The 69,649-nt window shown below is 43.9% G+C and overlaps 1 protein-coding gene across 1 annotated transcript; it reads left to right on the forward strand.

Annotated features, from left to right (window-relative positions):
• Positions 1–36,660: 36,660 nt before the first annotated feature.
• Positions 36,661–60,405, forward strand: LOC309566773 (sorting nexin-21-like; the record flags this gene model as incomplete). The annotated part of the gene is made up of 3 exons (XM_082272068.1): positions 36,661–36,844; positions 45,902–46,056; positions 59,721–60,405. 3 exons carry the CDS (start codon positions 36,661–36,663, stop codon positions 60,399–60,401), a joined length of 1,020 nt encoding a protein of 339 aa, XP_082128194.1. The 3' UTR covers positions 60,402–60,405.
• Between the last annotated feature and the right edge of the window lie 9,244 nt (positions 60,406–69,649).

The following is a 69,649-nucleotide window of genomic DNA, read 5'->3' on the forward strand; positions in this document are numbered from 1 at the left end:
TACATAGAGAGCCCTTACATCTCACCTGTACACAGGTACATAGAGAGCCCTTACATCTCACTTGCACACAGGTACATAGAGAGCCCCTCACCTCACCTGTACACAGGTACATACGTATAGCCCTCTCACCTCACCTGTACACAGGTACATACGCATAGCCCTCTCACTTCACCTGTACACAGGTACATAGAGAGCCCTTACATCTCACTTGCACACAGGTACATAGAGAGCCCTTCACCTCACCTGTACACAGGTACATAGAGAGCCCTTCACCTCACCTGTACACAGGTACATAGAGAGCCCTTCACCTCACCTGTACATAGGTATATGTACAAAGCCCTCTCCCCTCACCTGTACACAGGTGTACATAGGTATATGTACAAAGCCCTCTCCCCTCACCTGTACACAGGTATATGTACAAAGCCCTCTCACCTCACCTGTACACAGGTATATGTACAAAGCCCTCTCACCTCACCTGTACACATCTATATGTACAAAGCCCTCTCACCTCACCTGTACACAGGTACATATGCATAGCCCTCTCACCTCACCTATACACAGGTACATAGAGAGCCCTTACACCTCACCTGTACAGTTACATACACAGGCCCCACTAGGGTTGCCACATTATCCCTTTAACCACTTCTGGACCGGAAGATTTTCCCCCTTAATGACCAGGCCATTTTTTGCAATTCGGCACTGCGTTACTTTAGCGGACAATTGCGCGGTCTTGCGACGCTTTACCCAAATAAAATTGATGTCCTTTTTATTCCCACATGTGTGGTGGTATTTGATCACCTCTGCAATTTAAATTTTTTGTGCTATAAACAAAAAAGAGTGAAAATTCTGAAAAAAAAACAAAATACAATATTTTTTATTTTCTGTTATATAACATTCCCCCCCCAAAAAAATATTAAAAGTCAATCGATTTTTAGCAGGACTTCAACATTGTGGCGGACAGATCGGACTCCTACCTGACATTTTTGAGGGGACCAGTGACATTGCTACAGTAATTTGTGCTAAAATATGTGCACTGTTACTGTAATAATGACACTGGCAGGGAAGGGGTTAACCCATGGGTGATCAAAGTAGGGATGCACCGATCCGATATTAGAATCTGATATCGGCGCCGATACTGCCACAATAGCTGGATCTGTAAAATTAACCGATCCATGGGCCGATCCGATTTTGCTGAGTCCCGGCTTAGCCGTCCCTTACTTGGTGCAGTAGTAGTATGGGATGGGAGCCGCTACTTCCTGTATAGGCCCGGCTCACAGGCGGAGTGATATCAGATGCACTCCGCCTGTGAATGGAGGAGCCGTACACATGAAGCAGTGGCTTTGCTCTGTCGCATGCATATTGTGTATGTGTGTAGTTCCGGATCGGTATCGGCAGATACACAATGCCAGATATCGGTATCGGGACAAGAAAAGTCGGATCGGTGCACCCCTAGATCAAAGGTATAATGTGAGCCTAGGGGGTGTTTTCTAACTGTGGGGGGGGGAGGGACTTGTGAAATCAATACAGAGACCTGTGATCCTAAATAGGAGGAACACAGGAGCTTTGCATTGATTCCTGAAAGAACAACAGTCTGCTGTGTTTACAACAGCAGACCGCCGTTCTCTCTTCATGGGGAGCGTTTGCGGGTGCCTGGTGGATCGGCTTCCCCATTGGCGAGTGGGCACACGCACCCCCCAGGATCGCTCCTGCTGAGTTTAATTATAACCTTAATCAGCAACAGAACCTGTGTAATTAATGTGTGGCCTGGTTTAAAGGGATGAGGTAGCAACCCTAGTAAACGAGGAGTTAAAAATACCCCCCAAACACCCTATGGGCGGTTTTGAAGGGTTTGATGAGCGTTAAGGTGTGTTAAAACCGATCCACAAATGCCTATTACATTACAGATAACAGAGCGTTTATGAATCATTATCACAGACTTGAATGGGAGGTGTTGAAAGGCTTTAAATGCCTCCTGGCTCGACATGAGGCTGAAGTGACGCTAGGCTAGCGCTTCATGTTTTGATAGTGTGAACAGCAGTGTGCGCTGTCTATTGTATCACCACATCGTAACGCCTCTCAAACGCCTGCTTTTAATGCCAGTGTGAACTTAGCCTAAGGGATTCAAAGTAGGGATCAACCGATTAACGGCAAAGGCGATATATCGGGGGCCGATCTGCACTTTCCCCGATATATCAGAATCGGCCCTGGAGGTTACCGATATTTCAGGAAAGTGCTTGTACCGGAGTGATGCCTGCAGCTAGAGGCATCACCCCGGTACCGGCATCCATAGCCGATGGTCAGCTGTCTTGTAATGACAACCGATGTGGCTAAGCCGCTCGGCTGTCATTACAAGGATCGGGAGGAAGGATTCCGCAGCTTGCCCTGGTCTTCCGTCCCACCTGGAGACCCAGGCAACCATCCTGCATGGCCGCTGAAGAGAAGACCCGATCAAAGCTGCATTCGGCTCTGATCGGGTCTCCATGTAAAAACCCGGAAGTGATGACAGGACATCACTTCTGGGTACTCAGTGCCAAATTCAAAAATATGACAGCCTTCAAAACAGCCAAACTTGGCGTTTTGAATGCTTTTAAATGCAGAGGAGGGTTTTGGGGTCTTTTACACTCCCAGATCCCTCTACAACAGTACCTGTCAAAAACAATAAAAAAAATTGAATGTACGAAAATATCGGCCAATACCGATATGTGATGACCAAAATATCGGTATCGGCAATAAAAGAACGATATTGGTCGATCACTAATTCAAAGCGTCATTTATAGACAGTTTTGGGTAGCGTGCAATTTTCCAGCTTGACTTATTTCTTATCTATTTATTGAACACAACCTGTCTTTTTTTTTTTACCAAAAATGATGGCAATATTATTGTGCTTGTGGGCACTGACATCATTTAGAGCGTTTTTTTTTTCTACTGAAATTATACTTTTGAAAAAGTACCAAAAATACCACGACAAAAAAAAAAAAAAACACTGTGACTGCTGCCATTTTATTCTCCAGGGCCCCTGCCCTCAGAAAATATACCCGGGTTTGGGGGGTTGAGAGTGGATTTTTATACATAGTTACATGGTAAAGGTTGAATAAAGACAATAGTCCATCCAGTTCAACCTGTGTATGTGTGCGTATACTATATTGTATATATATATATATATATATATATATATATATATATATAAAAGCATTGTAGTATGTGTGAGCAAATAAAATAAAAGGCTCCAGCAGCAAAGGGGTTAAATGAACCCTTCCCCTGACTAGTAGCAGCGGTAAGTAGCTATAAAATACCTTCCATGACCTCCCACATTCCTATTACTCAATCCCCCGAGTCTCACTGTGTCACCGCCGCACCAATTAGGTGTAATTATAGGATTTCCTCATCGCTCATAGGGTGAGATCCGCCCTGTCAGTCCGGGCGGGGAGAGAAGAGCAGAGAGAGTGCTGCTGGTCAGCAGAATTCTATAGAGACCAGAGCAGCAGGACAACTCCATCCCCTCCTCCTCCTCCTCCCCCCCTTCCCAGCTGGATGAGAGGACCGGAAGTAGAAGTTCAGGAGAAGCCAGAGGAGCGGAGGAGCGGAAGTAAGTGCTGGGCATCGGGCTGTACCATCCAGGGTTAATGGGGGGGAATGGGGTAGCCGGGGGGCAGAAGATGTTTAGCTGTCTGATCTCTGCACAGGGCGATGCACACACAGAATTGGTTCTATAAATAAACACACTCACACAGAATTGGTTCTATAGCTAAACACACACAGCATTGTATCCATCACTGTACAACGATAGACTGCGTATAGAAGAGCAGAAGTTCATCAGGCTGTACCGATCGTTATTTGATACAAATATAAGGATCGCTATGGGCTGATGGATTTTCCTGCGTTGGTGCTCATCTCCTGCTGCTTGCAATAAACTTTTTATAAAAGAAAAACAACAAAGTAGAGTATCGGTTTGGTGACATCCAATCTGATTTTCCTCTTTATGATTGTGGATTGGTCTGATTGTCCAATGATTGCAATCACTGACTGTGACATCACAGGACTGGCATATCCCTCTGGCATGGATGGTGACATGGGTGGTATATACACTCACTGGCCACTTTATTAGGTACACCTTGCTAGTACCGGGTTGGACCTCCTTTTGTTTTCAGATCTGCCTTAACCACTTAAGCCCCGGAAGATTTTACCCCCTTCCTGACCAGGGCCTATTTTGCGATTCGGCACTGCGTGACTTTAACGGACAATTGCGCGGTCGTGCGACGCTGTACCTAAACGAATTTGACGTCCTTTTTTTCCCCACAAACAGAGCTTTCTTTTGGTGGTATTTGATCACCTGTGCGATTTTTTTTTTTTTTTTTTTTTTTTTTTTTTTTTTTTTTATTTTTTTTTTTTGATCATGCACTATAAGCAAAAAAAGAGCGTCAATTTTGCAAAAATAACAATATTTTTCACATTTTTTTTATATGAAATTCCCCAAAAAAAATGTAAAAATCAAAATTTTTTAACATTTTAGGCCAATTTGTTTTCTGCTACCTATGTTTGGTAAAAAAAATTGCAAAAAGCGTATTTTGATTTGTTTGCGCAAAAGTTATCACGTTTACTAACTAAGGGAAAGATTTTTGTCATTTTTGTTTTTTTTTTTTTTTAACGAGTAATGGCGGCGATCTGCGATTTTTTTTTTTTTTTTTTTTTTTTTTTTTTTTTTTTTTTTTTTTGCGGTACAGCGACATTGCGGCAGACAGATCAGACCCTTGACTGACATTTTTGACACTTTTGGGGTTACCAGTGACATTTCTACAGTAATCAGTGCTATACAAATGCACTGTTACTGTAAAAATACACTGGCAGTGAAGGGGTTAACTTTTTTTGAAAGGGAGGGGCTATGTGTGTCCCTAGGGGCGTGCTTTCTACTGTGATTGGCTGTGGCTTCAGATGTATGAATGGTGATCAACGGTTCTACATAGTAGAACCGTATGATCATCATTCATACACAGGGGAGAATGACAGGCGGCTTGTTTACATTAGCCGTCTGACTTTCTCCCTCTCCCCCGCCGATCGTAGAGTGACCGGCGGACATCGGGTCCGCCGGTCACACGCGCGGGGGGGGCCCGTCTCCACGCGGGAGCGCGCCTCCGGGGGCGCGCGCTCGCTCCCTAGACCCTCACAAGCAAGCGACGTAGACCTACGTCAGTTTGCCTGTGAGGGACTGACCGCCGACGTAGATAGTCGTGCGGCGGTCGGCAAGTGGCTAATATTGATTGGACCCTGGGCAAAGATTTTCTTGGGCCCTCCTGAATCCATTTATCAACTATTTGCAAGCAGTGCGGTCTCAAGGGGAAGCTGCCTTGGGCCCCACAACAATGAATGGGCCTGGGGCAGCTTCCCCTTTTGCCCTGTGTTAAAGACGGCCTTGGTTCCACCACATCCCAAAGGTGCTCTATTGGATGAGATGTGGTGAGTGTGGAGGCCATTGGAGTACAGTGACCTCATTGTCATGTTGAAGAAAGCAGTGGTGAGATGATTTGAGCTTTGTGACATAGAGCATTATCTTGCTGGAAGGAGCCATCAGAAGATGGGGACACTGTAATCATAAAGGGATGGACATGGTCAGCAGCAACAATCAGGTAGGCCGTGGTGTTTAAATGATGCTCAATTGGTACTAAGGGGCCCAAAGTGTGCCAGGAAATATCAGTTACACCACCAGCCTGAACCGGTAATACAAGGCAGGGTGGATCCATGTTTTCATGTTGTTTACACCAAATTCTGATGCTACCATCTGAATGTCGCAGCTGAAATCGAGACTCATCAGACAAAGCAATGTTTTCCAATCTTCTATTGTCCAATATTGGTGAGACTGTGCAAATTCTAGATTCAGTTTCCTGCTCTTAGCTGACAGGAGTGGCAACCACTGTGGTCTTCTGCTGCTGTAGCCCATCTGATTCAAGATTCGATTTGTTGTGTGATCAGAGATGGTATTCACACCTTGGTTGTAATAAGTGGTTATTTGTGTTCGGCTTCTTTCACCCAGTCCGTCTCCTTAGGCTCCCGCCCCCGCTCGCCAGCAGGGAAGCCGATGCACGGGTCAGGCGGCTCCGATTGCGCCTGACACCCACGATCGCTACCCGCTGAGAGAGGGCGGGCAGGTGTTGTAAACACAGCTGACCGTTCTTTTCCCTGAAATGATGAGAGCGCCTGTGATCCTTCTATATAGGAACACATGTCTCTATGGTCATTTCAGAAGCCACTCCCCTAGGCTCACATTTAACCCCTTGATCACCCACAGGGTTAACCCCTTACCTTCCAATGGCATTATTACAGTAACAGTGCATATTTTTAGCAGTGATTACTGTAGTAATGTCACTGGTACCCCCAAAAGTGTCAAAAATGTCAGTTAGGGGTCTGATCTGTCTGCCACAATGTCGCAGTCATGCAAAAAAACGCAGATCGCCGTCATTACTAGTAAAAAAAAAAAAACAATAAAAATGACAATCTTTCCCCGTAGTTAGTAGACACAATAACTTTTGCGCAAACCAATCAAAATACGCTTATTGCGATATTTTTGTTTAAAAAAAAAAAATGTAGCAGAAAACAAATTGGCCTTAAATATTAAATTTTGATTTTTAACATTTTTTTTGAGAATGTCATATAGCCGAATGTGAAAAATAATGTATTTTTTTTTTTTTTTTCAAAATTGTTGCTTTTTTTTTTTTTTTTTTATAGGGCAAAAAATAAAAATCGCACAGGTGATCAAATACCACAAAAAGAAAGCTCTTTTTGTGGGAGAAAAAATACGTCAATTTTATTTGGGTACAGCGTCGCAGGACCACGCAATTGTCCGTTAAAATAACGCAGTGCCGATTCGCAAAATGGGGCCTGGTCAGGAAGGGGGCAAATCCTTCTGGTCTTAAAGTTGTTAAAATGTGACAGCATGTGCGAGGAAAAGATCCCCGAGGGGCGCAGGCAGATGCTCTTTGGTTACATATTACACCTTTAAAGCGGTAGTATCCCGCTTTTTGACACTTTATTATAGGCTTACCTGTAGGTACAAATAATATCTCCTAAACCGGCATGGTTTAGGAGATATTCACAGTGCATGCAGCCGCTCGCGGGAGCGGCGCATGCGCTCTGAAGGTCGGGAGCTTGCCAGAAAATCACTCCCGCGCGCATGCGCGGAAGTGACGTCATCGTGGCTCCGGACAATCATCGCGCCGGAGCCCTCTCTTCTGGCCAATCACCGCGCCGGAGCTCGCCGAACCCGGAAGAGACGGCGAGGGATCATGGCAGCGCCCGCAGCAATGTCCGGGAGTCCGTGTCGGGGCTTCGTTCTAAGGTAAGTTACAGATAATGGGCTAGTATGCGATGCATACTAGCTCATTATGCCTTTGCCTTGCAGGTTTTTTTTAATTTTTTTTTATTTTTTAGGGTTTACAACCGCTTTAATACGGAGTAACATGTTACCAAAGGTGAACTTTTCCTTTATGGGCTCTTTCACACGGGCGATCCGATCAGATCCGCCTGTCAGTTTTTTAGGCGGATCTGATCGGATCCTCCATGCAGCTCTATGGGGCAGCGGATGTCAGCGGAGACACGTCCGCTGACACCCGCTGCCATCCGCATCCGATCCGGTCCGTGAAATCCGGACAGATGGAAACCCTATTTTTCCATCCGTCCAGGGATCGGATCGGATGAGAGCGGACAGGCGGTCGGCTCTCATCCGATCCCCCATAGAGAGCAGCAGGGGCTGTGACACCTCCCTCTCCGCACTGCAAGTGGAGACAGAGCTGTCATCCACCGGCTCAGCGGGGATCGGCGGATCGACCTACGGATCCGTGTGAAAGAGCCCTTACTCTTGAAAAAGATACAAATTAAATCCAACATGGTTTTACTTAAAATTAGTTCTGCACAGAGATCGTCATCCCGATTATTTGGAAGTGTAAGGAGACCCAGTGTCTGCGGTGGAAAGTAAAAATAACAGTACAGCTTAAAGCGGAGTTCCAGCCTATTAAAAAAAAAAATTGTCAGCAGCTACAATTACTTTTAATATAAGGACACTTACCTGTCCAGGAATCCCTCGATGTCGGCATCTCCACTAAGGGAAACAGGAAGTGAAGCCTTTCAGCTTCACAGCCTGTTTCCTACTGTGCATGCGTGAGTTATGCTGCACTTTCTGTATGGTCCCACTTTCTGGGACCTGTGTGTCTCCCAGAAGGCAGCGGGGGGAGGGGCCAGAATTTTCGTACATCGTCGCAATCGCCATGCGGCAATCTTACCTGGAAATGGGAGTGGTTACCTGGTTTTGACAGGTATCCGCTCCCCCCCCACCCCAAAAAGTGAAAAAGTGCCAAATGTGGCAGTGGAGGGGAGGAGGATGTGAACAAGCTGAGCTTCCCCTTTTGGGTGGAGCTCCGCTTTAGGAAAGCGGGGAGTGTCTCAGTAGGGACTGAACTAACTAGAAACCAAAAACCAGGGGGCGGGGGGGGAGAACATTGCAAATACAATAAACAAGTCCAAAAAATCGGCTGCTGTGGTGGTAAACTCCCTGATGAAGACTTCTCTCCTCTATGGGCGATCAGATGTAAACCGACCGCCTGCCCATTTACACCCAACTGCCATCCTATCTAAACTGCTAGACGGGAAGGAAACGGATCCCCATCCGTCTATTTTTATTGGGTCTGATTGGATGATGGCGAGTGTAAACGGACTCATGCCCGTTTACATCGGCCGCTCTATTGAGGACAATGGAGGGTCTGGTCGTGTGAATGGGGCCTAAGCGGTCAAAGTGGGACAGCTGGTTCAAAGTTCTTTTTAAGAAGTCCGTTTTCAGGAGACTTTGCTTTTAACTTTTTAAAGCGGAGAATGTTCTTGGGTGGTGATTGGTGTAGAAGCCGTTCACTAAGGGCAAGGTTCCTGGAGTGATAGTTGAGCTGTTAGTCATGTAGGCTTGGATCTTGGCTTTGAATTCGTGATCTTCTGAAGCAGACACAGGCTTACCACTGTTGGTGGCAGTCTGGATTGTTGTTTCACCAGAGCTATTACAAAGTGTTTACTTCCCTGTACCATTGTTTTATTGGGGCACACATCTGAGGCTTAATTGTGTGCATGGTTCTGTTAACCACTTTAAGACCGGATGGATTTGCCCCCTTGGCCCTATTTTGAGATTCGGCACTGTTACTTAAACGGACAATTGCACGGTCGTGCAACGCTGTACCCAAATAAAATTGACATCCTTTTTTCCCCACAAATAGAGCTTTCATTTGGTGGTATTTGATCACCTGTGCTATTTATTTATTTATTTTTCTTGCTATAAACAAAAAAAAAAAAGCGTCAATTTAGAAAAAAAAAAATATTTTCACATTCTGCTATGACATTCTCAAAAAAAAATAAAAAATCAATTTTTTAACATTTTAGGCCAATTTGTTTTCTGCTACATATTTTTGGTAAAAGAAATCGCAATAAGCGTATTTTGATTGGTTTGCACAAAGGTTAATCGCGTCTACTAACTACGGGAAAATTTTATGTCATTTTTTTTTGCAGGGGACTGCGACATTGTGGCAGACAGATCGGGCCCCTAACTGACGTTTTGACACTTTTGGGGGGAGCAGTGACATTACTACAGTAATCAGTGCTAAAAATATGCACGGTTACTGAAATAATGACACTGGCAGGGAAGGGGTTAACATTGTGGGTAATGAATGGGTTAAATGTGAGCCTAGGGGAGGGATTCTAGCTGTGGGGGGGGGGGGGGGGCGTGGCTTGTGAAATGACCATAGAGACATGTGATCCTATATAGAAGGATCACATGGGCTCTGTGATCATTTCATGGAGAAGAGCATTCGGCTGTGTCCTCCTCTCTCAGCGGGGAGCAATCATGGGTGTCAGGCGGCAAACGAGTGGGTGCGGGAGTGCGTGCTCGTTGAACCTACGTCGGTTCGCGCAGGAGAGCCACCCTGCCGTAGTAAATCTGCGGTGCATGGTCGGGAAGTGGTTAATTACCAAACTTAGGTTAGTCTTTTTGGTATAGGGTGTGTTAATCCAACCATTTGCTGGTGACCTACCTTGTGTACTTTTAGGATATCTTGTACCCAACAGCATCCTGATTTTGGCATAATCGTCAAGTGGTGGGATGCAGTCAGCTAAATGACTTGAAGTGGAACTTAACTCAAAAAATTGTTTTGCTCCCAACACCCCCCATCCTGTAACTGAGTTAGTTTTTGTTTTTTGGGGAGTCTACCTTTTTTTAATTGGTACCTGCTCCCACTTCTGCAATCCTCACCTAGGCCAGGATGGCATCTCTTGCCTGAACCCCCACTCCCCTCCCCCTCTCCTCCCCTCCTGTAGGAGGTTGCAGAACCATTCACAAAGCGCTGGGTCAGCTTGTGCATGCGCAGTGGGAAGCTGGCTGTGGTTCCTCAGGAAGCCACAGTTGCCTCCTGTATCAAAGATGGCGCCTGCGAATTGTAACAGTAAGAACTGGCTGCTGGAAGACAGTGCTGAACCCTAGGCACTAGTAAGTACCTGATTTTTAATGCCCGTACACACGCATCGATAGTTGGCCGTGAATTTTCGGCCAACGTCCGATCGGCTGATTTTCGGCTTGTTAGTATGATGTTTTCGACAACCGACTCCGACTTTTCGGCCGAATAAAATCTGGTGTGCATGGTGTAAAATTTTTGTTGGCCGTCACCACAATGGCCGATTTTCCGTCAGTCAGTACAGATTTCGGCAGACAAAAATCTGATGAGCAAGACTGGGCATGCTCAGAGAAGAAAAAACACACGGAAAGTTAACCAGCACATGACATCACTTCTGAAGTAGATTTTTGTTGGCCGAGAAAATTCGTGTGCAGTCTAGGCACATTCCAGCCAACACAACAACACTGGACAAAAGTCGGACGATCGGTCGGCCGATAATCGTTGCGTGTGTACGAGGCTTAAGTCGGCAGCCACAGTATTTGTAGCTGCTGCCTTAACCAAAAAGAATTAAAAAATCAAGCTGAAGTTCCTTTTTTAAGGTGTAGAAGGTGGTGTAGGGAATTCCTTGTCAGGCAATTGATTGCGTTCAGTGAGTACAGGAGGAGGAGTTCCTTCAATAGGAGCAATAATGAAATCAAAAGTATAAATTGTCCTTCCTGAAATTTTCACTGAGCCAGCAGATGTGTGCAGTGTATAGGACAAAATGTTTCGATTTATGCCAAACAAGTCAAGGAATTCTGCAATTGCAAATGGCTGACTGCTTTAGTTGTGTAGGAATGCATACAACTTAACTGCTTTCTTAGGTTCTCCTTGGTGAAAAATGTTAAAGCGGAACTCCAGGCACTATTTTTCACTTTTTTTTCAATTTAAAGTGATTCTAAACACAGTGGGGTTGATTTACTAAAATTGGAGAGTGCAAAATTTGTGTGCAGCTGTGCATACTAATCAATCAGCTTCCAGGTTTTATTGTCAAAGCTTATTTGAATAAGCTGAAGTTAGAATCTGATCGGCTTCCACGCACAGCTGTACCAGATATCGGACACTCTAGTAATTTCAATTCTCCCTTCTATTTTTGTATATGGATGATGGCCCTGTAATTATTTTAATGAAAAAGTATATTTTTCCCAATCGCTATACAGCTGTCAGATGACCCGGCTCTTTCTCAGCCTGTCTGCAGGGAAACATAAGCAGGAGGAGCTTCTAGTCCTCTGCTGTTGGTCACATGTTCAAAAAAAAAAAAAGCCTTTGAGCTCTTTCACACGGGCGGTCCGATCAGATCCACCTGTCAGTTTTTTAGGCGGATCTGATCGGATCCTCCATGCAGCTCTATGGGTCAGCGGAGACACCTCCGCTGACACCCGTATCCGATCCTCTCCGTGAAATCTGGACGTATGGAAACCCTATTTTTCCATGTGTTCAGGTATCGGATCGGATGAGAGCGGACAGGCGGTCCGCTCTCATCCGATCCCCCATAGAGCAGCGGGAGCTGTGACACCTCCCTCTCCGCACTGCAAGCGGAGACGGAGCTGTCATCCGCCGGCTCAGCGGGGATCGTGGATCGATCCCCGCTGAGCAGCACGGATCCGCCTACGGAGGCGGACCGTGTGAAAGAGCCCTTTGGAATACAGAGTAAAAATAAATAACATCCATAAACTGTTTTAAATTGTCATACAAATATATTTGAAATTACATTTTTTAGCAATAACATGGTGTCGGTGGATTTCTGCCAGTCACAGGCTGTGTCCCGCCCCTCCAGCCTGTGTCTTAGAATAAGTGGGAGATGAAGCCTCCATCAATCAAGATGGAATATCTCACCCCCATTGGGTTTAGCTGGTTGGTGGGCATGGAGGGGGAGGGAGGGAGTGGGCTATAATTTACCTCTGTGTATATGCCCACATGGGCTGCTCAGATGTGATAGGGAGGAAATGCTCCGCATAGAAACTCACTGAAAACTGAGAATGTGCAAAGCTGCCAACACTGTTCTGCAAAATCCCTGGCTGTATTGGGAAATTGGACAGAAGGGGGGGGGGGGGGGGGATACAGAAAACAAATCTCAAAGTGACTGAGTCAGCATGGACAGCATATAATACAACATTTATTAATAGCTTTTTATGATGTGGGTTTAGCACACGTTTTCTCCCGTCTTTTGTGGAGAACATAGCTTAGACTGTTTATAGCTTTCTCAGCCATGATTTATTGTGGGTATATGTATGGTGGATATATGCATGGTGCTATCGCACTCCGAGCACTTAACTGTAGCTTTGCAGTGTTTGGTGAAGAGCTGTAATAATGCACTACATCTGAAGTAGTATCATGACTCCTTAGGAACTTCCTGCATTCCTCCAAGGTTCTTTCCCTAAAAGCGCAACATTTTTCTGAGAGGATGTGACTTGTTGTGGATGGAGCAGTGTTAATTGGGATCTTTGTCTTTCATTTCCACCCTCACTGGTATTGGCGGTAGCGGGTGCAATTCCTGTCTTTCTGACAGAGATAGCATCTCTTAAGTCCTTCTACTTATGCATAGGATTCTCACGTCTTACAGCTGTGACGTTAGGAGCATTTATGTATCAACAGAGAAGCTTGGGCCATTCTTGCCTTGGTTATAGCTCTAATGAACTCCAAGAAGGAAAACTATAGGAAGGATAATTGTTGTTGCCTTTTGTACCTGAAACCTGTTCTCTTTTCTTTAGGGTAGTAAGGCAGTTGAGGCAGTTCAAGATCACTTAAGCCTCGTACACACGTACCGATCGTCGGCCGTCTTTTGTCCAGGGCTGTCGTGTCTGTTGAAAACTGCAAAACACTGCACACGAATTTTGTCGGCCAACAACAGCCGACTGCAGAAGTGATGTCATGTGATGGTTAACTTTCCCTGTGTTTTTTCTTTTCTGAGCATGCCCAGTCTTGCTAATCTGCTGTCTGTCGGCCGAAATCTGTACTGACTGGCGAACAATCGGCCGTTCTGGTGTTGGCCAACAAAAATTTTAATGCTTGCGCAACAGATTCTGGTCGGCCGAAAATGCACTGTCGGCTGTCGGAAGCATCATACTAACAAGCCTACAATCGGCCGATCAGTGGTCGGCCGAATATTTACGGCCGACAATCGGTACGTGTGTACAGGGCATTAGTTCTTGAAACTTCTGGTTGTTTCCGTTTTGGATAGTTTAGGAAAGTCCTGAAGTCTTAAAAGTAAAGTAATTTGAATGATTTCAGCACTTGCTTATATCTCCAATGCCAAGTTTAAGGCCTTTGGTCCATGGATGCAACCAGTTTTAAATCTTAACATAGTCTGAAGATTGAAGGCCTAATCTACTATTTAGCAGATCAAGCTCTTGCATCGGCGGAGGTGCTGAACTACTGTTTTGAATGTGGATCCCCCAGCCCCAAGCAGTCTTTAAAGTCCATGAGACTGGTGTTAAATAGATTCCTCATGAGTCGTGTATTTGTTACCTCTGACCTTATCACCATAGTTGTTCCTTCACTGTGGCTATAAGTGGCAATAACATGCATCTGAGGTGTTGAATAGAGTGGCTGATGGGTTCCCTTAAGAGCCTGTTCCCGCATCGCATCCACACCTCTGGCAGTTCACCCTGCCATATGCGATACGCAGGGGGTGTCAATTAAATGTTAACGACACCCCCAGTTTGATCGCATATCGCAGTTCGATCTGACAGTTCGCACAGGATCGGATCGCACAAGTGTGAACCGCTGTGCGATCAGATCCTGATGCGGCTGAAAAAAAGGGTCATGTGCGAGTTTGGTGCGGATACAGTGCGAATTCAGCCATACAAAGTGTATGGCTGAATTTGCATCCGCACATGAGATCGCATGTAATGAAGGAGCAGTGCGCTCTGAATTACATGCGGTCGCCGCAGCTGCACATATGTGAACCGGCACTAAGGCAGAGGCTTTGCCCCTGGTGGTCTTGTACTGTGAGTCTTGGGAGTTTTTGAGACTAGCTATCTGAGTTAACAGGGTCTGCGATGACGCAGGTCACTTCATGAGATGTCATCAACTTGGTAGGCAGAGGAGAGTCAAGTATTTGACTGACCTGTCTGGTTAACCCAGCCTTTCTCAACCTTTTCAACACAGAGGAACCCTTGAAATACATTTCTGGTCTCGGGGGAACCCCTGCTAAAAACGAAAAATCTACAACTCATGACACATTAATGTCAGTGTCACGTTAATAGTCAGTGGGAAGAATGCTCCTTACTCTTGTCATCATTGGGAAGAATTACCCCATTACAGATAGCTAAAAGGAACAATGGTGTCATTGGAAGCTTAACTGAGAGGCAGAAATTGCCCATTGCTCAAGGAACCCCTAGCAACCTCAAGAGGAATCCTAGGGTGCCACGGAACCCTGGGTTAACCTCTTCAGTGTCTTGTACAACTGGATGTTCTGCAGCATCGTACCTAAGATTTAGAAGTGTTCTGTTTGTAAGGACAAATTGCAAAGTCCACCCTGCAGTGTCATCGGATGCAATCAAGATAGAATGATGGGCTTCTTCCTCTGCAACCTGTTTCCAAAGCTTTGGCTCTGCTATTGCTGCTGCTACTTCTCAGGCTGAAGGGGTTCTTTAGAACAGCAGAGAGATCCGAGCATGCAGCTACAGCATTTCGTTTTCTGTGCATCTGCTCCATGTTCTAAGTATAGAAAAGTTGTGCAAGTATTGTGCTTGCACAACCCTTTAGTTAATTCTCCCCAATGTGTCTATTTGTTAAAAGAGAAGTATGGCTTAAAAAATATATAGGGGGAAATGTCAGTTGGAGAACCAACTAGACATAACAAAACTGGACTTTCAAAGGCACATCATAAGATAGACGTTAGCACACAAAATTTAAAAGAAGATATTTTTTATTAAACATAATCTAAAATTACATTAGAGGGGGGGGATTGACTTGTTGTCAACTGTTTTGTTCTAATGCTGCCCTGTGTGGCATTATGTTGTAACTGTCTGTTTTGTGAAAACTTTAATAAATACAAATTTTCAAAAAAAAAATTTGTGTGACTTTGGAGATGGCTAGTGTGACCCAAGCCTTATTACATTTAATTGTTAATCAATATGCATTGCATAGTCCTTTTTCCATAGATCAGATTAGTTCATTTCTGTTTGCTTCTCAAGGAAGACCTACCTGTACACTTGGGTCTAGCAGATACCTCCTACAGGTCCTTTTCACATGGGCTTTCCGCCTGGCGGACTGAGCTTTGCTCAGCAGGGGATCGATCCACCGATCCTTGCTGAGCAGGCGGATGACAGGTCCGTCTCCGCTCACTGTGCAGAGAAGGACCTGCCAAGGACCCCGGTTCTCATCTATGGGGAGATAGGATGAAAATGGACTGCCTTTTTTTTTTTTTTGATCCTCCAGACGGATGGAAAATAGGGCTACCATCCGTCTGAATTTCATGGACAGGATTGGAGAGGAGCGGGTGTCAGTGGACATGTCTCCACTGACATCCACTGCTCCATAGGGGTCAATGGAGCATCCAATCAGAGCTGCCTGAAAAACTGACAGTGACCAGAAAGCCCGTGTGAAAGGGGCCTACCTTTTTACAAGTTTGTTTAATCTTGAGGTGGTAATGGTGGCTTGCTGTTTAATTAGGACTGTTTTATCTTTAGTGAGGGTGCAGGTCCTTGCTGAGCCATTGTCATGTCTGTGCAGCCACAATGTATGCAGAGAAAACAGATGTGTGTGCAGAGCAGAAATTTAACCTCTCTGGCGGTCCTGATTATGTCAGTATTTTTGAATGTCAAAACGGTACATTTTTTGCATGGAAATCAGCTGTTTTTATATTGTAGGCCTGTAATTTTTAGAAATAAAACAGTAAAAATGATTAATAAATTATTTATTAACAAAAAATAAAAAGAAAACCGTAAAAGTGCAGGCAGGGTACTGGACAAAGCCCTAGGGACAAAACTGAGGTGAAATGGTTTGATACAGTAATGTAATTCTAACAGATTACAATGTATCATTTCATGTTTTGTGTACTTTTATTGAATTTCCCGCCTGGTTCGGGGTCTGCGGCGCCCGTAGGGAAGGGAACCCAGAAGAAGGATGCCGGTGTTCTATCAGATTCTGCAACCGGAAGTGAGGCTCGGAGTAGAGAAACTTACTGCGCATGCGCCATGCTTTCCAAAATGGCCGCTATGTTTTCCAATAGCTTTCCTAATGTGACAGAACATGAAGCAGCTGCGGACATCTTCTTACACCCAGTCTTGAATTTTAGATTTATTTTACCAGTAAACTGATCTTATAGACTGAATAACAGTATTACATTTCTATTATTGTAATATAGAAAATATAGCGAGGAAACCTGCAGGTAGAAGGTGGCGACAGCCATCTTGGTACACCCCTGCACTGCTCAGTGACAAACTGATTATATAGTGAAATAGACTATTTCACTCGGTTTACTGCTAAAGTCAGTCGGAAATTCAAGAGTTGCTTGGGTGTAAAAACCCATCTGCTGCTGCTTCGTGTTCTGTCACATTAGCTATTGGAACGCATAGTGCCCATGTTGGAACGCATGGCGCATGCGCAGTAAGTTTTCTCGTCCGAACGTCACTTCCGGTTGTGGAATCTGATAGGTAGCGGTATTCTGATAGAACATCGGCATCCTTCAAGGGACATTGGGGGATCGTAGGGACAAGGTGATTTTCACTATGGGGATCGTAGGGACAAGGTAAGTTTCACTATGGGGATCGTAGGGACAAGGTTCGTTTTACTACAGGGTAATCCTGAGTGTGGCTCAGGGTTACCGCTTTTGGTACTGAAAATCAACCCAGAGCCACACTTGGGATTATGGCCAGGGAGGTTAAAAAAGGCTTTTTAAAGCACAGCAATTCCAGCAGCAGGGAAAATTCTAGAAACAACCATTCTTGTAGTTGCACAAAAGTAAAAGAGAAAACACCAATACATGTACAGGATTTCAAACCCTAGAAAGATTTGCTTCTGATGAATGAGATCAGACCGACAGTTCACAAGTAATAACCGTATATTGTAATCTGATAATTAGCTTCCAAAACAATGCGTTGTTTTTTTTTTTTGTAGTCCTTGGAGCCTATAATGCAGACGTGTTCTTCTGGCGCACAGGTAAAATCTTACAGCAGGTAAAACCGGAGTATCTAGAAGGCTTTTTAGAAATGCAGTACGGTGCAAAAGTTAAATAATGCTGTAAATTTAAAGTGGTTTTTTTGTTTTATTTTTTTTTTTTTATCCTAATGCATTATATGCTTTAAGATAAAAAGCCTTCTGTGTGCAGCAGCCCCCCCCCCCCCATACTTTCCTAAGCCCATCTCGATCCAGCGATATTCATGAGTGCCTAGGACATCCGGGACTCTCCCTCCTGATTGGCTGAGACACAGCAGCGCCGCCATTGGCTCCCACTGCTGTTAAAGTCAATTAGCCAATGAGGAGAGAAAGGGGGTGGACCCTCCCTTCTGTTGAGTGCCCCCAAAGCAAGCGAGTCAAGCCGCAGTTCCATGTATCCATTCAGACACGGAGCTGCGGCTTGACTTGCTTGCTTTGGGGGCACTCAACAAAAGGGAGGGGCCAGGAGCGTCACTGGGGGACCCAAGAAGAGGAGGATTTTGGCTGCTCTGTGCAAAACCACTGCACAGAGCAAGTAAGTATAACATGTTTGTCCTTGTTTTCTTCTATAAAAAAAAAAAAAAGACTTTAGTATCACTTTAAGAATGCTTTCAGAAAGTGTTAATAAGTTGTTGTTGTGTGGATTTTTTTTTATCAATTAACAAAGTGGAAAGTAAATGAACAGAAGAGAAAACCGAATCAAATTATTGGTGTGGCCGCCCTTTGCCTTTAAAACTGCATCAGTTCCTCTAGGTACATTGCACACAGATTTTGAAGAAACTTGGCAGGTAGGTTGTTGCAAACGTCTTTGAGCACTAACCAAATATCTTCTGTGGATGTAGGTGGCCTCAAATCCTTCTGTCTCTTTTTGCAATCCCAGACAGACTCAATGTTGAGATCAGGGCTCTGTGGGGACCAAACCGTCACTTCAGGGGCTCCTTGTTCTTCGCTATGCTGAAGATCGTTCTTATTGATATTAGCTGTATGTTTGAGGTCCTTGTTCTGCTGCAGAATAAATGTGGGGTTAATCACACACCTCCCTGATAGCATGGCATGATGGATAGATATCTGCCTGTATTTCTTAGCATTGAGGACACCATTGATCCCGACCAAATCTCCAACTCCAGTTGCAGAAATGCAGCTCCAAACTTGCAAGGAACCTCCACCATGGTTCAATTTTGCCTGCAGACACTAATTTTTATGGGGAGGTGATGATGCCTTTATCAATCAACATGTATTATCCCACCTCCACTGTGTTTTGCTGTTTAGTGGGCATGGAGGAGGGAGGGAGTGGGCTGTCATTTACCCGGAGTGTATATGCCCACATGCGTGTCTATAGTCGTGTGGGCTACACGGATAAGAAAAATGAGTAAAAGAACAGCTTAGAAGGGAACTGAAATTGGAGCATGCTCAGTACATGTGGCAACAGCTGATCTACACAATATCGGGCTGCAACGGGGACATGGATAAGAAGGGAGGGACAGTGAACAGCTGGATCAACCAGGTTATTTGCAGATACAGAAAACAAATCTCATAGTGACTGAGTGTGAACATGTAATACAGCATGAATGAACAGTGTGCCGAAAATGTTTTTTCCAGATCCAAGATGACAATCGGGGGGAATTTAAAACGGCCCTAACAATAGTTTTCTTGTGGTAGTTCTCTTAAGAACTACCTGCGCCTCATTCAGGCAAGAATTTATGCCAGTGTTAGTAATGGTAACATTACTGATGCGTGCATTAAATTCAGGTAGTTCTTGCTATCCCCACATTAAGAATCGATCACGGTGGCAGCAATTCTTAAAGAATTACCACCAGTTCTCTATTTAGGAAACTTGGGGTAATTAGAACCAACTCTGAGCTGACATACAGAGGTACTCAGAGCGGGCAGTGCCTGCGCTGGGAAGCTGATATATATATATATATATATATATATATATATATATATATATATATATATATATATATATATATATATATATATATATATATATATATATATATATATATATTGTAACAGGAAGTCAGCTAAATCTGGGAATGTAGTCACAGGAAGGAGATACATTTCTACCTGATTTAGAAAGTCCATTAATTAATTTAGGGTGTTGGCTACAGAGCTAGCCAGCAGGAAGTTGAAAGGCCTTCACCTGTTCAGAATGAGGGAGTTAAGGCTCTATAATTTGTTCAGAGAAATTCCTATTGTTTGCTGCCTCCAGAAGCTGTGTCCTGAAGCCATGTGGGCTGGGAGCAGGAGGACAGTCAGCGTGTGCCTCCCGACAGGATGTGTGGGCCTGGGAGAAGACCCCCCGGAGTGATGTGTGCCCGGGACGGTAACCAAGGGTGAATACGTCTCAAAGGTGAGAAGACGAACTGTTGATGTGAAAGAAACAAAAGGACTGTGTTGCCCTGTGAAGCTATTATAAAAGGACTATTGAGTGTCCGCTGAAGGACAAGGAAGTCTGCCCGACGGTAGGTTGGAGACAGACACTTAGGCAGGTTCCAGTTGTGAGAAGGTAGCCGCCCACAGAGGCAAGGATTTATTTTCTGTTTTATTTTATTTTGGATGTTTTGCTGCATACAGCCTGGTGAAGAAAACACCATTTAATAAACCACACTGTTTGTTTGCAAGCACTTGTCGGCTACCTCTCTGGGAAAACGCACCCCCCAAGGGGTCATCCACACCCGCCACCGAGCTAATCCCTCACAATATATATATAAATATACACAGTGGGTAAAATAAGTATTGAACACGTCGCCATTTTCCTAGGTAAATCTATTTCTAAAGGTGCTACTGACATTAAATTTTCATCACATGTCCATAACAACCCATGCAATCCATACATACAAAGAAACAAAAGCAAATATGTTCAGAAATTAAGTTGTGTGTAATTAAGTGGAATGACACAGGTAAAAAATATTGAACACTTGAGAAAATGGAGGTGCAAAAAAAGCGTGGCAAGCCAAGCGACCAGCTAAAATCTAAAAAGCGTTCTTTTTGCTCAAAAGCGCTTTTAGACGAACTGGAAAACGAAGACAATGAATCAGAATTATTTGAAGAACTGAGCGATATTGATTCGTGGGAAAATTCGTCATCAGGTACTGAAAAAGACAACAGTTGCGACTCTACAACTGAGCTCAGCGATGTGAGAACTTGGTGCTCTATTGATTATAGTACGGATCGGGCAGCGCTACCAAGATTCCCATTCACTGGAGCACCTGGTATGAAAGTTTGACATTGACCACGACAACCCCTTTTTTTTTTTTTTTGACTGAGGAGATTATTGAAAAAATAGTTATTGAGACAAACCTGTACAAAGAACCACAATTGGCTGGGCATCAGAAGTTGTCAAGATGCAGAAAGTGGGAACCAGTGACCAAAGATGACATTTGGAAATTTTTATGAGTGGTGGGGAAACCCCTGCAGAAATGGTATTGGACAACCAGTACATTACTTGCCACTCCATAGTCATGTCAGAGTACAGATTCTCCCTCATAATGAAATCTCTCCACTTCGAAAGCAATGAAGAATTTGATGAAACTTCTCATCCTGCACCAAAACTAAAGAAAATTTGGGAAGTATATCAAATGATTCTACAGAGTTTCCAACTGAGCTATGTGCCAGAAAGAGACATCAGCATAGATGAAAGTCTAATGGCCTACAAGGGAAGGCTCAGCTGGGTGCAATACATTGCATCAAAGAGGGCACGATTGGCGTAAAATCCCACATGCTATGCGAATCGTCAACTGGCTACATTTGGAATTCAGTGATATACACTGGAAAAAGAACAAAATTTGATCAAAAATACAGCAATTCATTCCTTTTGGGGTGTCCTGGAGGAGATCATGACCATGCTCCCTCTTTCCTTTACCCCGATTGAACTCCACCTTTGCAATATAGTACTATACTTCAATATTGATGGATATGTTTTGTTCCTGTTTTGGACCCTGTGCTATGCAATTTTCATGTATTTGGGAAATTACTTCCATATCCTTACCTATTTGTTATATGCTCTTCAACTAATAAAATATTTTGAACAAGAAAAAATACAGCAATTCTGGAATGGCAACATCTTCTGTTCTTTATCTAAAAACCACTAAGAGACAAATAGCCCCTTTGAAAAAGTCGGTAATGACGAAACGTTAGGGCGTGAACATACGGCAAACCGGAAGTACTCGGGAGTCACGAACGGAGCATCCCCTGGAACCTTTTTACTAGCGTGGAGTGGGTGAGAACAACCGGGAGCGTCTATGGATGACCCTGACTCTTCCCTTACTGCATTATCATACAAATACTTTGTGAGTGTATCATTTTATGGGTGAATAAAACTAGCATTTTTAACCGTATTACACTATTGCGGCCCTTCTGTTTTGTCTTCCCTTATTGCTATCATTATTTGGGAGATTGAAAAGACATACAAGAGAAGGGAGTGCTGTTTTACAAAGAACCCTAAGGTGATAGGATATATGCTGGATTTAGTGACCAGGAACCCAGTCTGTGTGGGAAAACATCAACCTTGCCAAACTGCCTAATCCACGAGAGTGGGTAGGCATGTGCCTCTGGTGAGTTACCATCTTTATCACATCGGGTGTCACAGTGGTGGAGGAGTGTGAGGTGTTTGTTCGCACATTGGTTTCCTGTGTGTCTATGTTGTCAAACGGAAATAGCTGTCACTGCATTTTTCTTTGGTAAGAGGCTTTGGTATTTAATAATAACCAGCTCTAAAAACAGTATCGCACTATTGCGGCCCCTTTGTTTCTTTCCCCTATTGTGGTCATCATCAATTGGATTGAGGAGAAACATAGAAGAAGTGTGTGCTGTATCAGAAGATATCCCAAGTTGATATCATCTTACTGGATACAGTCATTGGGATCCAAGCCTTTTGTGGAGATCATCATACTTGCCCGATTACCTTATCCATGTGAGCGAATGGGCATGAGCTCTGGTGAGTTGCCATCTTGTCCATGATTGGTGCCTTAGTGGTGTAGGAGATAAGAGGCATGTTTTGATCCACATACAGGATTCTCTGTGACTTTAACCTGTCACTGAAGATATTCAGTAATATATAGACTCTATCCAAGAGACTTTAATCCTCACGGACTGTATTGTGATGTCTTGAGGGGGTCACTCATTTCAGCCCTAGATCATAATTTTGTCTGCGCTTCTAACACTTATTGGGTTTCTTTGAGATTTAATTGTTTTTTTTCTTTGAGATCTTCTGTTCTTTCACGAATTGAGCCATTGCTAAATCAGGGCTATTGTGTAAGGCTCCTTTCACACTGGCGGTGCGCCCGACGGAGTCCGTTTTTGCTCAGCGAGGATCGATCCGCTGAGCAGGCAGATGACCGCTCCTTCTCCGCTCTGCGTGCAGAGATGGAGCTGTCAGAGCCCCGCTCTCCTCTATGGGAGATTGGATGAGAATGGAGCACCTGTCCGTTTTCATCCGATCCTCCAGACAGATGGAAAATAGGGTTTCCATCTGTCCGGATTTCACGGACATGATCCGAACGGATAGCAGCAGGTGTCAGTGGAGATGTCTCCGCTGACATCCGCCGCTCCATAGGGCTGCATGGAGCATCCGATCCGGTCCGTCTGAAAAACTGACAGGCAGACCGGATCGAAAAAGCCTGTATGGAGCCTAACAACTGATAACTTTTATACTTTTCCTGAACTTTATGAGGTTCTACTGCATAACAAACTGATGCCTATGGAACCGTACGGGCTAACCGGCGCAACATGCTGCCAATGTTTGGCAAAAAGAAGCTCAAGACTGGAGATGTGGTTGCCTGGCAGAAAGGCAAAATGATGGCACTGCGATGGCAGCACAAGAAAGATGTGTGCCTAATGAGTACAGTGCATATTACCTCCACTGTTATGGTACGCATGAAAGGTGGGAAAGAAGTTGTGAAGCCACAAGTAGTGATAGACTACAACAACATTATGGGAGGTGTCCACAGAGTCGACCAAGCAATGACATTCTACCCAGCAATGAGGAAACGGCAAAAGAAGTACTATAAGAAGATCTTCAGACCTCTTCTTGAGCAATGCTTGTGGAATGCCTACATTCTGCTCAAAAAGAGTGACAAGCCTGTGATTCATTTGGAAAGTTGCCGAACGTATATTTCTGAATCGCCAAACACAATCAATGGCTGGGAATAGATCTGAACGTTGTGCTGTTGGCGTCAATGGGAATCGGAATGCCTGACTGGTCGTCACTTCATGTACTACATCCCACCAACTGAGAAAAAGTCAGCACCTACAAGGATGTGCCTGTGAAAGGAAAATAAGAAAGGAAACCACATTCTATTGTCCCGATTGTGACGTCAGACTTTATGCAGTCCTATGTTTCAAAATCTTTTATACCGGAGATGTTTACTAAACCATTATTACAGTGACTAGTAATATCGCACCCCTTGTTTCTACACATTTCAGTGTTTTTGGTTTGATATATTCTTGATTAAATTTTATTATATTATGATTTAGTGTTTCAAACTTTATCATACCCGGGATGTCTACTAGACTCTTGTTTGGATAGGTTTAAGTGAGTTATTCCGAAGAACAAGCAATGATTTCTTCAGAATAACAAAAAAGGCTATTCGTAATGACAGTGTTGTGGGACCTTTTGATTGTATCACCTACTGGAGGAATGAAGTCCTATTAAGCTGGGGGAGTTGAAAAGGATCTACCTATTTACATCAAGTGTATGGTTCTCCTATTGGCGCTAGTTTGACCGCTCCTTTAAAAGGAGGGTCAAAGCTTCTGGTAAGGAGCCCTGAGTGTCATCACAGGGAGGAAATAAGCTTTCCTGCTACACACTGGTGATTGGCTGATCAGAATTGGTTTCTTTCTTTCCTCCCTGCTTTTCAAAGACTTTTTGGACTTTATCATTTGTTATTTATATATTTTTATATGAATGTACTTCCTGGCGCTGCTCATAACTTTTCCATTCCTAAGAATTACATGCCCTAAAATATAAAACCGATTTCCATGCAAAACAATGTACCGCCTTTAGATCAAAAATGCTGACATAATCAGACCGACCAAGGAGGTTAACCTAGAAAAATGGTGACGTGTTTATTACTTTACCCTGGCTGAGAACAAAAGGGCTGGGCATAAAGCTGATGCCAATATTCAAATATAGGCAAAGAGTCGTCCGAGTGAACGGAGCCTGATGGGGAACTGACACTACTTCCCTTTTTTAGGTCCGCTCCACTTTTGAGTAACATCTCACACCATTGAGCACATTTGAAAGCCACTATTGGACTAAATAGTGGCTATGAATCCACCTACTTCAGTGACTCCTGTCAATCAAAAGTGGAGTGGACCTGATAAAGAACTGGTCTCTCTGTTCCCCATCAGGCTCCGCCCACCCATAATGTAAAACTCCCCAACCATGCGCCTGTCAATGTGATGGACTCCGTGTCCAGGGAGGGAGAGCCGGAGTGAGTGCACTGTGGAAGGAAGGCGTGCTTAGTGTAGACCCTCCTCCCCCCCCCCCCCCCCCCCAATGCAGACACTTTCAAATTCCTGTACCTGTTCGTGATGGGTACCTGAAGTAGGCACAAGCACTGATACTGCTGCTCCCCAACAGAATAAAGGCTGTCATCCTTTTTGAATTCCCCAGAATGACTTTCTCTGCAGTAGAAAAGGGGGCAGTAAGGCAAAGTTAAAGCTGCGCTTCACCCAAAGGGGGAATTTCCACTTAAGTCCTCCTCCCCTCCAGTGCCATATTTGGCATGTAATTTCCTTGGGGGGAGCAGGTACGTAGTTTTAAATAAAATCAAAAAAGATCCTGCGCTAAAAATTAAGTGACTGAATGATATAAATGAGGAATTGGTGAAAGCAGCTGAAAACACTCGATTATAGTAAATCAAAACAATATAAGACACAAAATAGTGCAGCGCTATCAAACATGTAGTGTGAACCATGCAAATGTAAAATCAACAATAAGGTGTTAAATGAAATAACACTTAGTGATACAGTGAAGAAAAAAGTCCATGAATTGATAATTGTGACTCCAAATCAAAAAAAGTCCCCAGAGAGGTGGTGTCAGAGCGGAAGGCTTGAATCCCAAGGAGAGATAGGAATACACCCGTGGTGTATATATCAAAGTGGCCGCTTACCAGAGATCAAGGCCTCCAACCTAATGGAATGGCCATACACACTTTAGATGTCAACCAGATAAGTTGTATCCTTCATAGTCCAGGGGAAACCAGATATATTCCACTATATCATGTACCAACTCCAAACGTGATGTCAAAAGAGAAATTAAGTACACATAGCGTAATCCCGTATGGTAAAACTCAAGGATTTATTAAAATTGCACTTACATTATGAAGCTTGCAATAAGGCACATCAGAGACACAAAGCAAAACCGCGGCGTCCCGCGTGTGTGGAAGAGCCGGCGTCTAGGGGGGCGTGACAGTCGTTCGTCCGGTACCGCCCGCCCGGTTTCGTCATACGTGACGTTGCCCCGAACTTTGTTTACATTAGCCGCCTGCCTTTCTCCCGCTGTAACGGACAATCGCGAGTGCCCGGCGGACATCGGGTCCGCCGGGCACACGTGCGGGGGGTTCGTGAACGAGCGGGGGCAGGAGGGCACCTCCGGCGGCGCGCGGTCGCCCCCTAGAGCCTCACAGGCGAGCGACGTAGACCTACGTTGCTTTGCCTGTGAGGGGCTGACTGCCGTAGTAAATATACTGTGGGCGGTCGGCAAGTGTTTAAATCAAAACTTACATTACAATATACTTCCTAGGGTGTCATAGATTGTAGGAACGTTTTATATAATACTTTATACAGTCTTTTTATTGCTGTAGCTAGAGATTTTTCTTTTGATCCTTTGTTGTTGTTGGCCCGGATTCGGTACAAACCTGCTCCTGGGATTCAGGTTTACCCAGTGGACAGAACCCAACTGCTCTCCTGTCCCAGGAAAAACAATGGGCCTCCACATCTAAATAAATAAATGAACAAGAAAGCATTGTATTTGTCAAGAGTTGCAAGGCACACTGCCACATAAAAAGCTGCATTCATAAGAATAGGAGAAAAACACAAGCTGGGAAGAGAAAATTCTTGTATGCTTCCATAATTTCTGGTTATGCATGCCTAACATTTCTATGTAAACTTTAGTTGTAGAGTATCTAAACTGAAGAACAGTCGTCTGTAGAAGGTGAGTTCAGACTAGAGTACTTAGATACTGTATAGGAAGGGCAGCCATACATGGATCGAAAATAATTTGGATCCATGGATGGGCAGGCTGGTTGTACACATATTGATCGACTTGTATACAACCAGCCTATCGGGGATCTTTCCTGTATATTCAGTGCCACTGTGAACACTGATCAGTGTATTTGGACGGCAGGGAAGGCTCTCCACTGTCAGAATATGAAGACACGGTGGGAGTGAATACTCCATCCACTTTCAATGTGTGCATGGGGGATCTGATCCTTCCTTTTTTTTTTTTTTTTTTTCAACCCACTGGTTGAAGGGGGGGGGGGTATTAATGTATGCACTGCTTAAGAATCTATGGATGAGGACAGGGTCATGGTCTGATTGAACTGCATTGTATCTAGCTGCTGTCCACAATATGCCGTAGGGGATCTTGTGTAGACTACATTTGCTGCTGAAGGCACTTTTTTGAAGTGCATATTACATTTTGGTTGTGACGGACTCATTTTATAGGGAAACTAACGAAGGCCGCTTAAATATGGGCTTTCAATCAGATCCGCCTGTCAGTTTATCAGGCAGACCTGATTGGACCCTGCATCGTCCTCTATGGAGCGGCGGATGTCAGCGGACACATCCGCTGACACTCACTGCCATCTGATCCTGTCTTCCAAAAACAGACCAATGGTGGTCCTATTTTTCCTTCCGTCCGGCGGATTGGATAGAAATGAACAGGTGGTCTGTGTCCATCTGATTGCACCATAGGGGAGAGCAGGACAGTGTCTATGTCTGCTCTGCATAGCAGACAAACCACTACAGCAGTGATGGCAAACCTTGGCACACCAGATGTTTCGGAACTACATTTCCCATGGTGCTCATGCATTCTGCAGTGTGGTTGAGCATCATGGGAGATGTAGTTCCAAAACATCTGGAGTGCCAAGGTTCACCATCACTGCCCTAGAGGGAGCAGACACCCACTTTGCAATTGCTGCCTCCCTGACCCTGTCATGACAGATGTATAGGGGCTGCCATTGCTAAACTTTTTAGCTCATTGTTTGGCTGTGTTGGCCATCAGTATGTTTGTTTTGAGGGACAGATCTGAAGCATCTTTATACTTTTTCAGGTCAGTGACCTAGTGTATTGGCACCAAAGCATCATCATGACAGCCAGGCAACTAGTCATTTTAAAAGGAAGAGTCATGCAGGTGTCTGAGATGACATCAGCCACACAGGTAGTGCATGGTTTTCATGGTTTTCAATTAGTTGTTAGACTTGCAGTATGTGAGGGAGCAATAAAGTATATCCATTGTGTAACACTGTGGTACTAGAACACAGTCTTTATCTTATGGAAAGACTGGTGATTACCAGGTGGATAAAAGGTATGAACAGAATTAGTGGGGGGAATACAAAGGGAAAATGGGAGCCCAGCCAAGAGACTTTCAAGAGGAGGTTGGATGCCTCCTAGCATGCCTAGCATTGGTTGGATGCCTCCTAGCATGCCTAGGTGGCATCAGAAGGATCCTGGAAGAGCAGAGACAGGTAAGTGTTAAGGCCGGTACACACGATAAGAAAATCTGTAGGGAAAATTCATCCGACGACCGATCTGTCGATTTTCGGATTGTAAGTATGGTACTTTCGACAGCCGACTCCGACTTTTCGGCTGACAAAAGTCGATGTGCAGGCTATATAACTTTTGTCGTCCATCAAAACAACGTCCGATTTTCGTCTCATTAGTACAGATTTCGACTGGAAAAAAAATCTTAAGAGCAAGACTGGGCATGCTCAGAGACGAAAGAACACATACAAAACAATCCAACACATGACATCACTTCTGAAGTAGAATTCTGTCATATGGGAAAATTCGTATGAAAATAACCTCTTAACTTTCCACATCAGACTAGCATGCCACAAAAAACGGAAGACAGATCTTTCGATAATCGATAATCTGATCGTGTACACGACTTAAGACATGAGGGTTTGGGTTGCTCATAGAGGATACAAGTGCCTTTATCCTTGTAAAATGTATGTAAGCAAGAACTTCCCTTGTTTGTTTGGTCTGCTAAATATATCCTATGTGTTTTTATTGATCTATTCGTTAAACAAAGAAAATGCCTAATGGGGGAAGTCATTGTAGCCCTGTTCTAGGGTGACAATGTTGCTTCTCTGTAGGTACATTATGGGGAGTGTCACCCTAGGGCAAGAAGTGTTACTTGCAGGATCACCAAAAATTTGGAGATTTCGTCCCCAAATACGGAAAGGTTTCTTCACCGTAAAGCCCCGTACACACGATCAGATTATCGAACGATCTGTCGTCCATTTTTTGTGGCATGCTAGTCTGATGTGGAAAGTGAAGAGGTTATTTTCATACGAATTTTCCCGTACGAAAGAATTCTACTTCAGAAGTGATGTCATGTGTTGGATTGTTTTGTATGTGTTCTTTCTCTCTGAGCATGCCTAGTCTTGCTCTTAAGATTTTTTTTCTGTCGAAATCTGTACTAATGAGACGAAAATCGGATGTTGTATTACGGACAACAAAAATTTTATAGCCTGCACATCAAGATTTTGTCAGCCGAAAAGTCGGAGTGAAAGCACCATACTAACAATCCAAAAATCGGCTGATCGGTCGTCGGACGAATTTTCCCTTCCGAATTTCTTATCGTGTGTACGGGCCTTAAGAGCTGTGAAAATGTGGAATAGACTCCCTCCAGAGGTGGTTCTGGCCAGCTCACTAGATTGCTTTTAAAAAAGGTCTGGATTTTTTCCTGGGTGTACTTTATATGTGGGTACTAATATTTATAGGTAAAGTTGATCCAGGGAATATCTGATTGCCCTTCGGGGGATCAGAAAGGAATTTTTTTTTACCCTCCTGTAGCAGGGGTTTGCTGGGGTTTTTTTCACCTTTCTCTGGATCAACAGCGGGTATATGATTGTGTATATGGGATTGTATGGTTGGGTTTTCATTAATGTTTTTTTTTGGTTGAGCCAGATGGACTTGTGTCTTTTTTCAACCTGACTAACTATGTAACTTGAAGCATAATATTCGAATGAAAAATATTAAACTAATGGAACCATTACATCTAAAGCTGACCATAGATGGTTTGTACTTTTTCCTTTAGCTCGCAGGCTGAAGGGGAAAAAACAAACCGATTTTCCTCAATCCACACAAATATGATGGATAAAGGAATCCTCCCTGACTGGATATTCTTACAACGGCTTCCAGTGATTGAAAAACGTACAAAATTAGCAGGGGATCAAATACTTTTTTCCTTCACTGTATATACCATAGTTTGTAGATGCTATAACCTTTCACGAAAAACCACTCAATATACACTTTTTTTATTTTTTATTTTATTACTAAAGACATGTAGCAGAATACAATTTGGCCAAAATTTTTATGAATTTTTTTTTTTTTTCCCCATTTTTCTATAATCAACCAATGGTGATCAAATAACACAAAAAAAAGCTCTATTTGTGTGGAAAAATGATATACATTTTGTTTGGATACAGCGTTGCATGACCATGCAATTACCAGTTAAAGCGTAGTGCTAAATCTTAGAAAATGGCCTGGTCGTGAAGGGGGTAAAACCCCCCGGAGCTGAGGTGGTTAAATTCAGTTAATGGTAAACTATTGTTGAGCTGGCCAAACCCTGATTGAAATTAGGCTTCTGTTGAAGTGAGATGCTGGAAAAATGTTGATTAGCAGTCACTAATCCATGTATTCGGACAGCTATGTCCTGCTGTCAGAATGATATGCCCCCGTGTAGAGGAATCCTCCATTCACCTTGTTTGTGCAGATGGAGGAATCTAAAGCCTCGTACACACGCAACGATTATCGGCCGACCGATCGTCCGACTTTTGTCCAGAGTGGTGTTTTGTTGTTTGGAATGTGCTCTAGACTGCACACAAATTTTCTCGGCCAACAAAAACTACTTCAGAAGTGATGTCATGTGTTGGTTTACTTTCCGTGTGTTTTTTCTTCTCTGAGCATGCCCAGTCTTGCTCATCAGATTTTTGTCTGCCAAAATCTGTACTGACTGATGGAAAATCGGCCGTTGTGTTGACGGCCAACAAAAATTTTATAGCCTGCACACCAGATTTTATTCGGCCGAAAAGTCGGAGTCGGTTGTCGAAAGCATCATACTAACAAGCCGAAAAACCGGCCGATCGGACGTTGGCCGAAAATTCCAGGCCAATAATCGATGCGTGTGTACAAGGCATTCGTTTTTCATTTAGCCAGCCTAACCGTCTATAGCCAGCTATAGTCAGGGAAGCTGTGTGACTGCCATATGTTATAGGAAGACAATAGCGAGAATTTACAAATTAAAATGGACTTCTTCATACTGAACATGCCGCGCAACAATGCACCGGAAAGAGATAATCCATTCTTTGGACATGTCAACACCAATGCATAGTGTAGCACCCTACAGGTAGGTGCTAGGTAAAGAATATAGTGGGCCTTGTCTGCCTAACAGCAGGGCTGTGATTTTAATAGTCAGGGTGTCATGGTTTCCAAATGTGCCTGCTGAAGGGGGAGTCTCCCCACTGGCTCTTGTGAGAGGCTTCTCATAGGGCGGTGGAGGAAACCCAATCAGGGGACACATCCAGGCTTGTGGCTACCCCAGGAGGCAGATTGTGCTGCAAAGGATTCTGGGAGTGGGTATAAGTTTGGGGGTGGCATATGACATGATGTCTTTGGCGAGAGCAGAGTCCCAGGAAGGAGAGTGGGGCTGTCTCTCCTCCTGTCTGAGGAAGGTGGAAGTCTCGGGGTGTCGCCTGAGTGTCCAGAGCGTGCTGAGGGGATCCGGTGTGCCGAGAGCCTGCGGAGAGAGAGGGGTCCAGTCCCAGGAAAGCCTACACAGGTCGGGAGTACTGAGGATTGCCCCTGGGGGTCTACCTAAAGTTAGCGGGGACCACTCCGGGAGCGGTTCTAGGATCCAGTGCCAGCTGGTTGGAAAGGGGGTACCTAGTCAGTGGACCCTGAAGCTACAGAGGGGGTACGTAGTCAGTGGACCCTGAAGAGTTCTAGTTAAAAGGGGGCACCTGCGGTTGGGCCCTGAATTGTACAGAGTGTCAGTTTCACGTACAGCCATACAGAGTTCTACCTCATACTACCTCAAGCTGGCCAAAGCGGGGGACAGTATTCAGTGACTTCCACAGCACAACAGTGTCAGGAGTTCTACAGTTCTCAGTCCTGGATCTTCTGGACTAATAGTCGAGGATTCAGCACTTCTGTGTTCTACAGGATATTTACAGTGTTAGAGAGCGTTGGCTGGCGTCAAGGAAGCGCCAACGGGCATTTTTCAGGAGTAAAGTCCCACATGTAATTAATTCAAGCCTCAAGGAGTATCCCACTCAGTCCCTTCTCCCATCCCCTTTAAACCAAAAAAAAAAAACCCAAACAAAGATGCCAGGGTTGTCACTCCCAGGGTCGCAGCACATATGGGCTGGCGAGAGTACCAGTACTAATGGCAGACCCACATCAGGCCACAGGCCTGGAAACCTTGCTACAATTGCATTATAGAAAAGTCATGCATGCTTTATTTTTTTGGGCATTAACCACTTAAGCTCTGGAAGATTTTACCCCCCCCCCTCATGACCAGGCCACTTTATGTGATATGGCACTGCGTTATTTTTGCTGACAATTGCATGGTCTGTGGCACTGTACCCAAATACATTTATGTTGCTTTATTTTGGTGGTATTTGATCACCACTGTGGTTTATTATTTTTTGCGCTATAAAGAAAAAAAAAAACGAAGCATTTTTAAATAATTTTTTTACTTTCTGCTATAAAATCCATCCAATAAAAAAGTAGATCATCAATTTAGGCCAATATGTATTCTGCTACATATTTTTGGTAAAAAAAAAAAAAAACATAAGCGTATATTGATTGGTTATAGCGTTTACAAACTTTTGGATATTTTTATTTATATATTTTTACTAGTAATGGTGGTGATCAGTGACTTATACTGGAACTGCGATATTGCGACGGACAATCGGACACTACCTGACACTTTTTTGGGACCCAGTGACCCTAATACAGTGCTAAAAAAAATATGCACTGTCACAGTACTAATGGCATTGGCAGGGAACAGATTAATCTCAGAGGTGATCAAAGGGTTAAATGTCTTCCCAACATGTTACTGTGTGTGTGCTGTTTTTACTAAGAAATGTACGTGGTGTTTTTTTTGTTTTACTTCCTGAGGAAGAGGAAGTCGGATAACAGCAAAAAATTTTTTTTATTTTTTAAAGATTTGGAGGAGGCTGAGAGCAATAGAAGGAACTTTTCAGTTAAGAATACTTTATTTACTTTATATTTAAAAACCAGACTTTAGTGTCACTTTTGCCATTCAAATCCAGATCATGCTTTAAAGCCGAACACCAGTCGTACCATCAGTCTTGCACAGTTGTACAGGCTCCCCTCCTGTACAGAAATTGCTCACTATGATTTGACTGCACACTGTGAGCTTCTCAGTGTTCTTTTATAAGTTGCAAGTCAAATAGAGCCTCGTTTTATGGCTGGAGGACAACCAGTGTCCCCCAACTTTCCTCCCAAGGCTAAGTGTCCCTGGCCCACCCCTGTTGTTCTCATTCATATATTACCTAGGAACGGCCACTCTTCCAGACTGATCCACCCAGCAAAACCATTTGATATTTGCATAACGCCTTCTGTTGAGGCAGGGTGCTATGATGATTTCAGGAAGCTATGTACCACCTGTAACACCATGCTGGACTCTCCCACATTAGAGGCACAGAGACCCTGTGATGATATAAAGGGGTCTACAATAACGTATGTATAAAAATCGTGAAGAGTGTGTGTTTTTTTTTTTTTTTTTGATTTATTTTTCTCCATTAGCATGTTCATGAAGCAGAGAAGCCAAAACATAAGCCCATTTGAAGTGGTCCTACAGTTCCCCCCCCCCCCAATCCCTTAACACCTACTTGACTCTCACTGACCCATCACCGTCAGAGCTGTATCCTGGCCTAGGCCAACAAGGCCCGGGCCTAGGGCGGCACTTTGCAGGGGGGCAGCAAAAAAAATATTTCATCATTTGTAAAATTACTATGGACTTCCTATTTATTATACAAGTAAGTGAAATAATCCTATAATTACAATCAGTGGCACTAAACACAAGTCCAAATATCTTAAAAGAGTAATCTTACTAATCCCGTGACATAAGGCTGTACTAATGGGCACTGATAAGGCTGCACTGGTGGCCAGTTATGGGGCTGCACTGGTGACCACTGATGAGGCCACACTGATATGCTGCACTGATGGGCAGTAAAGAGGCGGCACTGATAAGGCTGAACTTATGGGAACTGATGAAGCTCTGCTGATGGGCACTGATAGACTGTGGTTATGGTCTGTGGTTTACAGATGACAGGGTGGGTCATAAACAGGAAGGGGTGTGGCCGTCACAGGAAGGGGAGGGTCATATGTTAATTGGGGGGTGCACAAATTTAGTCAAGTCTAGGGCAGCACAAAACCTAAATGCACCACTGATCACCGTCCTGGGTTCAGCACTGCTCTCCTCCTGTTTTCCTGGTCTTACAGAAGACACTGAGTGCAGCAGGAGCCGATGGCTTCTGCTGCTTTCAGTCAAACTCCTAATGAAGTGGGGGTGTGGCTTACCGGTGCTGCTTGTCTATGCACAAAGCCTGGATCAGGAGTGCCCCCGCAGGGTTCCCCTATAGCACACTAAGGGGCACCCGGAAGAAGGAGCGGAAAGCACCGGCGGGGGACTGCCACTGCTCCATGCAATATCTCTGCACAGAGCAGGTAAAGTGTAACTTTTTTTTCTTTATAAAAAAAAAAAAAAAAAAAAAAAAAAAACCTCTTATCACTTTAAACTTGAGCGCTGAAAAACAGTGCAACAGATCTAAAATATCAAAGCTTAAAATTATGCTAAATACAGATCTTGAAGTGCATTTGATTCTTCTAAAAATGTATACACGATGCTTATTTAAAAAAAAAAGTAGCTAAACCTTATTTTAGCTCTGCTGTGTGTAGAGGTCACGTGATCTTTCTCTGCTTGTTGAGATCTTCCTCTGTGACAGGTAGGAGGAGCCTCTAGTAATGCCATCTCTGTCTCCCAGTGGCTTGGAACATGTTGGGAAGAAGCGGCCACAGTGTTTGTTAGTCCTGCGTCTTTTGGTGTCAATGAGTCCTCACAAAAACACATCAACAAATGAATGTGGTATAGCATAGTTTTAAGAATAATTTAAAATAAGTACCTTTTTAATATTTACCTAGGTGGAAGCAGCATCGATCCAATGCTGCATCTGTTCTCTGCCACTGATCGCTCAGTTCTCCCCACTGCTCTGAGCAGAGAGCCATGACTGTCAGTCACCATCTCTCTGCTCTGCCCCGCCCCTGCCCTGCCCTGCCCCGCCCCTCCAGTACTCACTGGAGCGCTGGGGAGGGAAGGGAGGGGCTGGCTCAGTCTCCCAGCGGCACAGCTGACAGGCTGAACCAGCTGTTGATACAAGCATCTTGGTGGATTCCGACTGTAAGGTTGAGTGTAGAATAAATTGCCCTCCTGTGATCCATAAGAGTAGTAGGGCCAAAAAAGGTGTGTGTGTGTGTGTGTGGTGTGTGTGTGTTTTTTGCAAAAATATTTAGAACTTTCCTGTTCACACTTCTGTGTTATTTCAAGAAGTCAAATTTGCCCTTCTAGTTTTTATTTAAGTGAATGCGAACCCTGCCTATCCCAAAGCATTTCAGTAACCTACAAAAATCTACTGCTAACCATTTAACCACCTCACCCCCGGAAGGCTTTACCCCCAGTGCGATACTGACAATTGCGTGGTTATGCGATGCTGTACCCAAAAAAAATTGATGTCCTTTTTTCCCACAAATATAGCTTTCTTTTTTTGGTGGTATTTGATACCACCTTTGCGTTTTTTTTTTGTTTTTTTTCATCAATTTAGACCAATATGTATTCTGCTACATATTTTTGGTAAAAAAAAAAAAAAAATTCCATTAGGTGTAAATTGATTGATTTGCTCAAAAGTTATAGTGTCTACAAACGATGCAATATTTTTATAGCATTTATACTAGTAATGGCGGTGATCAGCGATTTTTTTTTTTTTTTTTTTTGTGGGATCAGTGACATTTTTACAGTGATCAGTGCTAAAAGAAAAAAATGCACTGTCACTAAACTAATGACACTGGGAAGAAAGGGGTTAACATCAGAGGTGATCAAAGGGGTTGAGTATCCCTAGGGGGTGCTTGCTAACTGTGTGTGGGATGGACTTACTGGATGAACACTAAGATCTGTGTTCATGGCTGACAGAACGGCAATCTGCCTTGTTCACATAGGTAGATTGACGTTCTGCCTCTCCCGGGGATGATCACAGCGTCCTGTAGCTTCCAAACAGAAGGTGGGGCTGGTCAGGGGGCATGTCAGTCCGTCAGTCTGACCACAGGGGTACAGGCACAGTAATCCACAATCACAAGTGCCTGCTGGCTGAGCACAAAACTACCTATCTAGGTCTATGTATTTACTTCTTCCTAAATGGATGAACACCTCTCTGGAGAATTATCCAATAAATTCTGCTGGGAAGCTGACTCTTTTTGGGGGTGTTTATCTTCTAATTCCCCTGCAGCACTTACTGGTTCCTCCCACTGACTGGCATTTGTCTATAGAACACAGTAGTCATGTGGCAGTCAGCAGGACGTACCATGAAAACGGCAGGGGAACAGGCGATTTGACACTCCAGGAAGTGTTCGTTTCTTAAAAACCTCAGCAGGCGATTCCTCCTTATCAAAGCTGTGTTCAGCGCTGCAGGCAGCGGTAGAGGTAAGTAATTTGTTTCTTATACAGGCAAATCTGTTAAATGAAAGTTTAAGATTTGTGACTGTCACTTTAGAGAAGCTAAAAGTCATGAGAGAATCCTTTTTTTTTTTTTTTTTTTTTCAGCCAAGACTCCGATGTTAAATCTCATTCTAGATGGCATCCAAATTTCTTAAGCGTCTCCGTCCTTCCACACTTAAAGATCAAAGGGGCCCCGGACCACCTGAGGAACCGCCAGAGACTGCAGAGTTGGTGGATGAACCAGACATGGCAGTACGGCTGAGTGGGACCCTTAGTTTGAGTGAAGACAGTCTGGGCTCTGAGGAGAGCGATGGAACAGGTACTGATTTGCTGGACAAGAAAATGTCATCTCAACTTATATCTCAATACTGTAGATACAATTTTTTTTTTTGATTGCAGTAGCGTCCAAATTTTCAGAACAAGCAACCAAAGGGGCACACGCTGGATGCTTGTTCTGAAAATTTGGATGCTACTTCAAAGCCCCAAGTATGGTCAATAGATAAATAGTTTTGTTGGTGCGTTCTACTGTGAAGGCGGAGCTTTAGCTTGTATTAACCATGCAAAGCTGGAAAACTAGCTTACTGTCATGTGGATGTTTATTAACCATTCAGCTGGGGACACCCTTACTGACCCAGCAGTCGGAGGGGGGGGGGGTGGGGGGAGGGCATGGACAAACATGGAAACTGCATACATGGGCATCCGCAGGTAGGGGCAAGGGGGGGGAAAATGCCCCCCCTTGGAATCTCAACTTCCCCTTTTAAGTGGTTGTTAAGCCACTTCATACCATCCTGTCTGTTCTGTTTAATAATCATGTGTGTCTGTGTTTTAAAAAAATAAGCTGTTCTTTACCAGTTTTCAGAGGGCCGAGCGCCGCTCACGTGACCCGTCGGCTCTCTCCTCTCTCCGGCTGACAGCTGCCTGCAGCGGGCGGGACCAAGGATTCCTCACTGATGTCAGTTGGGAGGAGGAGGGGAAGAGGAGAGGAGGAGAGAGGTGGCGGGTCACGTGAGCGGCGAGTGGCACTCTATACTTGTAAAGAATGGCTTATTTTTATAAAAACAGACACAGGGGCACACAGGATTATTAAACAGACCGTAGACAGGATATGAAACTTTAAATGAAACTACAGCAGCAGGAGAGGAGGGGGGTGGGCACTGACACAGGAGCAGACAGGCAGGGAGGGAGGGGGGAGAGAGGACAGAGGAGGACAGGAGGGCTGCGGATGATGGAGGCACGTCAACTGACCATAACATGCTTTAAGGGAATATACTCAAAATAAGTATAATGACTAAGCCCCTCCCCTTCATGACATTATTGAAAAGGGGCGGAGCATAGGTGACCTTAAAATTATGCCCCCCCCCCGAAAAAAGTTCTGCGGACGCCCATGACTGCATATCAAGCTGCCCATTATAGGACCTGTGTGAATTTTAAAGCAGCAACTCTCCTTTTGTTTTTTTTTCTATTTTGCTGCTATGTACCTATTAAAAAAAAAAAAAAAAAAAGCAGCTTTTTTATGCAATACTCTCCCTATCTCCAGCAATTTCCTGTGCCCCACAGACTTGTCTTTGCCTGTTCCAGTGCTGCTCCCCTTCTGGGTTGAATATAGGCCAGCATCATCCAACCCATCTTCTGCGGTATCAGGCTGTCATGGACACTCTCCCTGCAAGCGCGCCATCACACAGGCTGGACACACAGAATCAATCCTGATGTGTGGACAAGGACTGAGTAAACGAGAGACCTGTGTGTGACCTCACAGTATGGGCCTGAATATTGCCACAAAAGAATGTACAGTGGGGAAAATTATTTGATCCCTTGCAGATTTTGTAAGTTTGCCCACTTGCAAAGAAATTAAGGGTCTATAATTTTTTATCATAGGTGTATTTTAAATGATAGAGACAGAATGTCAACCAAAATTCCAGAAAAAAACACATAAAACAAATGCTATCAATTAATTTGCAATTTAACGAGTAAAAGAAGTATTTAACCACTTAAGCCCCGGAGGATTTTCCTGCTAAACGACCAGGGGGTATTTTGCGATTCGGCACTGCGTGACTTTAACAGACAATTGCGCGGTCATGCGACGCTGTATCTAAACAAATTTTTTTTCCCACAAACAGAGCTTTCTTTTGGTGGTATTTGATCACCCGTGCGATTTTTACTTTTTGCGCTATAAACAAAAAAAGAGCGTACATTTTGCAAAAATAACAATATTTTTCACATTTTTTTTATATGAAATTCCCCCCAAAAAAAATGTAAAAATCAAAATTTTTTAAAATTTTCGGCCAATTTGTTTTATGCTACCTATGTTTGGTAAAAAAAAATCGCAAAAAGCGTATTTTGATTGGTTTGCGCAAAAGTTATCGCGTTTACTAACAAAGGGAAAGATTTCTGTCATTTTTGGTGTTTTTTTTTTTAATGCGTAATGGCGGCGATCTGCGATTTTTTTTTTTTTTTTTTTGCGTTACTGCGACATTGGGGCGGACAGATCGGACCCTTGACTGACATTTTTGACACTTTTGGGGTTACCAGTGACATTTCTACAGTAATCCGTGCTATATATATGCACTGTTACTGTAAAAATACACTGGTAGTGAAGGGGTTAACTTTATTTGGGAGGGAGGGGCTGTGTGTGTCCCTAGGGGCGTGCTTTCTACTGTGATTGGCTGTGGCTTGAGCTGTAAGGACACTGATCAACGGATCTACATAGTAGATCCATGTGATCAGTGTTTTTACAGCGAGGAGAATGACAGGTGGCTTGTTTACACAAGCTGCCTGACATTCTCCCTCTCCCCCGCCGATCGCCGAGTGACCGGCGGACATCGGGTCCGCTGGTCACACCCGCGGGGGGGGTCCGTGACCGCGCGGGAGCGCGCCTCCGTGGGCGCGTGCTCGCTCCCCAGAGCCTCACAGGCGAGCGACGTAGACCTACGTCACTCTGCCTGTGAGGGGCTGACTGCCGCAGTAAATATACTGTGAGCAGTCGGCAAGCGGTTAATCTCCAAGCAAAACATGACTTAGGACTTGGTGGAGAAACCCTTGTTGGCAAGCACAGAGTTAAGACGTTTCTTGTAGTTGGTAACCAGGTTTGCACACATCTCAGGAGGGATTTGGTCCACTCTTCTTTACAGATCTTCTCTAAATCCCTAAGGTTTCTTGGCTGTCACTTGGCAACTCCAAGTTTCAGCTCCTTTCATAAATTTTCTATAGGATAAAGGTCTGGAGACCGACTAGCCTACTCCATGACATTAATGTGCTTCTTCAGCCATTCATTTGTTGCCTTGGCGGTGTGTTTTGGGTCATTGTCCTGCTGGACGAACCATCCACGACCCATGTTCAGGGAAGAAGGTTCTCATCCAAGATTTTACAATACATGGCCCCCCATCAATGTGGCATGTTGACCTGAACCTTTAGCAGAGAAACCGCTTCAAAGCATCATGTTTCCAACTCCATGCTTGACTGTAGAGATGGTTTTCTTAACCGTCCTAGTCAGCATTTTTCCACCTTCAAACACGGCGAGTCGAGTTAATGCCAGATAGCTCAATTTTTGTCTCTTCTGACCACAGCACTTTCTCCCAATCCTTCCTTTAATCATGTAGGTGTTCATTGGCATGACTGTGCATGTGTCTTCTTGAGGAAGGGGACTTGCCGTGTTTGGAGGAAGAAAAATGCTGACTATGACCATAAGAACGCCATCTCTAAAGTCAAGTACAGAGGTGGAAACTTTATACTTGGGGGGCTGTTTCTCTGCTAAAGGTACAGGTCAACATGCCACATTAACCACTTAAGCCCCGGAAGGTTTTACCCCCTTCCTGACCAGGGGGTATTTTGGATTCGGCACTGCTTGAATTTAACGGACAATTGCACGGTCAAGCGACGCTGTACCTAAACGAATTTGACGTCCTTTTTTTTTTTTTCCACAAATAGAGCTTTCTTTTGGTGGTATTTGATCACCTGTGCGATTTTTTTTTTTTTTTGATCATGCGCTATAATCAAAAAAAGAGCGAAAATTTTGCAAAAATAACAATATTTTTCACATTTTTTTATACGAAATCCCCCCCCCCCCCAAAAAATGTAAAAATCAAAATTTTTTTTTTTAGATTTTTGGCCAATTTGTTTTCTGCTACCTATGTTTGGTAAAAAAAAAAAAATCACAATAAGCGTGGACTAACTAAGGGAAAGATTTTTGTCATTTTTGTTGATTTTTTTTTAACGAGTAATGGCGGCGATCTGTGCTTTTTTTTTTTTTTTTTTTTTTTACGGGACTGCGACACTGCGGCGGACAGATCGGACCCTTGACTGACATTTTTGACACTTTTGGGGGTACCAGTGACATTACTACAGTAATCAGTGCTATACATACGCACGGTTACTGTAAAAATGACACTAGCAGGGAAGGGGTTAACTTTATTTGAGATGCAGTGACTATGTGTGCCCCTAGAGGCGTGCTTCTTACTGTGCAGGGATGTGGCTGTGTGTGTAACAGCACAGATCAACGGTCCTACACAGCAGGACTGTTAGATCAGTGCTTTTACACAGGGAAGAATGACAGGCGGCTTTGTTTACATTAGCCGCCTGCCTTTCTCCCTTCACAGCGAGTGACCGGCGGACATCGGGTCCGCCGGTCACACGCACGGAGGTGTCCGTGAACGAGCTGAGGCCGGAGCGCACCTCCGGCGGCGCACGCTCGCCCGCTATTGGCTCCCAGGATGGTGACATACCGGTATGTCACTTTGCCTGGCCGGGGCTGACCGTCGCAGTATATGTACTTGCGGCGGTCTGTAACCGGTTAAGAGGCCAATAGATGGGGCCATGTATTAAAAAAATCTTGGAAGAGACCCTTCTTCCCTCAGCCAGAACCCTGAAAAGATGGGTCATGAATGGGTCTTTCAGCATGACCATGATCCAAAACATACCACTAAGGCAACAAAGGAGTGGCTCATGAAGAAGCCTATTAAGGCCATGGAGTGGCCTAGCCAGTCTCCAGATCTTAATCCTATACTTAACCCTGTACTAAGTCATGTTATGCTTAGGGATCAAATACTATTTTACTCACTGAACTGTAACTTAATTTATTGCATGTGTTTTATTTTTTTTTCTGGATTTTTGGTTTACATTCTGTCTCTAGCATTTAAAATACACCTATGATTTCTTACTTCATTGCTTTGTAAGTGGGCAAACTTGCAAAAGAGAATCAAATAATAATTTTCCTCACTGAGGCTTTTTATTAAAAAAAAAAAAAAAAAAAAAAAAAAAAGATCTGAGGGGGGAAATGGGGGATGGAACTGGATTTGTTTTACAAAAGCAATTAAACTGGATTTTTTTTTTTTGTTAACAAAGTGAGGGAGAGTTAAGCAGGCCATAGACGTTTCGAATTTCGTACGATTTATCGTGCGATAAACGCAAGTGGCACTCGTGTACATCATCGAGTGTACCATCAATGTGATCCGAAAATCGTACTTCCAAACACTATTTTTTGTGCCTTTTAACCACATCTCTACTGGACACACTCCCTACTGTTCTGTGTTTTGTTAGGTGAAATCATACAACTCCCCCATTAATGATACAAAATTTGGCCAATTTTCGCAAAAAAAAACAACATGTTGGATATGTGAATTTTTGCTGTCGTACGAAAATCGCATGTTGCACATACCACACTAACGATACGAAAATCATTCGAATTCACTGGCAATTTCGATTTTCTAACGAAATTCGCATCATGTATGGCCTGCTTTACAACATCTGCCAGATTTTTCTTCTGCATTATGCTTCATTAGGGAATTCCTCAACACTTACAAACCATTTTTTATAGACTGGGAGGAAGCTAGAACTCCTGTTAAAGTGGTAGTATACTCCGCTTTTTAACCACTTTACCACCGGAGGATTTTGCTGTCTTACGTCTGGGCCACTTTTTGCAATTTGGCACTGTGCGAATTTAACTGACAATTGCGCGGTCGTGCGACGCCGTACCCAAACGAAATTGACGTCCTTTTTTTCCCACAAACAGAGCTTTCTTTTGGTGGTGTTTGATCACCTGTGCGATTTTTACTTTTTGCGCTATAAACAAAAAAAGAGCGTTTATTTTGAGAAAATAACAATCGTTTTCACATTTTTTTATATGAAATTCCCCCCAAAAAAAATGTAAAAATCAAATTTTTTTTAAATTTTTGGCCAATTTGTTTTCTGCTACCTATGTTTAGTAAAAAAAATCACAATAAGCGTATTTTGATTGGTTTGCGCAAAAGTTATTGCGTTTACTAACTAAGGGAAAGATTTCTGTCATTTTTGGTGTTTTTTTTTTAACGCGTAATGGCGGCGATCTGCGATTTTTTTTTTTATTTTTTTATTTTTTTTTGCGGGACTGCGACATTGCGGCGGACAGATCGGACCCTTGACTGACATTTTTGACACTTTTGGGGGTACCAGTGACATTTCTACAGTAATCAGTGCTATATATATGCACTGTTACTGTAAAAATGACACTGGCAGGGAAGGGGTTAATTTTATTGGAGAGGGAGGGGTTAATATATGCCTGGTGCTTACTAACGTGTGGGGGGGGGGGGAGGTGACTGTGTGACACAAGGACAGATCGGATGTCCAGCTATGCTGAACACTCCGATCTGTCAGTCCCTGTCACTATGGAGATCCGCCCGCTCTGTTTACACACAGCGGGCGGATCTCCAGACTCGATCCCAGACGATCGGGGCAGAGCAGCGGCAATCGTCGCTGCTCCTCCGCTGGCCCGACTTCCGCTGTGAATGAACACAGCGGAAGCGAGCCTCTGGCGGCGCGCGAGCGCCGCCCACAAGGGGCGGAGTCCAGCGACGTAGGTCTACGTCGCTGGACAGGGATCGCGGCACTTTGCCGCAGTAGCCTCCATGTGAGCGGAGGTAAAGTGGTTAATGTTTTACCTACAGGTAAGCCTATAATCTATAATGAGACTTACCTGTAGGTAAAATTAATATCTCCTAAACCTGCACAATTTAGGAGATATTCACCCTGCATGCAGCCGCTGACACCAGTGGCGCATGCGCTCTGAAGGTCCAGCGTATCTTGCCGGACTTTCAAAGCTCCTTGCCAGAAAGTGAACTCCCGCGCACATGCTCACAGCGCCGGAGCCGCCGAACCCGGATGAGACGCCGAGGGAACATGTCAGCTCCCTCAGCCGTGTCCGGGCCACCGTAATGCACCGCATACTAGCACATTATGCCATTGTCCTGCTTTTTTTTTTTTTTTTTTTTTTTTTTTTACACATGGAATACAACCGCTTTAATAGTTTATTCCTCCTGTGCCACCATAGGAGACTTTTCCCAGCTTCCTTTCTTTTGTGACAAAGGTGTCAATGGGAAAGGATATAGGAGAGCTTCCATTACTACCCTGCTTCTAAAAATGCTAGTTCCCTGGCTTTTATAATTTATCATAGTTAGTAAAATTAAGTGACTGCCCCGCAACAAGTATGCAGATCAGAAAAGTCAGAATTTCTTATCTGCATACTTTGTTCTGGTCAAGTGATTTCAGTTATCAAAGCAAGAAAATCAGACTGCCTGACAACTAGCATTTGTAAGAATGAATTGTCAGCAGTGGAGCCTCAGATTTTCATAACTGGGTTTCTTTAGCACTAGATTAACCACTTCTGGACCAGAAGATTTTCCCCTTTTAATGACCAGGGCATTTTTTGTGACGCTGTACCCAAATAAAATTGATGTCCTTTTTCTCCCACAAATGGAGCTTTCGTTTGATGGTATTTGATCACCTCTGCTTTTTTTTTTTTTTTTTTTGTGCTAATAACAAAAAGACATATCTGAAAAAAAACAAAAACAATATTTTTCTCTTTCTGCTATACAACATTCCTATAATAAAAAAAAAAAAAAATTAAAAAATGTTTTCATCTATTTTAGGTTAATGTGCATTCTGCTACATATTTTTGGTTAAAAAAAAAATCCCAATAAGCGTATTTTGATTGGTTTGCGCAAAAGTTATCACGTCGACAAGCTAGGGGACAGATTTAGATCTTTATTATTTTTTTTTTTTTTTTTTTACTAGTAATGACAGCGATTAGCTATTTTTAGGGGGAATAGGACATTGCGGCAGATAGATCGGCGACCTAACTGAAATTTTTGCCCCTTTCAGGGGGACCAGTGACATTACTACAATAGTGCTAAACCTATGCACCGTTACTGTACTAATGACACCAGCAGGGAAGGGGTTAACACCAGGGGCGATCAAAGGGTTAAATGTATGCCTAGGGGGTGTTTTCTAACTGGGGGGATGGGCTTATGGAATCGACACAGAGACCTGTGTTCCTAAATAGGAGTAACACAGGATTCCTTTGTTGATTGCTGACAGAACAACGGTCTGCTGTGTTTACAACAGCAGACCGCCGTTCTGTCTCCACGGGGAGCGATTGTGGGTGCCAGGCGGCAATCGCGGCCGCCACACCCCCAGATCAGCTTCCCTGCTGGTGAATGGGCGTGCGCCCCCATGATTGCTTACGCGGATCAACATACGGGTATGTCGTTTCACGGAACCCTGCCACTGTATATCTGCGGCGGCTGGTCAACAAGTGGTTAATGGATATTTGGATATAGCGTCGCATGACTGCGCAATTGTTAACGCAGTGCCGAATCACAAAAAATGGCCTGGTCATTAAGGGAGCAAAACCTTCCGGAGCTGAAGTGGTTAATCAGTACAGTTTACGTCCGAAAATACAATACAATAGATTACATGAGACTAGCATGTAAAACAAAATGGACAATCAGTTATCTGATAATCTCCACATGTGTACTGGGCTTTAATGTTTTAATGGGTGTTACCATGAAGCAGCCTATTCATTGGAACTGGGCTGCCAACGCACCCAACAAGAAGCTCACCATACTCATGTTTGTTTTTCATGTTCTTATTTTTCACAGAACTTTTTTCATTATTGAACACATTTATTCAATTATCTTCCAACATTTTTTGGGGTCTTTTAATTGTTCATATGTTGATCTTACGTGTGCTAAACTACATTTACTTTCGATTAAAGTTTTGGTGGATGTTTTCCCTCAATTTGCAATGGTTTATCCTGCAATCTAAAAACTTACTGGTAGGTAATTGGCTTTTACCCAGACTATCCCTTTTCTTTGTCTTTAGCACCCCTACTCTTGAGACCATTGCCGTGGGGTTCCTACTGAACAACGCTAACCATACACATTACAATCTGATTCTACCATTTATCTCCAGGAGCAAACATGTAGTACAAGGGCATGCCTATTTGGATAGTTCCATATATGGTATGAAAGCTAAAGCGGATTGAACATGTGTGGCTACCACATTCATATTAAAGACACCTTTCAATTGTGTTTCAATCTACTGTATCTGAACATTCTATTTCTTGCAGAAGGTAGATTGCTGGAGGAACCGAATGCCCATCCTCTTCTAACACAGCAACTGCGAGAGATGTGGGCAAATACTCATGAACACAGCGTGCCCATCAGGTTGACGTTTGAGGTGACGGAGGCTAATATTGTGCGTGACATTCATGCCAAATATGTGGTGAGTACTGCAAAATGTATGTTTCCTAATGACCTGTATGATATCAACTAATACGTGGTGGTAGAGATAATAATTCTAGCACTAGCCGGATTTCTATTCAGTGTATTCTTCTCTGCCCTATTATATCTAGCTAAATCTGCAGTTGTATAATGTCTTGATAACTTTTAAACAGACCTTTAAAGTGACCATGGCAAGCATTTTACATGCTTAATGCTGCCCATAGTAGAGCCCTGCACGGGACTGTTTTATAAAAACCCGCACCCGCTGAATGTATGACCAGGACCGCCCGCACCCGCAATGTTTGTGTTCCACTCCCGCCCGCACCTGCAATGTTTGTGTTCCACTCCCGCCCGCACCCGCAATGTTTGTGTTCCACTCCCGCCCGCACCCGCAATGTTTGTGTTCCACTCCCGCCCGCACCTGCAATGTTTGTGTTCCACTCCCGCCCGCACCCGCAATGTTTGTGTTCCACTCCCGCCCGCACCCGCAATGTTTGTGTTCCACTCCCGCCCGCACCCGCAATGTCTGTGTTCCACTCCCGCCCGCACCCGCAATGTTTGTGTTCCACTCCCGCCCGCACCTGCAATGTTTGTGTTCCACTCCCGCCCGCACCTGCAATGTTTGTGTTCCACTCCCGCCCGCACCTGCAATGTTTGTGTTCCACTCCCGCCCGCACCCGCAATGTTTGTGTTCCACTCCCGCCCGCACCCGCAATGTTTGTGTTCCACTCCCGCCCGCACCCGCAATGTTTGTGTTCCACTCCCGCCCGCACCCGCAATGTTTGTGTTCCACTCCCGCCCGCACCCGCAATGTTTGTGTTCCACTCCCGCCCGCACCTGCAATGTTTGTGTTCCACTCCCGCCCGCACCCGCAATGTCTGTGTTCCACTCCCGCCCGCACCCGCAATGTTTGTGTTCCACTCCCGCCCGCACCTGCAATGTTTGTGTTCCACTCCCGCCCGCACCTGCAATGTTTGTGTTCCACTCCCGCCCGCACCCGCAATGTTTGTGTTCCACTCCCGCCCGCACCCGCAATGTTTGTGTTCCACTCCCGCCCGCACCCGCAATGTTTGTGTTCCACTCCCGCCCGCACCCGCAATGTTTGTGTTCCACTCCCGCCCGCACCCGCAATGTTTGTGTTCCACTCCCGCCCGCACCTGCAATGTTTGTGTTCCACTCCCGCCCGCACCCGCAATGTCTGTGTTCCACTCCCGCCCGCACCCGCAATGTTTGTGTTCCACTCCCGCCCGCACCTGCAATGTTTGTGTTCCACTCCCGCCCGCACCTGCAATGTTTGTGTTCCACTCCCGCCCGCACCCGCAATGTTTGTGTTCCACTCCCGCCCGCACCCGCAATGTTTGTGTTCCACTCCCGCCCGCACCCGCAATGTTTGTGTTCCACTCCCGCCCGCACCCGCAATGTTTGTGTTCCACTCCCGCCCGCACCCGCAATGTTTGTGTTTCACTCCCGCCCGCACCGGCAATGTTTGTGTTCCACTCCCGCCCGCACCCGCAATGTTTGTGTTCCACTCCCGCCCGCACCGGCAATGTTTGTGTCCACTCCTGCGGTTTTGCCCTATACCGTATCGCCGTATAAGACTACCCCCTCTTCTGAGGCAACACCATTTCATAACATCAGTGGAGCCATCACGTCCCTATTAAATAATTTAGCCCGCTGGATGTGCCCTAATATGTACTGTAGCTTCTGCTACATACAGAACTTCTCTATTATTAATAGTTTAGCCCGCTGGATGTGTATACAGTAAGCTTTGGCTACTTACAGAACGTCCCTGTGCTGTAATACTCTATATGTACCTTGCTGAGCCAATCACGGCAAGCGGTGTATTCTATTAATGCATACAAAGCCAGCTCGGATTGGCAAAGGTTGTATAAGCCCGCCTCTCTGACTCAGCCAATCCAAGCAGGCTTTGTATGCATTAATGGAATACACCGCTTAGCTCAGCATGGTACATGCTGTATTACAGCACAGGGACGTTCTGTAAGTTGCCAAAGGTACTGTATACACATCCAGCGGGCTAACATTTTTAATAGGGATGTTCTGTAACTAGCTGAAGTTACAGTACCTGGCGTATAAGATGACCTCCGATTTCTGGGGTATCTTTTTTATTATAAAAAAAAGTCGTCTTATACGCCGGAAAATACATTACACCAAATTGCACTGTTCCCTGCGGGTCTCCACAAAATTTTTTGATCACCCACTCCCGCCCGCAGCAGAGGTAAAACCGCCCGCTCCTGCAAGATTTGCATTGGGTCCCGCGAGAGCCCAATTCCAATGCAGCCCTCTAGTCCATAGTGCAAGTTTTTTTTATTTTATTTTTTATTTTTTTCTCTTGAAGAGCTATGGTGGCTGAAGAATCTTCTGCATCCAACACTTCCGGGAGTGCTCTGAGGCATGATCCCCTGCTATGGTCCCATTTTCTGGCCCCTACATCACTGCAGGACACAACAGTGATCTAGATAATGATGGATGGACTCACAGGCCACAGCTGGTGACCAGGCATTCGACACACTTATGCCTCGTACACACGCATCGATAGTTGGCCGTGAATTTTCGGCCAATGTCCGATCGGCCGATTTTCGGCTTGTTAGTATGATGCTTTCGACAACCAATTCCGACTTTTCGGCCGAATAAAATCTGATGTGCAGGCTATAAAATTTTTGTTGGCCGTCAACACAACGGCCGATTTTCCGTCAGTCAGTACAGATTTCGGCAGACAAAAATCTGATGAGCAAGACTGGGCATGCTCAGATAAGAAAAAACACGGAAAGTAAACCAGAACATGACATCACTTCTGAAGTTGGTTTTTGTTGGCCGAGAAAATTCGTGTGCAGTGTAGAGCACATTTCAACCAACAAAACAACACTGGACAAAAGTCGGCCGATCGGTCGGCCGATAATCGTTGCGTGTGTACGAGGCATTAGAAGTGTTTTGAAGCAAAAGGTTTTCAGCTTCCTTAGAGCTTTCAGAACATAAAGATTAGTGGCAGGGCATCTGACACTTCAGGGGTTATCGGATGCCTGGTCCCCCGCTGCATGTTGTGGTACCATCCGCTGGCCCTCACAGGATAGCGATTTAGAAACTGGTGAGAGGAACCACAGAGAACCGTAGATAAACCAGTGAACCTGGCAGCATGGTTCAAGGCATCGGACTTACCTGGAAGTGTCCGATGCAGAAATTTCTTCAACTGTAGTGCTTTAAGGCCTCGTTTACATGGGCAGCAAAGGGGTGGTGCAAACAGGTGGTTGATTTGCATTTTTTACTACACCCATCCCTCCTCTGACCAGCCTTCTACCATGGCAGCTGCAGGGGTTTGTACAAATGCCATGGCTGCAGCAAATTTCAACATGTCAAGTTTGACAGGTGATGGGAGCACACTGCAAACACTGGCCATATGGTTGCAGCATGGTGTTAACGTGCAAATTCCCCTCGCAGGCATTCAGGAGGTGGCAGCATCTCCTCTTCTAAAATGCTAATATACGTCCCTCTGAAAAGAGATTTTCTGTGAATTTTTCTTTTGGAGGGTTGGCCATGTAAACAAGGCCATAGCCGATCAGAGGTTGGACAGGTTGTTTCTATAGAGATTTTTTTTTTAAAAGATTTTATATAGCACTAGAATCACTTTAAAATGTCTGGCCTAAGAGCGGATGGCTGTCTGGTTTTTCCTTTATCTATAAAACCTTTCTCTGTATGTGTCTGTAAGACTAGTTTTAGTATGCTACAAAAGCTGGACTTCAGGGCTAATCATTGCCAAGTGCAAGGTCCCTGTCTAATGAGCTTGCCCTCACTGCTCACTGAGGAACTCTTTTTGACATGGTGTTGGCAGTTAACAGGAATTGGCCCTTAACCTGGGGATGTCACCCTGGGAAGTCCCACGTCAGGCTGTTTACATTGACTGGGAAGTTTAGCAGGTCGTAGCTCAGGTTCCTTAGTCAACAGCTGTCTGGAGAGGTAGAGAGGTTGCTGACAACTACATTCTCTCCAATATTACGCCCCTGAATATCCTTGTGACTAAAAAATGCAAACTCAGTTTGTAGTAGTGGATTAAGCATATCTGCAGAGGAATGTGGCTTCCATGGTTCTGCAATTTAACATCACATGTACTCTACAGCCTTTACCACCCCCCTTCCTTCCTAGATGAAAGAAATGGCAAGCAGCTCATCATTTATAGCATTCTAACATAATATTCATTTCTGTACACACTTCGTCAGCCCTCGGTGAGTCTGGTTCATCACAAGTCACTGAACCTGTAGTGCAAGGAAGACCAATCCACACAACTGGGGAATTTATACGCCCAATTGCTGAGGAAGCAAACTGGATCTAATTAAAGTTGCATAATAATCTGTAACCTGTAACTTGGACTGAAAGGAAAGAAGGATAGGTTTCCTGTTTTAATAAAAAAAATACACACACACACTTTAACCACTTAAGCCCCGGAAGATTTTACCCCCCTTCCTGACCAGGGCCTATTTTGCGATTCGGCACTGCGTGATTTTAACGGACAATTTCACGGTCGTTCGACGCTGTACCCAAATGAAATTGACGTCCTTTTTTTCCCACAAACAGCTTTCTTTTGGTGGTATTTGATCACCTGTGCAATTTTTTGATCATGCGCTATAAACAAAAAAAGAGCGTCAATTTTGCAAAAATAACAATATTTTTCACATTTTTTTTATATTAAATTCCCCCCCCCCCCCCCAAAAAATGTAAAAATCAAAATTTTTTAACATTTTAATCCAATATTGTTTTCTGCTACATATGTTTGGTAAAACAAATCACAAAAAGTGTATTTTGATTGGTTTGCGCAAAAGTTATTGCGTTTACTAACTAAGGGAAAGATTTTTGTCATTTTTATTTATTTATTTTTTTTTTAACGAGTAATGGCACCGATCTGCGATTTTTGCGGGACTGCGACATTGCGGCGGACAGATCGGACCCTTGACTGACATTTTTGACACTTTTGAGGGTACCAGTGACATTACTACAGTAATCAGTGCTATACATATGCACTGTTACTGTAAAAATGACACTGGGAGGGAAGGGGTTAACTTTATTGGAGAGGGAGGGGTAAAGTGTGTCCCTAGGGGCGTGCTTCTAACTGTGATTGGATGTGGCTGTGTGTGTAACAGCAGAGATCAACGGTCCTACATAGCAGGACCGTATGATCTGTGCTGTTACACAGGGAGAATGACAGGCGGCTGTGTTTACATTAGCCGCCTGCCTTTCTCCCGCTGTATCCGACGATCGCGAGTGACCGGCGGACATCGGGTCCGCCGGTCACACGCGCAGGCTACTTAGGGAACTAGCGGGGACGGGAGCGCACCTCCGACGGTGCGCGCTCGCCCCCTATTGGCTCACAGGCTAGTGACGTACCGGTATGTCACTTTGCCTGTGAGGGGCTGACCGCCGCCGTATATAGTCGGGCAGCGGTCGGCAAGTGGTTAAATTATTTTAACACACTCCATTAAAAACCCATTTGTTTACAGCAAAAAGTATTTTATGTCTCAAAATGCGTTTACTTTGTTAAAAAAAAAAAAAAAATGCTAATCACAGCACATCCTCAGTGTATTTCTAATCCAAAGAGTGTACAAGTACACAGTACATATGGCGCTCCTAGGAGAAGTGCATAGTCCCTTGGTTCGTTGGAACCTTCATCTGTATCTGTAGACCAGGGATCCTCAAACTATGGCCCTCCAGCTGTTGCGGAACTACACATCCCATGAGGCATTGTAAAACTCTGACATTCACAGACATGACTAAGGCATGATGGGAATTGTAGTTCCCGAACAACTGGAGGGCCATAGTTTGAAGACCCCTTCTGTAGACCATCAACAGGGTAGAGGTATGGATGAGGCAACTGGATGGAGGAACAGGAGAAGGGACCGAGATTGGAACCTCTGCAGCTTCGCAGAAGATCTGGGTAGGATCACTTCAATGTGATCTGCTATTCGTTTTCTTCCACATTGAGCAGTGTATATCTGACCTGTTTAGCTAGTGCAGCTGCTATACTTACTACGAGTGGCTGCAGTTTCATAGCGAGCCTCCTGCTGAGAGCCATTGTCAATCAACTTAAGGCCTCGATCACAAGAGTTGATTTGACTCGTGCTCTGCAGAGCCATGTTTTACCAACCTAGGTATGTACAGGTGTTGCGTGCATCCCTGTACCGGACACAGCGGCTGACTTTTTGTGACTAAAGGAATTACCCCCCATCTGCATATTCATTTCTGTGACTTTTCCTTGACTATAAACTCCGCCAACCCAAAAGCTGGCCATACACATGGCTATTTTTAGTCAATTTCAATCAACCACCCAAAGTCAGCCAAAAGTCAAAACTGGGCAATACATTGACTGCTTAAATACACTTTACTGAAATAAAAACTTCAGCAAAAGTGATCAGATTTTGTGCTTGGTTCAGATAGGCAATTTGGATTAGAATGACAACTAGCAGGTCACCAAAATAGTAAAGCAATGTTAGCCCTATGTATTGTTTCCATACAAGTTTCTTTAATGTTCAATCTCTGCATACTTGGCTTGTTCTGTGTTGTAGCTTTTGTGCCAAGAGCATGTTGGGCCAACGCCAAAAAATGCCAGTGCCTGCAAAAACTACTTTGAGCTGACCTGTCCCCTTCCCACTGTTTTCTTGCAAGCAGACCCACCTTTTTTTCCTTATGATTATGCTGCAATGCCATAAATATTAATCCATTACAAAAAAACACTTTTCTTTCTTGTCCACTGAGGGTCAGAGAGGTTAACGTTTTGGAGTATACTGTTGCCTACCAAAGCATTGGGTGGGGGGATCATAGGAAAAGCCAGCAAAACGCCTCTCACTACCAGCATGTTTTCATTTTTTTTATTTTTTTTGCTTTTTTAGAAGTATTGACACTTTTTTTTCAGCTCTGTTGGTAAAAAAAAAAAAAAAAAAAAGAGTAGTTCTAACAGGACTTTTCGCTGCATCAGTGCTAGTCTCTGATTGCAGCTATCCAGAGCTTCCTTTTTCTGGGCCTAGCTTCGGGAGTGCTATGCCCCTGTAATCCACCTGACCTGTGTGTTTTTGAGGGACAGCATCTCTTCGAACAGACCCTTGATACCATTATCAAGAATGTCACTGGAGGCAAAAGTCCTTTTCTCCGTCAGGGCAAAAAGTCTAGGAAAGGTCTACTAAGTATCACCTCTTTTGTTGATTTTTCTCCTGGGGTGTGTGCAAGTGGCCAAAAAATCGAGTTTTAGAGGCCTAATTGTAAAGTCTGTGGTAGGAAATCTGCTATACCCTCAGAAAAGCCTTCATCAGCATGACTGTACACCCCCACTTTCCACAATGAGGGAGTGTCTGTTAAACTTTGTGAAACCTGGGTTCGATCGAACCCCAGGGGTTCGGTGAGTCAGTCTCGAGGGTTCAGTGCTCAGTATTCATGCAAATGGTCAGCGGTCAGTATTAATGCAAATTGTCAGCGGTCAGTATTAATGCAAATTGTCAGCGGTCAGTATTAATGCAAATGGTCAGTGCTCAGTATTCATGCAAATTGTCAGCGGTCAGTGTTAATGCAAATGGTCAGTGCTCAGTATTCATGCAAATGGTCAGTGCTCAGTGTTATTGCATGGGGGCCCGAAACTGGTAATCTGCCTAGGGCCCCATGGGGACTTAAAAGTAGAGTTTCACCTTAGTAAATGCAGCAGCTACAAAAAGTTATTGCTGGTATATTGTTTTTGTAGCGATTATATATTTTATATATATATTTTATATATATATATATATATATATATATATATATATATATATATATATATGTATATGTATGGTATTTTATACAACGTCACACTGATTTGCAGTAAATATTCATTATTATGTTTTTGTTTTTGTGTGAAAATCATGTTTTAATGGTTTTGTTCTTTGTTCTTAAGGGTTTTGTTCTTTCATGGTTTTGTTCATTTTGTGCACCTATGTATAAATATATACCTAAAATAATATATACCTATGTTTTGAATTCGAAAAAATCATATTTTATTTTTCCAATTAAGAAGGGTTCGGTGAATGCGCATATGAAACTGGTGGGGTTCAGTACCTCCAACAAGGTTAAGAACCACTGCCCTAGACTGTTTGCCAGAGAAGCACCGGCTCTGTGTTCCAGCAGTGGTATAGGGACTTCTGTCCCATTCCCAAAACAAAATAGAGTCTGGCTGAGAGCTGCTTAGCCATTCACAGAAAGGTTTGTATTTTATGGATGAATACAAGGCTTTTTATAATTGGCTGAGGTGGAGAGGCAGAGATGGCATCCGTCTCCACCTCAGCTAATCGGAGGAAGCATTGTGTTATCCATAAAATACAAAGCTTCCTGTGAATGGCTGAGCAGCACTTGTTCTTTGTGTTGGGAACAGGAATACATGTGGCTGCTGTCAGCATTGTATAAAATGTAGCATCTGCTATATATATACTGTATGTAGCATCAGTACACAGCACTGTGTAGTGGCAGTGGTATGGGGACTTCCCATTTTGTTCCCAGAACAAAATATGAGCGCTGCTTAGCCATTCACAGGAAGCTTTGTTTTTTATTAATGGATACAGTGTGTCCCATGATTAGCTGAGGTAGAGATTTTGAGGGCCTCTCCATGCCAATTAGAGAGCCTTGTATTCATTCATAAAATAACAAAGCTATCTGTGAATGGCTAAGCAGCAACTTGGCCTGATTCCATTTTGTTCTGGACAGGACATGAAGTCCTCATACCGCTGCCAGAACACAGCACTGGATGTAGCTCATGCTACATAGAGTTTATACAGTTCTGATAGCAGCCACTATTGGAAAACAAAAGTAAACTTTAAGTTTGGCTGAAATTCGTAGCATCCTGAATTAAGCAGCTTTCTCTTTCCGATCGACTTGTATGGAAAAAGCAGGCCCTCAGTCATATGGCTGAAAATCCTTATTCCTGTGTACAGCTTTGTGAATTGAACCAAATTTATGAAAAATATGTCATTTATGTTTAAAAAGTCTTCATAGATATTCATTCTATATGAATTACACAGAGATCATGCCTTTGAACCCTTCACTTTAATTCCACAATAAAATTACAATTTTCAGGATTATATAATTTTGTTACATAAACTGGGGAGTTGCTGCAAGCTTTACTCGGTGATGTAACCTGCAAGGAAAATGAAACCTTAATTAAGGGGAGATTTTTACTTTAGTAACTAAAGAAGTGTCAGAGTTTACAGGAAAAGACACTGACCACAATGACAACTGATAATGGCACAGGAAGTTATCAGCTCACATGATTTCTGGCAAGATCAACAGTTTATTTTTTTGCACAGATGAGAGCAGATATAAAAAAAATGTAATTGATCCATTTAATAGACCAAAAGGGAGCAAATAAGAGAAGTTAATTGTTAGGGTTTTGAATACACTGCAAACCTTGCCAGAGCAAGCCAACATCACTGTGGTTTATCCAACATCTGGATTTACCAGTCAATGTGAAATGCAGGTCTTGGCAACATTGGTCATATTTTATAAAAGGTCAGTCTTACTTTCAGCTTCTTTTAAAAACCTCTGCTTTTTTTTAAAAAAGGGAGGGATTATTATGCAAAGTTGAATAAAGTATTACTCCACCGATTTTAAAGCTCAACTGATAGAGCAGCTACTTCCCTAGAGGGTTTTTTTTTATCCTGTGGATGAGATTGCTTCCTAATTTCTCTCCCTATTACAGAGGGACTGGAAGTCGAGGGAATTCTCCTCATTTAAGTGGAGTTCTGGTCTCAAATTTTTTTTCGATAAAAATACCCCAGTACAGTCAGGGCTAGTACATTTAAGCAATGATAGCCTCTGAACTGCCCCCGGGTTCACTTACCTTTTAGAAGAAATACTTACCCTGAAATGTCTTGTCCAGCGCTGCCATCTCAGGTGTGGGCAGCTGAAGCCAGAGCGTCCTCTTTGGCGTCCTCTTCGGTGACACCGGAGTCCCAGAATGCCCTGCACTGGCCCTGCTCGTGACTTCCGGTGCAGGCGCGTCATCCCTGCACAGCTTCTGGGCATGCCCAGAAGCTGTTTAGCAGGGAATGACACGCCTGCATCGGAAGTCACGAGCAGGGCCGGTGCAGGCGCCTTGACTCCTGGGAGCGATGATGTTCGGCTCCCAGGAGTCAATGCAAGCAGGAAGTCACGGCGTGAGCCACGGCCGCAGAGGGAGTGGAAGGAAGGTAAGTATATTTTCTTCAAAAACAAGGTAAGTAAAGCAAAAAAAAAATTGTGATTATCCAATTCTTTTCCAGGTTACTTGGAGCAAGCGGATGTCAAATTTTAGTTTTGAGGCTAGAACTCCACTTTAAGGACACAGATGGCAGTGAAAACTTGACTGAGGCTCTAACCCTCCCCCATTCTCTTTTTTAAATTCTAAAGTCAACCTGAGCGTGTGAGAAATGTGGGAACTGCCACTGCTGACCTCCCCTCTGAAAACAGTAATTGCCTGATTAAACCAGTGGCTACAAACCTGTCCCTGTCCTGGAACAAGTACGCAGACCACAAGAAGCCAAAATCAATTTGTTATTCATTATTTTCAAAGTTCTGGATTTGACTCCAATACAGAAGCAATAAGAACAGTGTGACAGCCAGGCAAAGCGAAATTTCATAAATGTCAACAGATCTAAGGGTCCTTTCACATTATCCGCTGTCCGGAGTGGTGCGTTCTCTGCTCAGCGGGGATCGATCCGACGATCCCGGCTGAGCAGGCAGGTGACAGCTCCGTCTCCGCTCTGTGTGCGGCGACGGAGCAGTCAAATCCCCGCTGTCCTCTATGGGGGAATCGGATGAGAACGGACCGCTTGTCTGTTCTTATCCGATCCCATCTGATCCGATCCACTGGACGGATGGAAAATAGGGTTTCCATCCGTCCGGATTTCAGCAGCGGGTGTCAGCAGAGATATCTCCGCTGACATTTGCTGCCCCATAGGGATGCATGGAGGATCCGATCAGGTCTGCCTAAAAAACTGACAGGCCCAAATTATTGCAACTTTGTAATCAATATAGAGGAGCTCCAGGCTCCTTCAGAAAAAAAATAAGTCCGCAGCTACAAAAACTGTAGCTGCTGGCTTTTAATATAAAAGCCCATGGGTCCCATAATATCCTTATCTAAGCCGATTCTTCAATCGGTTTAGGGTTCAGGTGCTGGCATCTGTAGTAAGGGAAACTGGAAATTAAACCTTGTGGCTTCACAGCCGGTTTCTTACTACGCATGTGCGAGTTGTGCTGCACTTTGTCAATGGTCTTCTGTGATGTGTCCCAGAAGACTGGGGGAAAAGGGGGGGGGGCAACTTCTGGCTCAGTTTGGGGTGACTGAGAGGGAGGTTTGGAGCTGTCAAAACGAAGTACCAGCACCACCTGCGCCCCCCCAAAAAAGTGCCAAATGTGGCAGTGGAGGGGGGGAGGGTGCAAGCGGAGCTTCCCCTTTTTGTTGGAGCTCCGCTTTACATGCAAGCAGCCCATATACAGTGCCTTGTGAAAGTATTTGGCCCCCTTAAACTTTTCGACCTTTTGCCACATTTCAGGCTTCAAACATAAAGATATAAAACTGTAATTTTTTGTGAAGAATCAACAACAAGTGGGACACAATCATGAAGTGGAACGAAATTTATTGGATATTTCAAACTTTTTTAACAAATAAAAAACTGAAAAGTTGGGCGTGCAAAATTATTCAGCCCCTTTACTTTCAGTGCAGCAAACTCTCTCCAGAAGTTCAGTGAGGATCTCTGAATGATCCAATGTTGACCTAAATGACGAATGATGATAAATAGAATCCACCTGTGTGTAATCAAGTCTCCGTATAAATGCACCTGCACTGTGATAGTTCAGAGGTTCGGTTAAAGCGCAGAGAGCATTATGAAGAACAAGGAACACACCAGGCAGGGCCGAGATACTTTTGTGGAGAAGTTTAAAGCCAGATTCGGATACAAAAAGATTTCCCAAGCTTTAAACATCCCAAGAAACACTGTGCAAGCGATAATATTGAAATGGAAGGAGTATCAGACCACTGCAAATCTACGAAGACCTGGCCGTCCCTCTAAACTTTCAGCTCATACAAGGAGAAGACTGATCAGAGATGCAGCCAAGAGGCCCATGGTCACTCTGGATGAACTGCAGAGATCTACAGCTGAGGTGGGAGACTCTGTCCATAGGACAACAATCAGTCGTATACTGCACAAATCTGGCCTTTATGGAAGTGTGGCAAGAAGAAAGCAATTTCTTAAAGATATCCATAAAAAGTGTTGTAAAGTTTGCCACAAGCCACCTGGGAGACACACCAAACATGTGGAAGAAGGTGCTCTGGTCAGATGAAACCAAAATCAAACTTTTTGGCAACAATGCAAAACGTTATGTTTGGCGTAAAAGCAACACAGCTCATCACCCTGAACACACCATCCCCACTGTCAAACATGGTGGTGGCAGCATCATGGTTTGGGCCTGCTTTTCTTCAGCAGGGACAGGGAAGATGGTTAAAATTGATGGGAAGATGGATGGAGCCAAATACAGGACCACTACTGGAAGAAAACCCGATGGAGTCTGCAAAAGACCTGAGACTGGGACGGCGATTTGTCTTCCAACAAGACAGTGATCCAAAACATAAAGCAAAATCTACAATGGAATGGTTAAAAAATAAACATATCCAGGTGTTAGAATGGCCAAGTCAAAGTCCAGACCTGAATCCAATCCAGAATCTGTGGAAAGAACTGAAAACTGCTGTTCACAAACGCTCTCCATCCAACCTCACTGAGCTCAAGCTGTTTTGCAAGGAGGAATGGGCAAAAATTTCAGTCTCTCGATGTGCAAAACTGATAGAGACATACCCCAAGCGACTTACATCTGTAATCGCAGCAAAAGGTGGCGCTACAAAGTATTAACTTAAGGGGGCTGAATAATTTTGCACGCCCAATTTTTCAGTTTTTTTATTTGTTAAAGTTTGAAATATCCAATAAATTTCGTTCCATTTAATGATTGTGCCCCACTTGTTGATTCTTCACAAAAAATTACAGTTTTATATCTTTATGTTTGAAGCCTAAAATGTGGCAAAAGGTCAAAGTTCAAGGGGCCGAATACTTTTGCAAGGCACTGTACCTGAATGTGACTTGATATACGCCTCTTGCTATTCCTGTACAGCAAAGCTTAAGAGTCTGGTAAGAAGCCAATGTGGGCTGCAGTGCAAGAAGCCATGCTGATAGGAGGCAAAATCAGAGGGACCGTAAGAGCTGAGCTCCTCCGTATACTGCTTTTCTTTTCACTTTCCAGTACCTGGGTAGGGAGATCTGTAAATTAAAGTGAAACTGCAGCAGAGGAAGATCAGGTGCCTGAAAGCTATTTTTTAAGGGTTCCCCATTGTTAAATATAGTTACATAGTTAGTTACATAGTTAGTGAGGTTGAAAAAAGACCTCAGTCCATCCAGTTCAACCTATGATGTGTGTGCGTTTGCTGTTAACTGTACATTGTATAACCCTGTATGTTGTGGTCTTTAAGGTGCCCATCTAATAGTTTTTTGAAACTATCAATGCTCCCTGCTGATACCACTGCTTGTGGAAGAGAATTCCACATCCTTACTGCTCTCACAGTGAAGAACATATACAGTGTAGCATTATACAAGCAATGATAATCTACCCTCTTTTTTTATTTTTCAGATGTACACCATTTACCTTCTAGAATCAGGAAAATATGATCCTTCACCAGCCTTTGTCACCTGTCGATACTCTGATCTGGAGCGACTGAGGAAAAGTCTACGCTCTCATTATCCTGAAGAAATGAACAATGTGTCTTTTCCTCGTAAGCGTCTGAATAAGAACTTCACAGCAGAAACCATTGCAAAACGCAGTCGTGCCTTTGAGCAGTTCCTCTGCCATGTGTCTTCATTACCCACTCTACGATATTCTCCACAGTTCCTGGGATTCTTCTACTTGGGTGACATGCAGAAGGCCCAGCAGCTTACATGTACAGGATTATATAATCTAGCCCTCCCCAAATGGACAAACTGCTGGCGCCTCCAAGAAAAGCTTTGTCCGAAGTGGGCGTCTAGCCACAGACTTATTGTGCTTGCTGGGCTGGTGGTTTGCCACCAGGAGTTGGATACTCTGGCAGATGCGCAGGCGTACAGCGAACAGGCAGTGGCTCTTCTGCAGGAATCGCAAGAGCAAAACATGACTTTACTTATTGCCTTTCTCCAGGCCCACATCCAGTTGTCTTGGAGAGTGGGGAGAGAAAAAAGGGCCTCTGAGGCTGCCTTGCTGAAACTTAAAGAGGCTGGTCACAGTACAAAAAGCACTCCCACCTTAAAGGAGATTCTGATTAAAGAGCCAATAAACTGATCACCCAAGGCATCTTGCAGATATGCACTACATTCTATACAATTCTATTTTTGCGCTTGTTCAGGTACGTGGTAAAATGGTAGCTCAGCCTCCTAGTTTTACTGCTTCTTAGTATGTGTGAATGAACCCTAATGCTATTCAGCAAGTCCTGTGATCCACACTCCTCTGCCAGACAGCATAGACAGGTCCTGAAACTGTAGCAGAAGGATAGTGTAAAATGTGGCTAACCTACCTTCTGCCTAGTTCAGCTTAGAAAATTAAAGCCAGCAATTTGTTCTGCACATTCTCTTCCTTTTTTATTCTAGTTTTTATAAAGGAGTTCATTTTACTGAGCTCCTCTTTACTAGTTTCAGAGGTCACAAGTATAGAAACCATAGTCCCGCAACATGGTAAATACACTAACATTTCTAACATCACAAGATAAATTTTAATTTACTAATTCTTTACAATTGGAGTGCTTCCTTCAATTTAAGGATGATGGGAAAACGTGCAGAGATATCCATGGACAGGGTGAGGTAAGGGAGGGAATGCAAAGGTCAGATCTGCAGGGAAGGAATGCAAAGGTCAGATCTGCAGGGAAGGAATGCAAAGGTCAGATCTGCAGGGAAGGGATGCAAAGGTCAGATCTGCAGGGAAGGGATGCAAAGGTCAGATCTGCAGGGAGGGAATGCAAAGGTCAGATCTGCAGGGAGGGAATGCAAAGGTCAGATCTGCAGGGAGGGAATGCAAAGGTCCGATATGCAATGGTCGGGAATGCAGGGAGGGAATGCAAGGGTCGGGTCTGCAGGAAGGGAATGCAAAGGTCGGGTCTGCAGGGAGGGAATGCAGGAATGCAAAGGTCAGATCTGCAGGGAGGGAATGCAAAGGTCAGGTCTGCAGGGAGAGTATGCAAAGGTCAGATATGCAATGGTCGGGAATACAGGGAGGGAATGCAAAGGTCGGGTCTGCAGGGAGGGAATGCAGGAATGCAAAGGTCAGATCTGCGGGGAGGGAATGCAAAGGTCCGATATGCAATGGTCGGGAATGCAGGGAGGGAATGCAAGGGTCGGGTCTGCAGGAAGGGAATGCAAAGGTCGGGTCTGCAGGAAGGGAATGCAAAGGTCGGGTCTGCAGGGAGGGAATGCAAAGGTCAGATCTGCAGGGAGGGAATGCTAAGGTCAGATCTGCAGGGAGGGAATGCTAAGGTCCGGTATGCAATGGTTGGGAATGCAAAGGTCAGGTCTGCAGGGAGGGTATGCAAAGGTCAGATATGCAATGGTCGGGAATGCAGGGAGGGAATGCAATGGGCAGGTCTTTCAGATAGTTGTATGATCAGCATGCTTTGGGTTAAAGCTTGTGGGGAGGATCCTCTCGCATCCAGAATACACCTTTCTGAGCACATGTGACTGTCAGGACACCATCTCTTCTCCATTAGCGGCCATGCACTAGCCTGTAACTGTTATCTGTGTATGGAAATTAACAATGGCTACAATTCCCATTCAGCATATTAAATCCCCCCCCCCCCCCAAAAAAAAAAAACAAGTAATTAGAACGTTATTTGCACAACTGCTTCTAGGCATTATAGCCCTGGCCTAGGATGCCTAAGAGTCTCCTCAGATTTCTGATTCTGTCACCAGCATAGGTTAGCTAATGGTGGCAAACTATTCATCATTAATTAAAATACTAATGATGAAACATAACTTTAAACAGTATTATAAAAAAGGATCATTTCATTGGTCTGTATTATGTATGACTGGTTCTCCCAACACACAAGCAGATATTTATTTAGGTGATTGACACAATTTGGTTGCAATCAAAAGACTCTACAGATCAAGAACTCACAAAAACAATCAAATAGATGGTCTTTAATTTCAGTTTTATTCTTTTATTCTGATGAGTTTAGATAAATGATTATATTGATATGTGTGGCCACCATACTTTTCCTATGCCCCTCCCTCACTGGTCTGACCTGCAAAATGTTACTCCTTTGTTGATGAGATTCTGCAGCATCATGGGCCAGCGAAGGAGCAAATCCATTAAATGGGTTTTCTTAAGGCCTGTACACACGCATCAAAAATTGGCAGGGAATTTTCGTCCAACGTCCGATCTGCCGATTTTCGGCTTGTTAGTATGATGCTTCCGACAACCGACTCCGACTTTTCGGCCGAAAAAAATCTCGTGTGCAGACTATAAAATTTTTGTTGGCCGTCAAAATACAGCCGATTTTCGTGCGGTCAGTACAGATTTCGACAGGGAAAAATCTTATGAGCAAGACTGGGCATGCTCAGATAAGAAAGAACACAAAGAAAGCAAACCAACACATGACATCACTTCAGAAGCAGATTTTTGTTGGGCGAGAAAATTCGTGTGCAGTCTAGGCACATTCCAACCAACAAAACACAACTCTGGACAAAAGACGGACGATCGGTCGGCCGATAATCGTTGCATGTGTACGGGGCTTTACTCTTGGTGATGTGTTTGACATCAGCGTGTGATCACCCATCATCACACATGGCCCCAAGGATGGGTTTGCAGGTGATCAGTTTGCTACTACAAAATGTAATCATTTGCTACTACTACGAAATGTAATCATTTGACAATCATCTTATTATCACAATAATAAAACTGCACTTTGATGAGCACTCCCTTGCACCCTCAGTCACCCACTCAAAGATCAGAGCCTTGAAATTGACTTGCATTTTCCCCCTTCATCACACATGCTATTGCCCTTACCAGCCCAGTGGCTTTCACACTCGAACAGCATCCAATCATCAGCAATGAACGAAGCATGGTGGTCAAGTGAAGCTATAAATGCCATGCAAAGATTATGATGAGGGAGGGCGGCTGTTCCCAGGAAGGAATAATCTGAAATGTAGGCAGCTACGCAGCAGTGCAACCTCATGTCTCCAGGACCTATAAAACATGGGAATAAAAAGGGGAACAGAATTTTTATTTTATATTTTTACTCTTAATATTCAAACTTGTATTTTAATATACTTTATATATGTCTATTTTATACACAAATAACCAAATTAATAAAACCATTTTAATGAAAAATTTAAATTCTTCAGAATTTGTTTTATTTAACCTTAAAGGGGGGAAAAAAACGGGGGGGGGGGGGGGAATATAATACTGTACTAAAATGTGTATGAAAGCATCTCATTGCAGTGTGATTATGACAATGTTGAGACCTCAGGATGAATGACAATAGGTGGGCATTACTGGATCATAGGTTTATGTAACCTGCTTTAAAAATAATGAATATCCTCTATATGTCCTCTATATGTACTCACTAGTTTAGTGTACAATGCAGATTGAATCTGTGGACGTAGGGGAGCTGAAAAAAATGAAAATGCATCTCGGAGGATGACCTGACAGCCATGGCGGACCTTGCAATGATTGGGAATTGTGGTGTGCATATGTGGGGGGACCACCATCCCCAGCCTAAGGCAATTGAGTCAGATGAATGCTGGTGCCAGGACACTACTAAAAAAATTTGGCCCCTCTGCCTAAAATGTTGCCAGCCAAAGTTTCAAGGGCTTTGTTTAAATGAAATCTGTCACAAACATGTCGCAAATCTGCTTGAAAAAAGTAAAAGCGGGAGGGTCAATTTTAGAGACAACCACAAAACAATTGAGCAATGTTTTGTCCACAGCCGCTGACATTAAAGTCCTCTTCCAGATTGCCATCAGGCAGCCACAGATGATGTAACTTCTGTACATGCTTGCTGTGATTAAAGTGTTACTAAACCCATGACCCTTCATGCACTAGATCTGGTCTCTCACAGTACACAGAACATGGAAATGAAATTATTTTACTAAATATAAACTGCTAAATACCTTCTCAGCAGCATATACTATAGCAGTCTTGTGACTTCTATCAGTGTGTGGTTAAAGCTTGTAGGAGCAGTTTTCATTCTGATCTTTCGGTCCTATAAAACTTCAGGTCCCCTGCCCCTCTCTCTGGACAGTGCTGATTGGCCCTGTGCTGATCACATGCACGCTTTCAAGAACACAAAAACACCCCCCAGCAATACACACCAAAACAGCATGTGCAGCCTGACTCCCATTTAAAATATACAGAGAGGAGTTGGAGACACTGGAAGAAGCTGAAAATCAAAGAAGACCGGATGAAACAGCCTTTTTACACAATGCACAGGGTTCCTCAGTGAGTAGAACAAGCATGCTTTACTGCATATACGGACTGATTTTACTGTTGTGGGCCTGGAGTGGACACAGGGCTCCGGGATTGGAGCCGCACGCTGCCTGGGGGCACCAGGTGGTCAGGCTGAGTGGAGAGCGCTACAATCACCGCTAACACTGACAATTTTCTTTTGCACCGCTGGTAGGCGCCGGTCTGGCCAACCCCTTGGTACGCACCTGGTTATGGGGCTGTCTCTTTGCTGGTTATGGGGCTGTTTCTTGAGTGATATGGGGCTGTCTCTTTGCTGGATATGGGCTGGTTGAAATCATCTGGAAGTGCCTCTGAGTTTACCCTGGTAAGGTGGGTGGGTATTTCTGTTTTGTGCATTTTACTATATTACGTTTTATTAACAAATTTCATACAAATTACTTGTATAGCCCCCCAAATTATACCTGTTCTCTAAAGGGTGCGGTGCTAGGTGTGGAGGGGTGGAGACAAGGGGTGGTTCTAGGAGTGGGTAGGGGCGGAGACAGGCATGGCCTAGGGGAGGGGGCTGAGTTTTTTTAACTTTTTTTTCCATGAAAAAAAGCACTGTGTGTATGTATATATATATTTACCGTATTTTCCGGCGTATAACACGACTTTTTAACCTCAAAAACATACCCCAAAAATGGGGGGGGTTGTCTTATATGCGGAGTATAAAAATCTCCAAGGTAAGTAAGTAGGTGTAATCTCTCAAAACGCTGGCTGGATGTGCCCTAATAATCTCCAAGGTAAGTACTGTAATTGTAATCTATCAAATATCTCCAAGGTAAGTAAGCATTCGATGTAATCTCTCAAGGCACTGGCTGTCTGTGCAGGAATCCTGTACTGGTATATGCTGCAGTATACTGCAGTGAGCCAATCACGTTGAGCGATGTATTCTAATTTTGAATACAAAGGCTGCTCGGATTGGCAGAGAGATTAACATCAGTCTGCTTCTCTGACTCTGCCTCCGAGCAGGCTTTGTATTCAATAATAGAATACATCGCTCACCGTGATTGGCTCAGCACGGTATACAGTGGTGATCGAAAGTATGGGCACCCCAGGTAAAAAGTTGTATTTAATGTGCATAAAGAAGCCAAGGAAAGATGGAAAAATATCCAAAAGGCATCAAATTACAGATTAGACATTCTTATAATATGTCAACAAAAATTAGATTTTATTTCCATCATTTACACTTTCAAAATAACAGAAAACTAAAAAATGGCGTCTGCAAAAGTTTGGGCACCCTGCAGAGTTAATATCTTGTACTGCCCCCTTTGCAAGGCTGAGACCTGCCAGTGTCATGGATTGTTCTCAATCATCGTCTGGGAAGACCAGGTGATGTCAATCTCAAAGGTTTTAAATGCCCAGACTCATCTAACCTTGCGTAGATGTATATATACACACACACAATCTCACAACAGTACGCCCCTGACATTTTTGTTTATATTTTATTATATCTTTTCATGTGACAACACTGAAGAAATTACACTTTGCTACAATGTAAAGTAGTGATTGTACAGCTTGTATAACAGTGTAAATTTGCTGTCCCCTCAAAATAACTCAACACACAGCCATTATTGTATAAACCGCTGGCAACAAAAGTGAGTAAAAGTGAGTAAACCCCTAAGTTAAAATGTCCAAATTGAGCCCAAAGTGTCAATATTTTGTGTGGCCACCATTATTTTCCGGTACTACCTTAACTCTCTTGGGCATGGAGTTCACCTGAGCTTCACAGGTTTCCACTGGAGCCATCTTCCACTCCTCTGAGGACATCACGGAGCTGGTGGATGTTAGAGACCTTGCGCTCCTTCATCTTCCATTTCAGGATGCCCCACAGATGCTCAAAAGGGTTTAGGTCTGGAGACATGCTTGGCCAGTCTATCACCTTTACCCTCAGCTTCTTTAGCAAGGCAGTGGTCGCCTTGGAGGTGTTTGGGGTCGTTATGTTGGAATACTGCCCTGCGGCCCAGTCTCCAAAGGGAGGGGGGTCATGCTCTGCTTCAGTATGTCACATGTTGGCATTCATTGTTCCCTCAATGAACTGTAGCTCCCTAGTGCTGGCAGCACTCATGCAGCCCCAGACCATGACACTCCCATCACCATGCTTGACTGTAGGCAAGACACACTTGTCTTTGTACTCCTCACCGGGTTGCCGCCACACACGCTTGACACCATCTGAACCAAATAAGTTTATCTTGGTCTCATCAGACCACAGAACATGGTTCCAGTAATCCATGACCTTAGTTTGTTTGTCTTCAGCAAACTGTTTGCGGGCTTTCTTGTGCATCATCTTTAGAAGAGGCTTCCTTTTGGGACGACCATGCAGACCAATTTCATGCAGGGTGCGGCGTATGGTCTGAGCACTGGCAGGCTGACCCCCCACTCCTTTAACCTCTGCAGCAATGCTGGCAGCACATCACAGATCTATTTCCCAAAGAAAACCTCTGGATATAATGCTGAGCATTCAACTTCTTTGGTTGACTATGGCGAGGCCTGTTTTGAGTGGAATATAGAAAAGAATCCACGCTAAGGATGTATATAGCTGGCTGCAGCCTACCTCCTATATATATATAATCCCGTGATGGGTATATCATAGAAATGGTATTAGGGGGGAGGTGAGTGGCGCCGCCTAGTGATCCAAGAGATTGAGCGATTTAGTATAAAATAAGTACACAATTAATGATAAAAATTAAATAAATGTGTCCTCATGTGATAAATAGGATAGCAACCTCATGAATAAAAAATATGTAATAATAAACAACACTTTGTATTCAACTCAATAACACATAAATTAAAGTGACCAATATGCATAACATTGGCAAAGGAATCACAACCCACATTAATTAGATATTAGACTTATGATCATCAAAATTATTGAATATGACAGTAAAAAAAAACTAAAATAAAGTGACTGGTGTAAAGTGACAATTTGTGCAAATAATTCAATAATCCAGGAAGAAGACACTTAAAGGTGACTCGGTGCTAATGCAAATAACTATTCTTATAAGTGCGCATACACATGTATGAAAATATATAAAAAAAAGTGACTCAGTGCAAAATCCAGAAACAGTCACATATAAAAAGTGACTCAGTGCTTATATAAAAAAATCCATATAAGTGCACTTATTATAAGTCCTTAAAAATCTCCAAACGTGGCTGGTATAAGTGATGAATCACTCGTGCTCCCCTCACTCCCAGAACCGCACTCACCAGATATACTAGCCCCAGCAGGGGTAGTAAGCTTTCTGTAGTTTAGAGGATGGGGCTCATATGGGCATCCGCTGATGGATCCCAAATCCTACAGATATCCACTGAAGGACCCGTATACCGTACAGTGTGCATCAGAGATGTATAGTAACGAAGTAGAACTACTTAAGTACTGTACTTAAGTACCGAAATGCGGTATCTGTACTTTCCTAGAGTAGAATTTTTTTCTCCTACTTCTACTTTTACTTCACTACATTTTTTCGATGATTTCGATACTTCTACTCAAGTATTTTTTTTTGTGCTGCATAGTTACTCGTTACTTTTAAAAAAATTACCACTACCAGAACAGTAGATGGCAGGTTGCATAAAGCTAAAAAAAATGTGTATAATATCATTTGTAAATCAGCGCATACGAAAATAAAGGCTGTGTATAATAAAAGCTGCTATACCAAATCTTTCCAATAAAAAGAAAATATGAAACAAACAAATAAATGGTGCTACAGCGCTTAAAGTGCATCAAAAAACTACTAACAAACACAACTTGGCTGTGCGAATAAAGTGCCTGTGCAATCGATATAATATCATTGTTGCGCCCAGTGCCCTGCCCACACTCCACACAGTATCAAAAATAAAGTGACATGAATGTGCTAAAGCCTAAATGCAGTGAAAAGAATTATTCCCACAATGTAAAAGTAAATTCAATTCATATAAAATATGACAATAAATCACAATAAAATAAGTTATGAAATAAGTTAGGTCAGGTGCGTGCAACAAGTTGAAGTGTGTAAACCTATCTATAACGAAAAGTCCATAAATGAATTCCAGTGTGCAAATCTAAAGTGTCACTTCACTTGTCAGATGCTTCCACCTCCTTCAGTGCTCGAGTGACCGACCAACACACTTAATGGTGGTGGCACTGGTGGATAGCGTCTGGGTTGCACTGTGGCACTGACTGCACTGGTTCAAAAAGCCATATATATTTAATTATTTCAATTCTCAATCTCATAGGTCCTCTCCTCATAAGATATTAATAACTTAAGATTAGGTGATGAACTTCTTGGCGGCCCTGGCAGGATGACGGGGACACCCGCCACTTCTGGAGCTGAGCCGATGTGATTCCCCAACATGTAACAAAGTGACAGCCAGGAGATCTAGTGGCTAGTAGTGCTCAACAATACCGCTTTTATATATAAAAATGAAATAAAATATACTGACTCACAATTTAGTAGTAGTAGTAGGTAGCGTGTAGCAGTAGGCAGCACAACTCCATTCAATCAATCCCACAGCCTCGCTCGTGCCGCGGCCCGCGGAATCACTGTCATGATCATCAAGTTAAGACCGCACAGGAGGAGCCATGCTGCCGTCTTCCCGCTCGAGGTCTCCGCCTCTAAACGTGTTGTGTGTCACTCAGACTCCACCCCTTAGGGCACTTACTGAGAGGAGTTGTGACGCGGGCGGCGGGACGCGGGAGCAGGACTCTGAGCATTTTCTTTGTTATCTCATCTTCTTCTCTCTGTGAGTGAGGTGGACCGTGGAGAGGGCCTAATCCTTGCCATGGCAAATGTGCCATTTGAGAATCAAATAATCAATATAAAATATTAATATATTATATACACACGGGTCATGGGTGGCTTTTTTGAACCAAGAAGAGTGAGACTGACGGCTATGATGATTATCTGACCATCCATGGTCCATGGACCATAAGTGTTGTGTTGGTGGTGCCTGTGCGGCTGTGCCTGCACTGCAGTGGCCACTGGCAGTGGCACTTGACTTGAGCAAAGCAAATGAGCACTACTAGTGTGAAGGAGAGGTGGTGGAAGCATGTTCTGACAAGTTCTTATAATGAAAATAATATAGACAGCTTTTTGAACCAGTGCAGTGCCAGTGCTACT

The sequence above is a fragment of the Pelophylax lessonae genome, assembly GCF_965119305.1.
Source record: "Pelophylax lessonae genome assembly, chromosome: 11".
Taxonomy (NCBI): domain Eukaryota; kingdom Metazoa; phylum Chordata; class Amphibia; order Anura; family Ranidae; genus Pelophylax; species Pelophylax lessonae.